Here is a 72,089-nt window from a genome sequence, read left to right on the forward strand (position 1 = left end):
CAGTAGGCCCCGACTCATGTCCCCCACCCCTTTGACGGGCACCTGCCAGCAGGCCCCGACTCATGATCTCTCTCACCCACCCACCACACCCCCCATTGACGGGCACCTGCCAGCAGGCCTCAACTCATGTCCCCCTACCCACCATCCACCCACCCCCCATTGACGGGCACCTGCTGGTCCCGACACATGGCCCACCAAACAACATGTCCTAACAAAACAGACCCATGGCCCTAATCCAACCCAAATCCCCCCTACCCCGAGTACAAGCACGCAACCATCCACTGCACCCACTCCCAAATTTACCATGCCATGAGAGTCTTAAAAGAACCACCATGGCTATGCATAAATGTACAACAGAGCCACACAGTGGCAACACATGACTGAGGCAATGTTCATTGAGACATGCACAAAACCAATGATAGTACACAACACCAATCATGAAGTAATATGAAATGTATTAAAAAACATAATGAAATAACATAATGAAAATTGCAAATTAAGAAACAATGAAAGCAATTCCAAAAAAAAGTAAAATCCAATGAAAAACAAAAATCCACGACATGAAAAAATAAAAGTGGTCCATCGCCAATGTCAATATGAATTAAATAATAGAAAAATAAAACCATTGATCCATGGGAATTATAAAAAATGAAAGCATGTACAAGTCTTGAACTATATACAATGAAAGTCCAAAGGGTCCACGATCCCAAAACAAAAGGAAACCTACAAAAAAGTCCTATGAATAAAAAACTATGTACATAAAGTAAGTCCGTGAACTCCAAAAAAAATATAAAAACAAAGGAAACCTAAACCTAAAGAACTATGTACAAAGGCAGCGGGCAAGTCTTAAGGCTCACTTTTTGATGTTCTGGGCCAGGGCATCATCGAACTCCACGTCGATGTTCCGGAGGCGGGCCTCTTCCCTGGCCTCGAGGTCTCGCAGGGATGCAGCCATGGCCTCCACCAACTCCCTGCGAGTTACCTCGAGGCACTCAGCCTGCCTCAATGCCCTACACATGGAGTTCTCCACCCTGACCATAGTGAGTGGTGCCTCCTCCGCCTGCCGCCGCTTCACATCTATCTGCTGGCCCAACCGCTGCCACATGGAAGACACTCCCAATCCAGGGTTCTCCTGCCCTCCGGCCGATGCCTGCCCCTGTGATGTTGATGGCCCAGAGCCATCATCGCTCCCACCCTGAGCCTGCTGCTGACGTGCATGTGCCCTGCCTGTTGATGCCTGCACAGCCTCCTCTTGCTGGGGTCCAGTTGGTGGGGTGGCCACCTCTGCTGGACCTCCGATTCCTGACTGTGGCAGGGATGTGTCCTCCACCAGCCTGGCCGCTGGCTCAGGGGCAGCTCTACAGGGTGCCCAGGTGATACTTGGGCAGAAAGATGGCACGGAGGGTGACTGGCGCATAGAGGGTTCAATTGAGTAGGGGGTTGCAAGAAGATCCAGCACACGGAGGAACCCAGTGCCAGTGACCTGTCCTAGTAGGCTGACGCGGTCAATGAGGTATTTGAAATGACGTACATTGTCCTCACGAGAACCCTGCACGTCATCCCGAATACCACGTTGGCGCACCACCATCCCAGCTAGGACAGGCTCAAAATGGTCACGGATTGCAACGTCCACAGGGATAGGAAGGCCAGTTGTTTGCGCATCCGCTCCCTGAAAATTGGTCTGGACGAAGGCATCCCTGCTGGTGTGGGATGATGCAGTCACAGGATCGGGGACAGGATTACACACAGGAACCTCTGCGGCGGCCTGAGCTGCCTCCTGTACCTGCCCCTGGACTGCATCACTACCACCAGTGGAATCCCCCCTCCAGGCCCCGTGCGTGGGCCTTCCACAGCCTCTTCCTCAACCGAACCCCCCACCAACCTGGATGACTCCGTGCCATCTTCCTCCATAGGCTCCTGTGGGGGCTCAGCTGCCCCTACTGCTGCCGAGGAGTCCACCTCCAACCTCCGCGTCTTGGACCTTCCCTCAGCAGCTGTGGCCATGGACGTGGCACCAGACTCCTCACTCCCGGAAGTAATGACTACGTGGGAGGGGAGCTGGGCCTTGCATCTCCGGCTGGCGGTGGGATCCCTGCCGCTGTGCCCCACAGAGCCGTCTCCGCCCTCTTCATCAGTCGACGCTGCAGACAGGGAGAGACAGAACACAGGCATCAGGGCTCTATGCAATGGTTGGATACACACATGACAGTTGCACATGAGTGGCAGTGTCAAACTTCACAGATGGCATCACACTCCCCAACACTCACATAATTTGAACCCACACACATGCACAAATTGACAGGAATCGTGCAGCAGGCAGCAGCATCCATACACACACACCAGCATGAACATCCGAAGGTTGGCATGACATCACAAGCAACATGAGGCGTGCCCAAAACATGCACACACGACACCAGACAGACATGCATCAGTACATCTCCACCACCTGTCACAGTGCAAACATCGGTAACTATGTCAAATCTGCCAATCGGGTTCCTACATGTCTGTGTCACATGCATCCATGGAGTATCACTGTCGCACACATGTCAAACACACACACGCACATGTATGCCATGCACGTACATGAAGGTGGAACCAGCATCCATGTGTCACACCCAACAAAGCCATAGTACATACACAGAAATGCTAACATGTCTGCATCCCCACATGCAGTCGTGCATCATGCTTTGGAACACATACACCATTGATGTGCATCACACATGACTGGACTCACATGCAGCATGGTCATGTCCCTGCACATACACATCCATACATGGGCATTTTCAGACATATGTCCAAGCTGCACACTCCTGGCACACCTCAACATGCACTGTGTCCAATAAGTATGCATGGACACTTACCGCTCGACTCCGGACCAGTCTGCCTCTCGAGGACCTGGCAGTGAAGCGCTGGGTTGATGCGTTCCAGGACCCTCATGTCGTCAGTGGTAAGGTAGAACTGGCGCCTCACTGCATCTGCTGCTAGCAAGAGTTGCCAGGCCTTACTGATGGTCCTGGACTGAAGTCCTCCCAGTGCTTATGGGCGTGTGGTAGGTTGCATGTTGCCACCCCTCCGCGTTGATGGCAACCACAATGTCCAGCCAGATCCTCTCCCGTCCATCCTTGTCGGCGTGTCTTCTTTCATAGAGGGCATCATAATGCACCAAGACTTGTTCCACCAGGATGCCAACCTCTCCTGCTGTGAAGCTGGCAGCCCTCTGCCTCTCTGGCTGGGGGTTGCCAGTGGTCTCTGATGGTGTTTGCAACCCCCGAGGCAGGTGTGGGTGGGCAACTGGGTCCTGGTGCTTAGCTGTGGAGCGATGGAACTGCAGTCGGGAGACTTCTGTTCCAGCAGGGGTGGTCACAGCAACTGGGCCCCTGCAGATGGCTGACGTGCAGGCACCAAATAGCAGGGCACGTGGCCAGCAGGCAGGCAGGCAGCAGCAGATGGCTGGTGGGAGTCGGCTCAGGGCTCTGGGGCGCAGGAAAATGGCCTTCTGGGCAGGAGCATGGTCTTCTGTGTGTTGTCGCGTGGCCAGCTTGATACAGAGTGATTTGGCATGTGAAAGAACAGCACGTCAGCGTGTATTTCGAGGAAAGGCCCTTAGCACGTAAGTGCGTATGTAAGCGCGTATGTGACGTAACACGCGTGGCCGTTTCCCTCGTCACGAGTGCATAGTGATCCAGCATGTGAAAAAACAGCACATCCGCGTGTTAATGCATGTAATTCGAGGAAAGGGCCTAAGCGCGTAAGTGACGTGATGCGTGCAAGCGTTTCCCTCGGCACGAGTTAAAGGTGAGCAGGTCCCAGGAGTTCGCTGTACGTAACTTTCATGGAGACCGATGCGTGTGTTGCTACTTCTGGTTGTTTGTAGTGTGAGTTATTTGACAGCTTGGTGGTCATTGTCTTAATATTGAACTCCATCACTGTGTGATCTTGGGCAGTTTTCAATGTCAGAGTTCAGGAATCCGTAGAAAAAAAATGTGCAACTCGCAATGGGAGTTGTTGGGGAATCATCGTTTTTCCCCAGGGTCTTGGCTGTCCTCCATTACCTGGCAACAGCTCTCAGACCCTGTTTGGAGAAAGGACACACCTCTGTTTGCATTCTGCCTGGCTCACATATTTGAGGCTGAATAATGTTTGGTTCTGAGTCAGTCTCCATACTTACCCTGTTCCACTCAGGGTCTTTTGTGAGATATTTTTCCTTTATGAGGGATCTCCCCGTTTTTTTGAAAGAGAAGGTCTGCTTACCTGAATCCTCCAAGGATTCTTCTCTTTCAAAGGGGATCATCCGCAGTTACTCCATAAAGTGGGTTCTTCTTTCGCCTCCCCTACTTACCTTTTGCTCTTTGGGTTCTAACATTTTGGGGGTAGAATAGACTCTTTCAGGCTGAGAGATTTTTAGGGGTTCTGTTTGGGTGAGAAAGGAAGATTCCTCTACGGCTTCGCATATCTCCTCCACCTGGCCCCCTCCTCAGGAACCTGTAGTTTGTCATAGATTTCCTCCCATCATTTCCACTCTGGGACATCAGACCAGGGTGTTGGGGAATTCTGGGAAGCAGGGTTAGGTTTAGAGTTGGACTGAGCCGTCAGCATGCACCCCAGATAATTGGTCAGTTGCTGATCTGTCAGTCCAGTTGCTAGACCTTGTCTGGGTAGTAGGGAGGTCTCAAGTCATACCTCTGTTGCTCCTGACAAGGGTAACTGTCCCTTCTCCCAGAATAGTTTGGGCACTGGAAATTTCCTCCATAATTTTCCATCCTGAATCAACCTTCTCCCGGGTTCAGGGATATATTGTCCTGGAACCAGGGAGAGAGAGAGAGAGGAGGAATGTTCTAGTTTGGGGGATATCTGGCAAAAAAGTTCAGATTGGGAGGTGGATTGATACTTCACTCCTGAGGGAAGTGTGGAGGGAAGTTTCCTGTGGCAGTACTTACCTGATTAGTCCCCCGCTTGGGCCAGGGGATTGTATACATAACCCATGGATGGTTTAGTACCCTTGTACCTGAGACTTATATAGGTGGCAGGGTCAGAGGGATCATTGTTCTGGGCCCCTGCCTGACTACCATTCGATTGGGCTGCGTTGGGTGGGTCTCTTCTGTTTTCCATTTTGCTTATTGGCAGAAGGGCTACTTTTAGGCCCCCACATCTTTAGATCTAATGGTGGGGTCATTTATTTGCCTCTGCCACCTTTGCAACAGCAAGGGTATTAGATAGTTTGGGGGGTTTGGTGATATTTTTACTCTCAGCAGGATTTTGGACCACATAAATCCTGGTGGCCTGTTCAATCACCCAATGCAGGGTCCTATGCTCATGAAAGTCACACCCCAACTGAGTCAATGGGCCTCATTATGACCCTGCAGGTCCAGAAACAAGGGTGCTGGTAAGCTTACTGGCACCCTTGTTTCTGAAATGGCCTATTACAGGTCTGCCTGCCAGAGTTGCCATGCCTGACAGGTCTGACCCTGCTGGGTACATCGGACACGGTAGGCAGACCGGTCACAGAAGTACCAACACTTTTAGCAATGGTGCTGGTGCTTCCGTGTGCCCACTCTATGGGAATAGGGACTTACAATTTACCACGCATGACTTTCCGGGCCACTGGGGTTGTAACCTCCCAGTGGCACCGTGAAGTCAGGCTCCAGTAAATATTTACAGGTCTGGTGGCAACCCACCGATAGCACTGGCACGGTTACCGCCGGACCCATAAAGAGACCCAATATATATTTGGGGAGCACATGGAAATATGTAATTATGAACTCCCTACTTATGGTGTTCACCCGCTGGGAAGTCTGAGCAAATGTGTGCTTTAACTCCTGCACAAACTCCCTAGGCACCTGATCTTCCCCACACTGCAAGTAATATGCAGCCTTACAGGTCTCTTGTGGGTTTCCGGTGAGTGGAACATTTTTTCAATATGACCACCTTATAGGTGGACCATTTATAATGATCCTGGTCCTCCAGTCCCACAAAGAAACTGGAGTATTCAGTTGAGAAAGTCCATTTTGCAAATGCTATACAATTCACATCATTCCTGATCTGGAATGATGCCATCATCTGCTCATACAGTTCTGGGTGTTCTCAGACCGAATACTTAGCATTCTTGTGGTATGGGTTCAAGAAGCTCTTTATGGCCTTGACTTGTCTTATTGGGCTTTTCACAAAACCCTGGCTCTGTTTCGCTGTATTTTACTTCCTCTGCACCTGAGTCCATTCACCTTCTTACTCAGATGTGCTACTGGCACTCCTTTCCCTGTCTTCTAGGTGCTATCTGTCTCTATGAGACTAGGAATATCTCCCAGGACCACAGGGTCTGACCTCCTCTCGCCTGGACCAAAGTGAACCCTCTGGGTCACTCTCCCTGGATTTCCTTTCAGGCACAGGATAGAACCCACTTTTTTCATCCCACCTACCGGGGAGTCTGGGGAATTCCTCCCTTTCCCTGAATTTACAGAGCTTTTTAGAATGCACTTCCTAGGCTGAGGGTCTGGCTTTTCTCCTTCAGCGAAGTGGACAAGATCGTCTCTTTGTAGTCGCATCTTCAGCCAATCTAACTCCCTGACTTTCTCCTCATAAGAGTTTCCATGGTCTGAAGTACTTATAATTGTATTCCTTACTTCCCAGGACATACTAGTCCAGCCACTTTCCCTTCTGTCTGGTAGAGATGAATGCACATCAATATCAAACAGGGACTGGCCTTCTTGATCAGTTGGGCTAGGTTGTAAGTGACTGGCATGAGGCCCCTGTTGAGAAGGGTGCCTCACCTTGATCAGTTGGCCTTGTCCCATATCCTGATTGGTCAGCGAGCCTCCGGTTCCTTGCTGAGGCTCTCACACCTGTGTCTCTCTTTATTTATTATCTGTGGGTAGTCAGAGAGCTGGCTTTTTAATTCAGACGCTAAGGTCTGATTAAGGTCAAGCACCCTGCTCTGAGCTACCAAACAATCCTTTGTTTGCTGCACCTCATGCTGAAGTGATTCATTCTTCCTCTGTGAGTCTTGTATGCTGCGTGCATATTCAAGGTGCTTTTCCTTCAGGAGACTAATCTCTTTCTCTTGCTCACTCTACAATTCGCTGTCTCTGATAGTTCAGGTTCTATTTGTATCACTCGCTCTACTAGCTCATGCCTTTCTTCTCTAATTCTGGTCAGTTCCTGAGAACTTGACTGTCCCTTTTCTACCTCTATTCCAAACTGATTTATCCTCTGTAACATCCTATAATATAATATCCTGATTCAAGAGGTAGTTTTCCCAAACCAGCTGCATCCTCTTTTGTTTCAGAGTATCTACTTGCTAATGTAGCTAATCAAATTCATTTTGGGAATCAACCCCTTCAATAAATAATTGACTATTTTCAGTTTTCAATTGTTTTATTTCTGATTGGAATGTGATAATGTCCTCCAAAAAGACTCTATTATGAGCAACCTGGTCCTTTAGCTCTTGTTGCAGTGCGCTCAGATTTTTTACACACTCTTTATGTGCATTTTCCAGTACAAAAAACTATGTTTCACACTCTGCACTCTCTTGCTGCAGTGTTTCTAACTCCGCTTTCAGTTGTTGAACAAGATCCTTGGCCTGTGACAGGTCTCCAGACTGATTCATCCTACTAGCCTCACTATTTTCCCAACACTCTTCTACTAACAACAAATGAAAATATAACTGAGTAGTTAGCTGTGCTATTTGTATCTGTTCGTCACAAGCATTTGTGATCATATACCATGCCTCAAGTGGTTTGTGCAATATTCCACCTTCTAGTAAAATGGTATTGCTTACTGAAGTAACCTCCCGCACAATTCTGGTTTTTCAATTTCCTGCATCGTCGTTAACCTATTCTCCTTTAAGAAATAATTTAGCTAGGAGTTGCTCCCTGACTTCACCAATTTGTACAGTAGTGATTTTCACAATGGATTTTTGCACCTTAGTAAAACTGTCATTATGCAGAGGCAGAAACACTCTGTTCCTGCGTGATTTCCTCACACAAATAAATTCTTACACACTCTTACTTGTTCACCCATACCCCTCCCTGGAACTCAGGTTCAAGTCCTTGCAGCACTTTAACAAAACAAAGATGACTGTCCCTCCACCTTAAATCAATGACAGCAAAATTAACTGTTACAATGTACTTTTCATGGGTCAGGAATAGGCAGCTAAATCCCGGCCACAAGCCCCCAATTTGTAACAGTTTATTGAGAAGCCACTCTCAAAACAGGGATTTCCCCACTCAAGGTGTGACTCAATAAACTGTTTAACAGATTATTTTCTTACGCCCTACTTCAGACACATATCATGCCTTTGGATCCGTCTCTCCTGAGCTAACAATGAACCAAGAACTAGACTGTTGTACATGAAATATATTGGTATTTATTGAAATAAAAGTAATGCAAATTAGCACGAAAATGTCAAACACCACTTTACTCATGGCACAACACAATCAACTTCTCCCAGCATAAATAAATCACAAAAGTGAGTTGAGAAGAACACAATCACAACTCTGCACTTTCTGAAAATTTCACTTCAAGAAATAATGATACTGATCAAGAACAAAAGCAATTATCATGTAGTGTTGTGCTCTTTTGATTTGCCTGCATGCTTACAAGACTAACAGTACGATTTCAAGATTGGTGCAAATAGATATGGCAATTATGATTTTGCTCAAACTTTTGGTTTAATATAAACACAGGGTGACTTAAGAGTTTGTTTTTCAGACCCCCCCCCCCCCACTTTGATCTGTGTTGGGGAAATCGGACAGAAAATTTGAATGATTTGGGCAATTTTGAATTTTAGACCCCCCCTCCACTGAAAGGCCTGTGTTGGGGAAGCTGGATAAAATGGTTGGACTGATTTAAGAACAAAGTCTCCCCTCTTCCTTAATGAAGTTGGGGTCAGCAGGACAAAAAGGATTACCCAATTAAATTATAGGCTATAGTTTTCGACGCACATTGGGAAGTAAGTTTTGTTAATTTAGAATTATAACAAAATTCACCCTTTAGTGTTCTGACAAATGGGGAATTCATTAAATTAATAAACTGTTTTTAGTTAAATAGACTAATGATGTACATAGTTTTGCCCTGCCCGGCCCACTCTAAATGGACAGGATTCACGGAAAGCAGGCTACCCCACCTTTGGGTTTCCCAGGCCTCAGTTCTACTTACATAGCAAGCCCCTGTTTAAAGTTCAGGAAAGCCAGCTGCATCCCAGGAAAATCTAGAAGGATAGGGCAGGGGTCTGGTCAATCCACTCTCAAAGATGGCCTCCCGCTCTCCATCATAGGACCCAGTCAGCTTTGAGGCCTTCCTAGAAATAGACAGCTGTGCCCAGATGCACTCTCGGCTATCTCCTCTGGTGTTTCCTTACAGCTTTCAGATGGTAAGTTTCAGCAGCCTTCCTTGTCTCTATGTCTTTCTGTCCCTGTGTGTCCTCTCCTCCTAGTGCAGTCCCCCTTACATAGCAGCGATGACACCACCAATTTTACAATTGTGGGGACCACCCTGCAATAATTCCCACAACTAGGATTGGACAGTTACCCTTCTGTCTCCTCCCAAACCGAGCCTCCAAGTCAGGATTGATTTAGGGGTCTGGAGCATTAGATGGGAATTCCCATTTATAATCTCTATTTTCTCTCCTTTCAAATTTTTGCAGAAAACTAGTTGCGTATCACAACTTCATACTTTTACAAGCAACTACCATAATTTACATATTTTCTGATTCAGCTAATCATGGGGAATTAGATAAGCCAACCACCAGGTCCGTACCATGTAGCACAGCCCTATGGCACATTTCTGCTGTTTCCATAAAAAGCATAACAGTTATGGATATGTAAGTTATCACCCATATCCCTAATGTTATGCTTTACCCTCTCACCAACTCTCATGTGTGGAACATGTTTAGATCAGCCAGACACACATCTTAGATATAGCCATTACAGTTCCCTGAGTCGCATGTGGAGGAATTTTATATCTCTACAATCACCTGGAAATTACCTATAAAATGGTGCATAGATGAAATCAATCCACCTTATGGTTGCTGAGAAAAAGGCCTACTTGAATATAGTCCTTTTAAATTAATTGTGAATCTTCATGTGGCACAAATGGCCCTTCTCCTGCCTTGCGGCCATTTGTTTTTACTGGGTTAGCCTGCACCCAGATTTTATTCAGTCTGTTTGTGTTGGAAGCTTGCTCTTTGAAGTTGTTGCCCCTATTTTCACAAATATTCGTCATGCTCCAGCCAAAAGGAACTTCTTCTGCAGTGTGTTCAGAGGCAGCAGGTCTGCAGAACACTGAATTTCGACACCTTTAGCAGGACACTTTATTGCTGTTGGTAATTAGATGGGAGATGTAACATCCAAGTTTGGCCACAGCCATCAAAAGGGTTTGCCTTGGGCTGACATTTTTCCATGAAAACAAAGTGGCTTTTTAAATGTCACTGGTGCTTTGGATGTGAAACATAATATACATTGCTTTTTGTCAACCCGCACATCATGTCTTTTCCCTGACATTTTTCTGTAAGCATTGATACATTTTCACATTTAAACTGCTTTTATTTGCACATACCTGTGCACACACCTGTGCAAGCTGTTTTTGTGTCACTGTTTAAAAATCCTTTTTTACATGTGAAAGGGATGTTTGATTCCTCATTTTTTGTAAATTAAAATGCTGCTTTTCCTTCGGTAATGACAGGTAGGCTTCTTTGCCAAATGGCTCTTCAATTTTACTTGCCGTTTATATTTCAGTGTTTAAAATCCTGCTGTTCATGTGAAGGGACTTCTGTTTGTGGCCTTTGAATGCACCCCACACACCGGTGAAACCCCAATTTACAAGGACCCATGATGCAAAGGTGTTAAGGTAAAGATCCATGCTGCAAAATCTTAGGGAATGTGAGAGACATGATAGGGAGGTTAATAGAAACCTTGCAACTGGCCTGGATGCATTCTCAATAGACCTGCTTCTGCAGGATTTGAGGGCTTGGGTCCCCATATTGGAGACATGGTGTCATTACAAAATTGCCGGTAAATGGTAATACCGTAGTCTGGCGATATTACTGCTGGATTCAGAGTGCCGGCAGTGGTTGTGAATCCCCATTCTTTGGTGTCCCATTGGAATCCATGGGGTATTTTGCCGGCATTACTAGTACTGGTAATACTGGTGATTTTTGCCAGTAAATTGCCTGGCTTACCTCCAGCTCTCAGCTATATGTTAATACCGGCATGTTAATTCTGCACCGGCCAACTCATAATGAGCCCCATTATTTTAAAAAGGGAATAGATCACTGTTATTTCCTGCTTGTTGGTGAAGGCCCATGGTGGTTCCAATTTTTGAGACGGGAGACTGCAGGGACCTAGTCATCTATTGTCCCATTTCCCCAATTGATAACTTTGTCTAAATATATGGCAATTTTCAGGCATGGCTGGACCTTAGATCAAAGATGTGCTGTCAAGCCCCCTTGCATACATTCCTAATGCTAATGCATGAGTGGCTGCCAGCAACCAGATGGTTTCTGGGGGGTGCATTTCACAGAGACGGCCTCATTAAAAGTTTGGCGGTAGCCTTGCCAGTAAAACCAGCAGGCTGCCGCCAAACTTGCACATTTTTCCGGCACCTGTGAATGGGCAATTATCCGGTCATTACAGCCCTGCCAGATGCAGTAATTGCCCATTCGCGGACGCCAGAAAATATTCTTCCACATTCCTCAATGTGAATGGGGAAGCTGGATGCACCCGCACCATTCGTGAATGGTGCCGGTGTATCTGACATGCTCTGGTTGTGGGTGCCGGAACGTCTTCCAGGCAAGTTCTGGTGGGCGGGATGGCACTGTGGGGTACCTTTACCAGCCCTGCACCACCAAACTGCATTTTAGCAGTTACCAAAAATAATGGCTGTGCTGGCTCTGCGAGGCACATATGGGGCGAGGTGGAACATAGAACACCCCGAGAATGGCTGCAGTTATTTTCTTCATGTGAACCAAAAAGAATAAGTTAAAAGGAGCCTGGCACAGCGCTGCTATGCTGCCAGCTCAGGACTTCAAACTGCCAAAGAAAATGTGCTATGTAAAACCACTGGTGCCATTTTCATATTTTCCATATTACACCATTTGGTTCCAGTAAAGCACATCCATGCCCAGTTATCTTCAGGATGAACACAAGCAAAGGGGGTCATTCCTCCCTGAAAGACATTGTGTGTCAAGTAAAAACTGTGAATTAGCAGAGAAATTTGTTTTAGGGCATACGGCAAGCGTTTACTCTTGCAAAGAAAGTAACACAGGCAAAATACCTCACAAGAAGCTCTCTCTCTCTCTTTGCTTATGTCAGTGTCAAAGAACCCTTGTTTTGAACAGATTCCTGTGTATTAGAAATTGACCAGAGCTATGGAAATGTTCAGAATAAAGATGCCAAGAAAATCGCATTTGGAAATGACCAGGGAAAGTAAAATTAACCTGTGTTGCACTGCCCTGCAAAGCAGTGGATTTACACTGTACAAAATAAATGGAAATAATACTGTAACATGCCCTGGAACAAAACTATATATGTTGGGAGGAAAAGCTGCCAAAATATAAGTAAATTGTAATATATGTAGTCTATTTTTCCCCACAAAAAGAACTTTAATATCCTGGCCCAGACATTGCTGGCAAACCTGTTTTTGCAAGGCAGGCACTTCTAAATGTGCCAGCCCCATGGGAAAGGAAGTTCTCTTAAAGCATGAATGGCCCAGAGGTGTGGGAAGTCGCAACCTTGTCAGACTTCCTGGCATTTCACCAGCAAGAGACAATGGATCAGGGGAACTGGCCTTGTCACAGGAAAGTGTGAATTCCTTGTGACACCTCTCTTCAGCTGCATCTGCCAGAATGAAGGGTGCTCTGGTAACCCTGTGGCCCAGAACTGACACAGTGGGCGTAGGATGACTGGGGAAATCTTAAGGACTGCCCTCCAGTGACAGATGCCAACCATTTAATTCAAAAGACTTTTTATATCAAAGTATTTATGTCAGTAATCGAAAGAAGCAGTAATGTAAAATGTTGACAGCTTGAAGGTAACTGTTGTGCCATGAAAATGAGACTATGGGGTCATTACAAGGTTGGAGGTAGCCATGGCGCTATTAGCAGATGTTAGCAGATGCTATTAACGCCATGGCTACCCCCTTACCTTATTCCGGGTCTGGGTTCCCAGAATAGGGATTTATCTGTTCATTTCGACCTTGGAGGACCCGGTAAATGCCCATTCCAGGAACAATTCCCCTTTCCCATTTGAGCCCCCATAGGGCTCAATGGGAATGGGGATGGAGCTAATAAAGGGCCCGCTATTAGCTCTGAAGTCCCTTAATGTGTCCCTTCCATAACACCTGGTAAAACCAGGCGTTAAGGAAGGGACCCGCTAAGGGACCTCTTAGTAGGGCGGTAAGGGATTATCAGCACTGTTGCCCTTATCGGTGCCGGTAATCCCTTACTGCCCACCTCATAATGACCCCCAATGTGTGTTATCCTAGCATGTGGGGGACACAAATGGCATCAAAGTGTCATTTCTGGGGGAAGAGTGCATGCTACAGTTATGAAACTTAAATGCAAATATGCCTGTCACTGTAAAATGTTTCCATAGAAATTGTGAAAGAATGCCAGGAGAATAAAGCAATATCGCAAAAACTTTGCATTTGGACAGAAATGTTCTTTGTGAAATATGGTATTTACCTATCTAATTTTAGGGTGACGTTTATAAAAATGAGCAGTCTGTGTGATAACTGATATGCCAAAAGTAACTGTGGTATAACAAAGCAACTCATAGAAACACACACACTAAACCTGAGTCACTTCCTTCAGTCCAATCTGCTTACAGGGAAGCGGCGATGTTTACAGGCTGACCTATCCGATTTTAGAGGTATGTCTAGCTTAGTTCTGCCCACATAGTAAAAATCCTCTGATGTCATCCGGCCTATTTAATGAGGAGATAGTCAAGATTCAGGACATTCAAAAATCCAAGATAAAAAACTCAAACTCAACATCCAGAGATCCAGATGTTCCACATTCACCCTGCAAGACTCCAGACTCTAGAGCCAGGCCAGAGGTAGCAGATCCAGGCAGAACCTCTTATCCAGGCTGAACCTCTTATCCAGAATGAAACCATACAAAAATCCCAATAAATCCGGGAGAAAGGGGGGAATACTGCTGAACCCTTTTGGGATTATCCAGTAACCAGACCTGCTTTGTCCAGATACCTGCTTTGCCCAGCTGATGCACCCCGCTGTCCACTGAGACCAGACCCTGGTTGCCTCGCTGCGTCCCTAGAGGAGAGTCCAGCTGTTGTGCAGTGACCAGACCCCTGTTCTACTGTCCAAAGACACGGCTGGCTTTCCAAACTATTCCATTCAAGTGTTTTTGTGAGTATCGCCCTTCTCCAGTAACCAACAAGCTGCATCCCTTGCTTTGTTAACTTGTATTCGTCCAACCCAATAGGAAACCCTATAAGAACCCTTTAAGAAATCCTATAAGTATCCTAGTAACTTCATGAAATTGTTAGAATCCTCTGTGTGTCCTGTCTTTAGGAAAATCTGTGTTAATCTCCATGTGTTAGCACCATTCTTTCCAAATCATTTCAGTCCTTAGTACTATTTGGAATAAATTAATTAATTCCCATATAAAGAGGTGCACAGCGTGAATGGGTTAAAATTGCAAATTAATCTTTTTGCGAGCAGTGTTCATTGATAATCTAGCCACTAAAAATAGTCTCAGTAGGACTTGTCATTTTCCTTTTAAAACCGATTTCGCCTGTGTAACTACTTTCATTATAAAAAACTGCTTTACTTTTCCTAAAAAGAAACCCATACTGTCCCTATCCAGAGTCACCCTTCCACTTTCAAATCATACCTGTAATGTGCCTTAGTACCTTAGCATTAAAACCGATTTCTGATTATGTCTGTTTAGTTCATTTTCCAAGCCGTTTTGCTATTTTGAACCCGTGAAACAAGCAATTGCAATTTTGCCACGTGTGTTTCTTGCTGCACTGTGTTTTTCCTTCCAAAGTCCATTTTCTCCACTGTATGCCCATTGTTTAGTATATTGCCTTATAGCTCATAAGTTTTCTTGCCTCGTTAGTACAGCCACATGCATTCTTGCCTTATTCATTCAACCGCACATGTAAAATAACTATTCCGTAATTCTGAGTGCCATTTTCCTCATTTTCCAAGGGAGCTCAATCCGATTTGGCCTCCAATTCAGGGGTGGTAGGCCGGATTTTCATGTGGATTGTTGCCTAGTATACCTGACTCTTTGCTACTCCTCTCCACCCACACCAAAATTGGTTAACAGGGGTTTGAGGGAGTGTTGCAAGGGGAATGCCTAACGCTGGTGCTATTTAAGATACTACCCGAAAAGTAATCTTGCTTTCTTTCAATTGTGCATTGTGTATCTTCTGTCAGAAGGTTAAACTAAGTGTATCCTATCATTTTATTGTGCCATTATCACCACACTGGTGATTGCTGCCCTATATTGAATATGTTTGATTTTTATGCATAATGAAATATAAATAAATATTTCATTATTACACACCGGCCTGGTTCATGGTCCTTTGCGATACGGGGTGTACGTTAAGGGGGTGTGAGATGGGTTGGCTGCCTTCTCATCTGAGTGAAATAAACATAGAACCGTTTTATTGTGCTCAGCGTCCTTGCCCAGTAGCAAGAGTCCTGGTCTGGAGTGTGACGCCTCTTTAAAATTGTTAACAGCACCCACAAGCAGAACTTGTAGTTTGCCGGTTCAGTAACTACGGTACCGGCAAGCTTACCGGTACCATAGTTACCAGACCGGCAAACTTGTAATGAGGCCCAGTGTCTTAAAGGGCCTGTCTCAGTGAAATTCGAAAGAAAAACCATTTCCATCCCTATTTGGATGCAAATTTAAGTGTGGGAGCCATGGTTTAAACCACGGCTGTCGCAAGTAATGAAACGTTCCGGATGAGTTAGGACCCGGTCATGATTTTTGTCTCCCCCTGCACCTGTTCCCAGCTGGTGCAGGGGGATGGCGTTCATTTCTAAGCATTTAAAAGCGCATTCCATTTGTGTTACGCTTTTTGATGTGCAGAACAATCCCCTTATTTGCGCAAATGCCCAAAGGCGTGAAAAAGGGCTTCTGAAAGAGTTCATTTAAGATGGGCTTATTCAGATGTCCTTTGTGGATTGGGCTGCTCCTTTTTATCTCATCACTTGCACTAAAAGAACTTTTGAGAATCTGCCCCTTTGTCTTCTCATTTAATGCAATGTAACAAGTCAGAGATGCAAATGTGAAGTGCATTTTGCAAAATTGAACTAAACATTGAAAGCATTCCTTATTAAACATAAGACAAAGAGAATATGTTTGTGTATTGGAGAGGAGTGGTGAGGATGAGTGAGAGTTTTTTTGTTCCTATGGGAAATGCCTATTGAGGAACTTGAATTCATGACAGGTAGTTGAGACCAGTGGGACTGTGCTAGTCAGGAAAAGTGACATACCAGCACCAGACCTCCAAGAATCTTCATGTTGGCTACTCTCTCCATATCCCCTGTGAGTTAGTATGATAGATGAAGTACAGAGATATAGGTGTATGGATTCTGTTTGCAAGGGACATAGTAAAAGAGTTTTTTTTCTCAAAGTGAAATTGGTAGAAGGGGAAGAAGTTAGGCAATGAGAGACTTGCCAATTAGTGGGCTGCCTCTTCTATGTCGATTAGGGCTGGCGACGAGCAAGTTACATGTCATCAAATCTCACGTCTCTCACACTGCGTGATATGTTTCACCTCCCAGTGGCTTTGCAGGGTTCCCCATTTCTTCTGACCTCACCCCTCAAGAGTGCAAATTCTCTTGATCAAAAATAAAGTCTCTTGAAATAGTTGTTCATATCAACTCAGATGCACTCATTACGAGACATCCGGTAACTGGCAGGTTACCGGCAGTCTCGATTTACCATTACCAGCACCCGATATCCCCGTATTACTGTGATATTAGGGGCACTGGCAATGGCGGTAAGTTCCCATTCCATCGAGTCTGACAGGACTCCATGGAATGGGAGCCACTGAAGCACCAGCACTGTTGTTAATGGTGCCGGTGCGTAATTGATTTTTCAGCCAGTAGGAGATTGAACTACCGGGATCTCATTCCTCCTCCCACCTACTCATCCTTACTGACTAACGGGATGCCCTCTTCGCTCCTCTCAGTCCTTGTTCTTTCTGCTAGGTCCAATGCCCCACAAATGTTACCATCTGCTCCTCAGCTGGAACCACCTCCTTGTCAGTTGTTACTACCCCGTTTTCAGTTATTACGATCTCTTGCTCAGCTGTCTCCCCATCACCTCCAGTACTTCCTAAATGCTCCTGCAAAACTCTCACTGCAAGCTTCAACTTTCTCTCAAAACCCAGACTGAGTAACTGGGCCTGGGTGCCCTATACTGTGTTGTAGGGTATGTGAGAAACCTGTGGCTATTCCCACTCTTGTTCTGAATGGGTCCTCTGCACAGGTGGACAGGTAAAGGCCATCTCTCTTGGATCCTGACCCTGGCAGCGGACAAGCGAGTGAGGATCACCTGGGTGAAGGGTCTTCTCTGGGGACTGGGAGTGGGATGCCCTTGGGAGAGACATGGTATTCCCCTTTTCCTACTAATGACCAACCTGACCCTTTCCCTGTCTTCATGGGGTATTATAAAACCAACTCCCCTTACTTCCTCATATAAAACTATAAAAAGTACTGAGATGATGAAGAAGCAACTGGGAGTAATGAGGACTAGTTGTTTTTACCACTCTGGTACTGGAACGAGGAAGAGGAGCAGAGGCGGTCAGACATGTCCTCATAATAATGATCAGGCAGGCCTAATTAGAAACTCACACCTGCAACCTGTTTAGGGGCTGCAGGTGTATAAAAAGCCAGCGAGTGAGAGAAGAAGCATCCTTACTTGAGATCGCACATAGATCCAGGATGAAATGCAAAAGTTCCAATAGCCATGTACGATTTTAAAAAAGGACTATGGGCACTGGTATTCATCTGTACAAATGTAATGTATTATAGATCCATATACCAGACTGAATCGATTTTCTACCCCTGAATAGATCCTGCCTTGGATCTGTGTTCTACCCGATCAAGCCACGTAACTTGTTTAGGAAGTTCCTGTGTATGTGCCCCTTAATCCTTATCATCACCAGTATGCTCACCACATTGGGTCCTTTACATTACTTCACTCACCACATCCGTATCCCTTATTGCGGCATTTTGGCAACAACATACTGACACACATGGCCCAGAGTTCCCCGTCACCCCCAAATTCCTAGCACAGTTAAAATGAGCATGTGGAGTCTCTTTATTTAGGGTCGAGCCCAATATCGAGCGGGTGTCTGATGGTTTTATCAGGTTAGGCGTAGATCTGTTTATTACTTCAGAATTTCTAACTAAGGCTGGCAGAGCCTTCCCTGATTGGAGTGTGGGTTTCGCTGGTGCTTTCCCTAGCCACCCATCAATAGGGTCTCTCAAGCATACTTCTCTCACCTCCCCCTCTCTCATAGATTTACTAACTTTCATTCCCCTTAAATTTACACTGGAGGCCTTGAGAGCACCAGCTTTTAACTGCTTACATTTCTGAGATTCCAGAATCAGACACCTCTCAAATGGGACCCTTTATGCACATTCTTTGTATTTTCAGGGGGAGGGTGAAGATTCAGAGTTATCCATGAGGGAGAGCTGAGCACAGACCTCCAAGACCCCACTCTCCGATTCCGCCACCACGTATGCTGTCAATTCCACTGACTCTACCAGGATGGGGGAAGATGAGGCCCTTGTGTTGCCCACTGTTGACACTTTGCCACAAGCCAAGGTCTTCCCATCTCCCATATTCAAAGGATTATCCCCTCTCATAGCCATTGGGACGTAGTCCTATGCCACCTTTAAGCCCTTCAGGCCTTTGCCTTTATTTTTAGCCAATTATTGTTCCTCTCTTAGCCTCAGAATAATATCAAGAATATTTTGCATCCCCTCCTTTACACCTCTTTCTTCCTCAGCCATTTTGACCCATAGAGCAAAAAGTACATCAATGTTTGCTTCAAGTCCCTCCATTCCCATCTTTGTCATCCCAATAAGATTATGGCTATCAGAGGGGGCTGCTTATCTTTAACCAAAAGACTTTCCTCTGCGTCACTCTCACTCCCAAGTGACTCCCAGGTAGTCAATAGATTTTCCAAATCCGGAGTCTGGGAGAGGTTGGATGGCAGTACATTTTCAAAATCAACGTCACCAAGGGTCATTGAGTTTATTTTAATAACGTGACATTATTTTAACAAAGAAGCATTATTATTGATCGAAATATTTTTATCAAAGACACCTTCCACTCCATTTTTAATAGGATTGACAGTAGAGATTGCCTTTTTGCATCCCACAAAAAAAGAAGATTTTACAGTTCCAAAAAAGTATTTTATTTTTGCCCGAGCCATGGGAGTAGCAATCCTTGATTGAGAAATAAACTTTTTATTCTTAGGCGCGGTTCTGGAAAGCACATTATTCATCAAGGGACTACGGGTTTGTTTACCTCTGGTTCTCATATCGCACCTCTTTTCGACATTGCAGTCAGCAAGACGACAGGTTCCCTCAGCTTCTAATCAGTATACATACTTTAGAGAGCAGAATACTTGAATCCCGGCCCATGGCCCCACAGCCCCACAGTCCACATTGTCCCACTTCTGCGTGTGCTCTGCTCTGGAAGTGATGTTAAGTAGCAGGGTCAGGTACTTCCTTGTCCATTGCCTTAATTCTCTTAAAGGGGCAATAGTAACAAAATGGAGCCCAAATAAGCCCATCAGCCTGCCTCCAGAGCAACGCCAGAATATCCACCAGCTCAGCAGCAAAGAAGTGTGTCACAGTACCACAGACCACTTCATCCCACTTCCACCTAAACAATTCCCAAACCCCTTCTTAAATATGCTTCCCCCTCTCAGCATGGCTAACTTACCGTACCAATGGCTTACCTTGCTCTCAGGGGGTGTGACAGGGGAGGGCTTGGGAGACTTGATAAGGGTTTACACACTTTTCTACACGGACCTGCCATGTTAATGAGTTTCTCAGGGTTCACTGACTTCTCTCCTTTGATGGTCTACTGTCTGTTTCTGGCTTGTCTTTTAGCGTGACACAGAGGACATATGCCTGCAGCTTCAAACTGGCTTGTGTGCTCTCTTTAACTCTGTGCCTCTTTGCAGTGTGGCCACCCTCTGCTCTATGGCATCCTACTATGGTGCTGTCCCAGCAGGTAAGGAGGTGCTGACAGAGGGCTTACGTACACATTCTCTGGCACCTGGAGGTGTTGGGGTCGGGCTCCATCCATCTTCTGACAGTGCCGGATAATCAGCCTTGTCACATAACTCCACCCTTTCTCCAAAGTCGTCTTCCCCTCAGGACTCTCCATGTGATCTAACTGTCTGGGGATATCGGGACAAAAAGTCAACATTAGCTTGCTTGATTCCTGTTCAATGTTCTACTGTAAAGGAACATGTCTCTAGGGCTAAGAACCTTCTCAAAATACAGCGATTGGCATCCAGACAAGTGTAGCATGATCAGTCACCAGTCGAAACTTCCTCCCGCTAAGATAATATCTCAAGCTATACACAGTCCATTTTATGGCTAATACTTCTAGTTCCATAAGAGAAAAATTTATTTCTCTGGGTTGAAGTCTTCAGTTTATGGAAACAATGGGTTTTTCCTCTCCATCTTCAGTTTGCGATGCTGGAGGCGTCCGACTGTAGAATTCATTCTTTTTAAAAGTCTAACATAATGACAGGCTGTGCACATAAGGCCCCACTGAGTTGTTCAAAAGACTTCTGGGTAATTCTTTAGATGATCTGTCAATGTCGCAGCAAGTTTGCAAAATGTGGGTATAAATCGGTCCAAGGAAGGCATATATGTCTTTCTTTGTGAGTGATTATTTGGTTTGTTGTACCGCTTCAACCTAGGCTTGTTGGGGCAGGACTTTCCCATTTCCAACTTGGAAATGTGGATATTGTATGGAACTCCTGGCTAGATGACATTTACTGGGATTGGCGGTTAAGTGGCCCTTCCAGACGTTGTGTGCATACGACATTGAGATGTCTTAGGTGTTCATTCAAATCTGCACTATAGATCACGATATCATCCAGGCATGCACCTGCATAGTCCCGCAAGTGAAGTCCATTAGGCACTGGTAGGTAGCGGGTGCCTAATGAAATCTGAAGGGTCAATGAGAAAATTAGAAGTCCCTCTGGGGTGGTAAAGCTGTCTTCCCCTTAGCCTCCTCATCAAGGGGATCTTGTCAATAACCTTTTGTAAGCACACAAAAAAGGATTTGGTTTGCCCAGAGTGACAAGTAGCAGAGTGGGGCAATCATAAAGACAATCAAAAAAAGAAGGTACTGCTATCAGGGGGTAATCCCCATGTTCGCTATATTACTCAGAACCTCATTGGAGATCCCCAACATTACTGATAGAATATATCATGAAATTCAAAAGTTATCCAAACAGAAACACACAGACGAACTAAGGAGTAAGCTCAATAAATTATATTGGAAAATTGAGCTTGTTTTCACGACTAACAATACAAGTTATGACAATGCAACGGTTTGGTGCTAAATATCTGTGACTTTTAAAGGAAAATCGCTTATAAAGTAAATACAGTGTACCAAAAATAATGAAAAAGAACTATTGTGAAAGACAGCCATATAGAACTTCAAAGAGAAAACCTGTATCAAGTTAGACACGGTTACCAAAACATGACAGTTAGAATTCACAATGATTCACAAAGCAATTGAATTTTACCCATAGGTATTGGCTAGAGAAAGGTTCACTATTACAAAAATCACAGAGAATCCTTAAGATATAGAATACGGGCAAAATCCATGCCCACAAGCTAAATGAGAGTTCTGCATAAGTTATGCCACCAGATAATCAAGCTGACAACAGTTCTATCTAAAGGTTCATATAAACATTCTATATTCCATTCTCTAGAACATGCAGTGGTCTCTGTTAACTATTTTTACACAAAGACACACTTTGCCGACGCTGCAGGGGGTAAAATGGATTGATCCAGTAGGTATGTGCTGGCAATGTCTCCTAGGAGTCCAAAGGTCGTCAGCCTAAAACTATTCTATGTATTCCCCCTTGCTCGATGAGCGTTTCAGTGGCAACTAAACGACAATCAAGGGTAAATTAATGCAGTTTGTAGATACTCAAAATGGCCGCCTTCTCCAGGGCGAGGTAGACAACAACCCATGTAAGATAAAGAAAAGCCCCCTTTAGTTCTGTGTGTTTCCTTCACAGGCACTCAAAGGCATATAGTATATATTTTTTTTAAATTAAAATTGTATATACATCATTTTGTTGACAAAGAAAAAGTTTAAGAAAAATTGTATCTCTAACAGTCCGTGGTGATAAGCAAGGAATTCCAAACAAACTCACCAAGGGAGCCCTCAATGTGTTCTCACAAGAAAACGCCCCCTTGAGGTACTGCTCTCTTCACGGGCTGCCACTGCGGTGCTTTCTCATGGGAAGGTGTATGTTGGTCGTGGTGAGTGGAGCAGACCAGGGTGGAACAGGGTTAAACAAACAGGATCTGAGCTTGATACCAAATTGTCCCGAATCTCTAAAATAGGGAGATAGACATGGTGGGCTGTCAGCCATACTGGCCTGCGTGGATGTGGATATATCATGCAGGTGCCAGAAAATATCGCAAATAATTGTAACTATAAGTGTTACCTGTTGTATGCCAAAATCAATGCTCCCGCCGGCGTCGCTGAGTGTGCTGGAGGAGTAGGCAAACGGACAGATTGAATAGTCAGGCGCAGTGGTCGAATTGAGCAGGAGCGGTAGGGAGCGGGGCTCCTCTACTTTTTTAAATTACCTTTTACAGCTCCCATACTTTTATTTTAAAAAGAAACCGTTCCGGAACGGTTTAGTTTTAAAATAAAAGTATAGGAAGAAGTTGAAACTTACACTTTCAGGGCACTGCTCTGAACGTTCCCTTAAATAGCAGGTTCAAGTGTTTGGGGGGTGTGTATTGTGTGCGGGAGGGGATGTGGTGATGGGGTTTGTGGGAAGTGGGGGCAGGCCAGCAGGGATCATAGCTCCACTACTTCTTTTCGTACACTTCTACCACTGGTCAGGCGTGTCCCTCCTTCTTTTGCAAGCTGCATGCAGAAGAAGTGTTTTGGGAGGATATCCCAATATACTGTCTAGGATGCTGGGAAGGAACAAGGGAAAAATGACCAAAAGGTCAAGATCAGACCTTTCGTCAGGCATTCCTGAATTGCCTGTATTAAAGACTCAGTGAAGTCAAACCCCAAGGTATATTTCAAGTTTTACCTGTGACTGTTAAGGTCCTGGGAAAGAGAAGATAAGGTCTGACATAGTTACATGGAGCCGCTCGAAAAGCCGAGCCGTCACCCAAATGCTTCTGGAAGTCAGCCTGCTCGCATTCAGGCAGGAGGCACGCTGCTCGGATCCAATTTGGCAGAGAGTCAGCCATCAATGGACTAAAAAGCAAGACAGTGCCATTAGTCAGTATCACAGCCAAATACGTGGGGTGCGTCATGCGCATTTCCAATGGGACGCCGACTAGTTCTGTCAGTCACTGTGGGTGTGTGTATGTCGTTCAATCAAGTGACCAAGCAGGTCGAACTTGATTGGACACCGCATCTGAATGCAGAAACGAAGAGAGGCGCGTTCGGCAGTAGCCGATCGAGTGCCTTCTTTGAAGAGTATACCTCATGGGTGCGGCGAAGAAACGTATTAGGATGGTGCACCCTTAGTGTGTCCTAAATAAGAGGTGAGGATCAAAATAGAGGCAGGGTGATGAAAGAAAAGCACACACAGACGTGTAATAGATATAAAGATTTTTCACGAGTGTTGTATGTGTTAATGCGTGCTTAGTGGTCCCTGACCCCGTTCCACCTAATAGGCGCGTATACCGAAAATGAGGTCCTGTGTCTTGGGGTGATAGACCGTGATCTGTGCACCCCCGCATGGCTGCAGTCCTGCATGTTCAAAAAAGATAATGACCCGGAGTGTGCCGTGTGTATCGGACGTGCAGTTCGTGTGGGGTCATTCTCCATATCTTGCATGGAAAATCAAACCAATGCTACAGGAGAGCGATCAGTGGAACTGATCCAACTGGTGTCAAACTTGTGTATGTTAAAAGGCAGTAGTACAGTGAAAGGCCCATTCGTTGCGGAGCATTGTTGTAAAAGAGTCCTCAAAATCAATCTAGAAGTTACCCGTGAATCAATAACATTGGTAACTTCTTGTCAGACATCGTCAGTTAGTGTGACGCAAAATAGTCGTAGTTGAAATGTAATCTAGTGATTGCATTTCGCTGAACTGAGTAAACAGGTGAGGGTGTAGGACGAGGCTCTAATTTTGAGTCTTTGTCAGTGATACGGTAGGAATTGTTCATTGAGTGCATTTTCAACAGAGTCCATCCTATGTATCCATCTACACTGCAAATTCAGTAGTCGGCCTTGGATATTGGGGCCAGTCCAGACTCGCTCAAGGACCCACCTCTTTAAATCATTAGGACTGTGTTGATTCTCAATGTAGTGTTGCACTAATGGGGAGGTCAGATTTTTACACCGGAACCTCGAGCGGTGCTCCGATATCCGTATTCCTATGTTTCGCATTGTTTGGCCCATGTATCTCAGCCTGCAGGGACACTCGCGATCCATGTCCGTTCACCTACTTAGAAGTGTTGTATTTTCCTTGTGAACTGACACTAAACAGGAGCCACAAGGGTAATGTCCTGTCAAAGTGCGGAGGTTCCAAAGACTTCCCTGAGTGTTTTTTTTGGTATACGTTGAGTGGACCAAATATTCCTTCAGATTACGAGATCTTTTTAACACAAACCTTGGTTTCTGTAGGTCCGGTATGCAAAGTTTAACGATTGGCCATTACTTGTAGACTATATTTTTGATATTGAATACATGCTGGCCACGGGTAACCACACATGTGATTTTGTCTTCTCCTTCTTTGAGTGAAGACATTTTTGGGGTCAGAAGTGAGTCCTGACATGTGAAACGGGCTCGTTTTCTGGACCGGGAGATACGTTTTTTAGGGTAACCCCTTTGGCGTAGTGTTGTGCTCAGGAGTATAGCAATATATTCAAACTCATCCAAGGAGGTGCAATTCCTACGAATCCTCAGAAACTGCCCATATGGCAGGTTCTCCTTAATGTGTTGCAGATGGTCACTAGCAAAATGTAGTAAGGTATTCCGATCTCTGATTTTGCGGAAAATATTTCACATGAGTTTCCCTTCATCGTGATTGATCACAAGATCTAGAAAGTGAATTGAAGAGTTACTGTGTTCCATTCTAAACTGAATGTCGCTGCTACATGTATTCAGCTAGACAAAGAAGGCCTTGATTGAATCCTCTGAGCCTTCCATAGACATAAAGAGAATGGCCAAGCTTGTTGCAAAAGTCGCCCCGTGGCCGTCCTCTTTGTTTGTAAATAGAACTGATTTTTAAACACAAAAAAGTTTTTACACAGGGCCAAGGTCATAATTTCGATAATAAATGATGGTGGAACACGTGTTTGCAAGTTGGAACCTATCAAATGTTCATAGATACAATCTATGGCCGCCAGTTGGGGAATGCTTGTATATAGAGACTGGAAGGCCAAAGTCACCAAAAGTAGTTTTTGTGAGTCAAAGTCTAAGCTCTCTAAGATCTGTATGCTGTGCATCGTATCTCTGATGTACGATTCTGTAGTTACACTGTTTGGTTTTTGAGAAAAAAATCAACAAACTTGCACAAGGGCTCTAACACAGACCCACACCCAGAGACAATTGGTCTACCAGGGGGGTTAGTGGAGTCTTTGTGTACCTTGGGTAGAGAATACAGACACAGAGTTCTTAGTTCAGATATAGTTAGGAAGTCAGATTCCTTTTCTGTAATCCAATCACGCTCCAGCACGAAGGAGACGATTTCAGAAATCTCTCATTCCAAATCCTTGGGTGGGTCCTTTTTCAATGCTTTGTAACTTTCTTGATCGTCTAGAAGCTCCATGACCATATCAGAGGTGATAATAACGATCCCACCCCCCTTGTCTGCTGGTTTTATGACCAATCTTGTTTGTCTGTTAGTTCTTTAAGGGCCTCTTTCTCTAGCCGCATGAGGTTCTGATGTCTTCTCGGTTTGTCTTTTTTACTCAATTCTTTGAGGTCTCTTAGGACACATCGCTCAAAGGTGAGTAAATCACCCGTGACTTGGTTGTCAGTGGGAGTGAATGATGACTTCAAACGGAGTCCTGTATCTGTTATTGCTCCACTGTCTTCATGTTCCTAAAAGTATTTGCGTAACCTGACTGAGCGCAGGAGGAGTTGGATCTCTAATTCAGTGTTGTACCAGTCAGTGCTGGACGAGGGCATAAAGGACAGCCCTTTTGATAGAACTGAGATTTGTGATGCCGTTAGGTCTATCTAGGCCAATAGGTAGGTCTGTAGTGGATGTTGGATCTACCTCCTCCGACACCATTGGCATCTGCGTTCGCCTTGGTATGGTGGATTCCAGAAGGGCAGACCCCATCCGCCTCCTAACCCTCCTCTGTCTAAAAAAGGGGTTGGTGGGAGGATTAGTGATTGGGGTTGGCCAAATTGATTGTATTGGAAAGGATTGTAACTATAGTTCGAACTACCACTTGAGGAGCTGCTGCTGGAGCCAGAGAAAGTGACTCCCCTTCTTCTTGCTCCTTGTCGTCCTGCTTGCAGGGTTCCTTGTTTCTTTATGGATTTAATATATTCCTCTGTCGCATATGGATAGACTATTTCGACCTTGTAAGGTCAAGGGTCGAGATGAAGATGGCCGGCCCCAAACATTTTGCAGCTCATTGATTCTCGGCATGGGGTATGCATCAAAATGGGAGATCTCATTGAGTCGGAGGAAGTCGATTAAATATCTCCATGACTGTTCTGACTTCGGAACGTATAGCACTCTTAATGACCACTTGCTTTAGGACCTCTTGATTACATCCAACTCCAGCATTTCTTTAAGTTCTGCTCGTATGATCTGTTTCCGAGCTTCACGCAGTCAATCGGGTTTTAGGCGGATCACTCTATTGAGTGTATTGTGTATGTGATGGGTAATCCCTTGTACTCTGTTTTAGATGAAAACATGTCTGAGGATTTCTGCATCAATCGTGCAAGTTCCTGATGTGCCTTGATCCGCAGGCCAGTCAACATAGTTACTCTGTGTACCTATATGGGTAGTGGAGTTGACTGGGTGCTATTTGCAAACAACAACAGTAGCTGAAGATTTCTGATCTCATGCCAAGCTTTTCGTTTATTAACTCGGTATAGTTGGGAAGGTTTCTGCCCATCCACCTGTTGCACCTTATAGGTTAGTGGAGAAAGCGTTTCTGTGCTGGTATTGGGTCCATGCCACTGTGCCAATAATTTGTTTGGGTTTGTTGGTAATAATACCATTACCTTGGGCCTCATTACGAGGTTGGAGGTAGCCATGGAGCTACTAGCTCCATGGCTACCTCCAAAACCCTTCCGACTCCGCCCTGGTGAATGGAGCAATTACCGGTCCATTCCGAGGTCGGAGGGACCAGTAATTCCCCATTCACCAGGGCCATTCCCCATTCCCATTTGAGCCCCCATAGGGCTCAAAGGGAATGGGGTAGGCGCTAATAATGGTACCGCAAATTGCGGTACCGTTATTAGCTCTAGAGTCCCTTTGCGGGTCCCATCCTTAACACCTGCAAAAACCAGGCGTTACGGAGGGACCCGCAAAGGGAACTCATAGTAGGGCGGTAAGGGATTACCAGCACCGGTGTCCATACCAGTGCCGGTAATCCCTTACCTCCCACCTCGTAATGAGGCCCCTTGTCTCTGACCTGGAATGTTTGCAGACTTGCTCCTTGGATACAAGCTTTTTTGTGTCTTGGCTAAGCAGCCTAGAGATGGGGTTTGACCCATTCTCACACTTTCCCCATTTACTCTCTGTGTTTTCTAATAAGGGGGTGGTCACTCCTCTGTTGATACTGCAGGCTTTTCCATTCTTCACAGAGTATATCCAGGACATTCTGAGGATTCCTCCTGTGCAACAATTCATATGGGGGAGAGTCTGGTCAAGGCTTAGGAAGTTTTCCTAATGACAAACAATGCCCAAGGAATCAGGTCATCCCAGTTTCACACATCTTCCTCCACCCACTTCCGGAGGATGTGCATCAGAGTCTGATTGAATCGTTCAACCTATCCATCCATTTGTGGGTGGTACACAAACAGTTTCAAAGTCCATATCTTTATGAGTTCCTTCACATCGATCATCAACTTTGACATATAGCTGGTTCCTTGGTCAGTTCGTGTTTCAGTAAGGAAGCCCACACTGATGAAGAACTGGATGATTACCAGCAGGATCACCTCAGTTGTTCTCCTCCGCAGGGGAAAGACTTCTGGATACCAAGTTGCATAGTCCACGAGTACCAAGATGTATCAATAACCTGACTTTGAGGGCCCCAGGGGGCCGATTATATCCCTGCCTCTGTGTTGAAAAAGGCAATTCAATTATAGGGAAGGGTTAGAGAGGGGCTCTGACAACATTATCTGTGGAGGTCTTTTGAGCAGTAGGTGTAACAATGCTATGTTTCAGTGTAGACCCCAGTACAGTAAAACCGGCTGAGGAGAGTTCCAGGGTCTTCTCCAGTCCTAAAGGCCCAGCATTTAAATTAAAGTGTGCCATTTCAAAGACTGCTTTCCTGAATGGCTGCAGTACCAAATGTTGATGGTAATTTATACTGCCTCCTTCGGTATTAACTCTGACTCTATATAAGAACCCATTTTTGTCTATCAAGTGAGGGGTCTTTAGAGAGCGGCTCTCCCTGGGAGACACCAGGTTACTTCATGCTAGTTCCAAGAGGAGACCAAATCTCTGGCTTCCACAAATTTAACAGAAGCAGGTCCCAATGTCTCTTTAGACCTCACACCGGCCCCATGTACCTCACTCAATTACCCAACTCTGGCCTCTGCCCATTCTGAGCCACCCATTGTCTCAACTTCATCAATTTCCAGTACTAGAAGATGTTCACAAATCAATTGTGCAATGGGTTGTCCTTGTTTTATTATCCCCAACATTCCAAACATTTTAGAGAATAACCTTGACCTCTCCATGATAGTCTTGATCGATCCCTCTTACACCAACCTCCAGCAAATGTTTGAGGGCCAATCCCGATTTCAATGCTCTTCACCTATAGGTCCCAATGGGCAATTCCAGTTTTATCCTGGTCCAGACCCTTCGGTAATATAATAACATCTTCATTTCGATAAAGATCACATCCGGCTGCCTCTCGGGTGACTGGGTGGGTACTCGGGCAATGGGAGTTCTCTGCACACAACAACATTTGGTGTAATTTGACCTCTGTAACAAGCTCTATGTATCCCACCTCTGACACCACCTTGGATGGGGTTGCCCGCCACAAATAACCACTTTGACTGGGATGTAAGCCGCAGAGTGTTTATGAATCTTCAACAGACAGACTGAACATTGAATTTGGGTGTTCACTGGTGTTCTCAGGGCTTGGGTTTGGGGCACTAGGGTCATCCCTCTATGGCTCAACTTCCCTGGCCTTCCCCTCTACCCTACCCCAGGCATTACTTATGGGGATTTATGTTCTACTGAACAGTGCCACCTATAAGTCTGATTTTCTGACTAGGACTAATGATATTTTCCCTAAAACAATGGCTACCCGTTTTCCTAGGGGTCTTCTAGATGTCCCTAACCTGGCTGGATTACTAATCTAGGGTTGTTATGGGATAGTGCTTCCTTCTACCCAGTCGCACCGGTTCTTCAAGCACGCACAGTCTCACCTGACCCTCCCCTAAACAAAGTCTCAAGATGTTCTCCTCCCACCATACTGTTGTCCCTCTGATCTCACACTTGCCCTTCCTACCTCCTCCATTTGATGTTATCACTCTGCCCCATTCCCAATTCCTCCACTCACTACTGTCAATACCTTATGCTACCTCTGGTTTATCTTCCCCTTCCTACTCCTTGCCTCTGCTGGTACTATTACCTGTCTGTTCTTACCCGTTATCCTTACTCCACTACTCTGCCCCTCTACTGCCATTTCTACCTCTCAATACTGATGTTCCCATTCTACTGCCACTGCCACCTTGTTACTACCAATATCGCTCTACTTCCTCTTCTAACTCCAGGCTTTTCTTCATGCCCTTACTATAACTTACTACCTCTACCTGCTACTCTGCTACTCTCATTACCTCTACCTCCTACTACAACTACCTCTACTTCCTACTACCACTACCTCTACTGCCAACTACTACTCTCACCTCTCTACTTATATTCTATTACTAATGCCCTCACTACTTACTCACACTCTGCAGATCCCCTCTCTCCAATAGCCTACACACTCCTGTCACACTCACCTCCTCTGGTCGCTCAGACATTTTCTTCTACCACCTGCCCTTACCCAACTGCAGCCCACACTCCTAAGCTCCTTCTTAAATCCCATTCCCTTCTCAGGAATGGCTAACTTGCCCTACCAATGGCTTACCTTGCTCTCAGGGGGTGTGACAGTGGAGGGCTTGGCAGACTTGATAAGAGTTTTAAGCCAGGGCCCCTTTTCTACACTGCTCTGCTATATTAATGAGTTTCTTCTGGTACGCGGACTACTCTCCTTTGCTGGTGTTCTGTCTTTATTGCTGGGATGTCTGGCAGCATGATGCTGGGGCCTGCTGCAGGCAACTTTGAACCTGCTTCTGTGGCCTCTTTTCCACTGCACCTCTTTACGTTACAGCAACCTCTTCTCTACGGTGTTCTGCCATAGTGCCATCCTGGCAGGTAAGGAGGTGCTGGCAGGGGGCCTACCTACACATTCTCTGACACATGGCGGTGTTGGGGTCAGACTCCCATACTTCCATGGGCATAGGACATGGGGGGGACAGAGGGGACAAAATTCCCCCACAATTTTAAGTGGGGGGATATAATGGCATTTATCCACCCCAGAATATATTAGTAGAATATCTAAGTGTTGTGCATGCAACGTGAAAAAATGTGCAGCGTGTAATTATACTTCTGCAGGCTGCAGCCATCAGCATGCAAAAGTAGAAGTTCTGCAGACTGCAGGCTTAAAGATACATCCCTGAAGATTACCAGGCTGCGTGAAAGCCACGCAAAGGGGCCCTCACAGCCTTTAATATCATTACTGGGGTCCTCATACATGACCCATATAAGGTGCTGAAAATGGAAAATGTGAGTATTGCCTGGTCAGCCTAGTGCCAGGGTTTGGGTCTCAGGGCGCTACTGCATGGCACACTTTGCCTTAGTCCAGTTCTGCCTTACTCCGGTCCATTACATACACTGTCCGAATCAAATGATGGGCCCTTCCACCTTCTGTAATATAAGGCGACTCGATGCGTCTGCATCACATGTCAGAAGCCACCAGATCCTCTGTGAGTTGCCCATCCAGTCCCGGTTTTCATCTATGTTCTGTGACTTGTGGTTTTGCTTTTCCCATTTTAATAAGAGACTGCAGTCCCCATATTGCAAAGAGCTATGCCCTCAGAATGCCATGAACATTTCCGGAATGTTCTGGAGTGTGTAGCCCCTTGCCCCCCCTTGATTTTCCTCCTTCCCTAAAAATCTTACCTCAGCAATCTGTGCAGAAAAGCAATGCAAACCAACGGGACGTATCCTAGTGAAAGGACACCCAGCACTTCTGTTTCACGATTAAAAATGCATTTGGAGTCCACAGAATTTAATCAAATGCAAATGCCTGCATGTGTGTCAAAAGTAACCTGAAACATATTTGCTGGCTGATACTTTAAATGTGGCCTAGTGTAGAAGGAACGATTATTCACTACAACTCTAGGTGTATTGCCCACCCAGAATCTCAATATACACGTCTATGGCCCACAACCCCCTTTAACACCTGCACCCAACAACCTGACATGTACATTCCAGAGTCACATAAGGGAAGACAATGCTGAGCACGAGGGTGCATGTCAGGGGTTGAAGCTTCCATGTTAGGTCCTGGTCAGCCCGAAGTGCATATGGGGGGCTGAAGCTTCCATGTTAGGGCCTGGTCGGCAGGGGGTGCATGTGGGGGGCTGAAGCTTCCATGTTAGGGCCTGGTTGGCAGTGGTGCATTTGGGTGGCTGACGCTTCCATGTTAGGGCCTGGTTGGCGGGGAGTGCATGTGGGGGGATGAAGCTTCCATGTTAGGGCCTGGTTGGCGGGGGGTGCATGTGGGGGCAGAAGCTTCCATGTTAGGGCCTGCTTGGCTGGGGGTGCATATGGGGGGCTGAAGCTTCCATGTTAGGGCCTGGTTGGCGGGGTATGCATGTGGGGGGCTCAAGCTTCCATGTTAGGGCCCGGTCACAGGGGGTGCATGTGGGTGGCTGAAGCTTCCATGTTAGGGCCTGGTCAGCGGGGGTGTGTGCATGTGGGGAGCTCAAGATTCCATGTTAGGGCCTGGTCGGCGGGGGGTGCATGTGGGTGGCTGAAGCTTCAATGTTAGGGCCTGGTCGGCAGGGGGTGCATGTGGGGGGCTCAAGCATCCATGTTAGGGCCTGGTCGGCAGTGGGTGCATGTGGGGGGCTTAAGCTTCCATGTTAGGGCCAGGTCGGCGGGGGTGCATGTGGGGGGCTTAAGCTTCCATGTTAGGGCCTGGTCGGCAGGGGTTGCATGTGAGTGGCTGAAGCTTCCATGTTAGGGTCTGGTCAGCGGAGGGTGCATGAAGGGGGGTGAAGCTTCCATGTTAGGGCATGGTTGGGGGGGGTGCATGTGGGTAGCTGCAGCTTCCATGTTAGGGCCTGGTCGGTGGGGGGTGCATGTGCGGGGCTGAAGCTTCCATGTTAGTGCCTGGTTGGCGAGGGGTGCATGTGAGTGGCTGAAGCTTCCATTTTAGGGCCTGGTTGGCGGGGGGTGCATGTGGGTGGCTGAAGCTTCCATGTTAGGGCCTGGTTGGCGGGGGGTGCATGTGGGGGCTGAAGCTTCCATGTTAGGGCCTGGTCAGCGTGGGGTCCATGTGGGGGCTGAAGCTTCCATGTTAGGGCTGCTAGGGAGAATTCTCATAAATGTGCTAATTTTCCTTACCTTTTGAGACCCCCAGCAACTTTGCTGGATTTTTAGGACTTTATTTTTTACCTGGAAAGAGTGTGAGCCTTTTTTCCCACTCTTTCATGTATTTTGATGTGTGTTTTACTTTTGTGTTCTTTGGATATCGAGTTTTAGACAACTCCATAGGCATCATCATTTTCTTGTGTGTCACACAGCACCCTCATTACAGTGGCACAGGGATGTCTTTCAGACTTCCCAAGGTATAAATACCTTCTCTGTGACTGACTACTGACTCCCACTGAATGTAAAGTTAAATTGACTTTGCTAGTCTTTTTAAATTGCTAGACCCAGCACACCCTGCCTTACAGCAGAGTGCTGGAGGGAATACCTAGTATTCCCTATGCCTAGAAAACTCATGTAGCACTCAAATGCTACCCTTCCCTCTGAGAATGGCTGGTGGCAGTGATATTACCATGATTTTCCCGACCGCGACCCGTTTAAATGCTCCAGTAGCTAAAATACACCGGAGCCATGTTTTTCAAGATGGCGTCTGAGCCCCCTCTGTAAAAACAGGTTCCAATCGACTTTTTTTGCCATTTCTTTTTGGAAAGGTCCTTCTAGTGTTTGTCTCTGTGCGCCAAACCAGGTTTGGTCATTTTATTCATTTGCCTTTGGTGGGCTTCAGTACTGAACAGGACAGGATGTGAGGGAGGTTCCTGAAACTCCCTGTGCTTAGTCTCCTAGTAGTCTCCTAGTAGACCTGAATGCACTTTGGCATGATTGGCTGGCTGACTGTCCGGCAAGGACAGCCACCCGGCTAGGTGAGTGGCAGCTAGGCTGGAACAGATGGGAGAAAACTGTTTAAAAGGCCGTTTTCTGGGACTTGGAAGGCAGAGTCGACCACTAGAACGAAAGAACCAAAGACGAGCTGAAGGAAGACGACTGCTGCAACTCCTGGACCGTTGGTTTGTCCGTTGAAGCCCTGCTGCAGGTTCGAATAGCCTGACACTCCCTTGACTGAAAAGCCCCTTCAAGGACGACTACTTCCCTTGAGCTGGTGGGAACAACCAATTCGCAAGCCACCTGGAAACCATCTCCATATTGCTCGAATTTTCTTCAGAGTGCTGTTGAAAACCGGATAACCAGTGAGAAGGATACCAGTTTATGGACTTTAAGGCACTCACACCTTAACCTGGTGTTTTGCCAAGCCTGTGGATCCGTCCCCGTGCAGTGCAGGAACCTCCCCACGTCCTCCCTCTTGTCCCCACGACTGAGGCCAAGGAACAGCGACATCTGAAGGAACTGCCAGGAACAATTGCCTCAGCTACAGCTTTCCATCATTACCAAGGTACTGTGCAAACGCGGTTGAGAAATCCTCTCTGCCGCGATGAAAGTTTGTGAAACTTTCACAACTTTGGAGTCTTGTTCGCTCCTAATCCGACATATAACTCTTTTTCATGCAAACTACTTCTAAGAACATTGGCAAAGACTTAACCGTTAACTACCAGAACTGTGCTGTCCTATGCAAGACACTGATCCATTGACTTTGGACCAGGCCTATTGAATTTAACGTCCTCTTGCAGTGAACTGAAACTATTTGCCCTACCTACGAAAGTATTTGTGTTTAATTCTTATAACTTGTGTCTTTTACTCCCATTTAAAGTTACTGAAGTGCCATTTTGCTCCCACTTCTGGAATGTTTTCTAAATGACTGTGTAAATAAATTAATATTGTTTTACTAAGAAACCTTGAGTAAGTGTTTGTTTGAACCACTGTGATTGCAAGTCCTTTGTGTAACACCTTGTACTGCTCACATCCCTCTTGACATAAGCCTGGCTGCTCAGTACTTCTACGACAAAACTGTGTAGTACAGACTTATACCAAAGTTGAGATTGTGCTTACACCTGTAGTTTTAATTGTGTGTAGTGTTCCCAAAGGGTACTGCATGTAATTCTGCCTAACACTGGTGGCAAGTGGTGAGGATAAAGTATAGTTGTTACATTGAGAGTGCTACTCCTACTGTTGTTCAAATAACCTTCACAAGGCTAAGCACCGCTAGAAAAGCAATTGTTTTATCATGCCTGATATGTATAACTACAGACAGGAGGACCTAGTTATTTTAACAGTTGGTCAACTAAAGGAAATGTGCAAAACTAGGAACCTCACTGTTAAAGGCAAAAAGAATGAATTGATAGAAAGATTGTTGGAATTTCAAAGTCTGAGAAGTAAGTCTGCTACCCCTGCAGCAAATGTTGAAAATGATGACGAAGATGATAATGTTTCAGAGTCCAACTCAAATGTTATTGATGAGTTAGAAGAGGCAGAGGAGTCTCAAGATGTAGGCCCAACTGCATCTCTACCTGCTCTTAGGCCTCAATCTTTAGCACACGGACCCTACCAGGTCCAGTACTGAGTCCAGAGTTTGTCTCTCTTGAGAAGATGAGACTTGAGTTAGAGTTCAAAAGGCTCCAAGCACAAACTGAAAGTAAACATCAAGAACTTAAACTTGGAATTGCAACATGCTCTTGAAATGAAGAAATTGGGCCTCATTACGAGCATAGGGGTAATGAAAAAAAGAAGGCGGAATGGTATTACCGGCATCGCTAACGGGTCCGGGCCATTATGAGTAGACAACCCGGCAATACCGCCACTGCCCGTACCGTGCCCCTTCTTACCAGCATGCACACGTACACGCTCCCCTTCGCGGTGGAAATACCGGGATGCCACTAAAAGGAGGATATCACAAGTTACGCGGGCATGCACTTACCGGCATCCCGAAGGTGGTAAATAGGGCATGCACGATGGCAGCAATACAGGCATCATGGATCACCCATAAATAGCAACCTGCAGTGTAGCCAACTGCCACAGGTGCACACAATCACAACAGGTGGAGTCAATGGAGTCAATGGAGCCTGTCCCAGTACAAAAGGAGCACACCCACACATCACACCCCTTCCTACACCAAAATGATCCCACTAGCTGTTGCAATCCTGGGCTGGAGGACATGCCTGTACTGCTACACCAGCAACAACAACTACAACGACTAGAACAACAACAGGCAGCACAGAAGAGAAAGAGGGTGAGACAGGCCCAGCAAGTCCCACCAGTTCAGCCAGTGGTACCACATAGGCAGCCACCAATCCCTCACTTCAGAGCCAGTCCATTCAATCTAACCCGTGAGCAGATCCACACCCTGTACCGGTTGGACTGGGACACCATCATCAACATAGTGGACATGATACATGACATCATCAGCCTGATAGAAATCTGCACTGCCATCCCCCCTCTACTGAAGGCAGTGTATGTGCTCCACTTCCTGGCCACAGGCACCTACCAGCACACAGTGGGGCAGCTGCATTGCATATCACAACCTTTCTTTTCATGCATGCTCACCCAAGTGCTGGACACCCTCCTGAAGCATGCAACCCCCCATATCCTTACCACAGACTGCCCAGGAGCTTGCTGACACTAAAGTTGGCTTCCACGCACTGGCAGGCATGCCCAATTGCGTTGGTGCCCTCGACTGCACCCGTGTAGAATGGGTGGTCCCGCATGCCATAGAGGTGGTGTACCGCAATCGTAAGCAATACCACTCCATCAATATGCAGATGGCATGTGACTCCAGCAAGATCATCACACATTGTTTTGCCTGATATCCTGGATCCACACATGATGCCATGGTGTTGCGGAACTCCACGCTACCCCACTACATGGAGCGACATGCTGGACTACGTGCCTGGCTGCTTGGTAAATTGCCTGACAGGCCCACGGCAGTGCCGTTGGGGGGTGAGACCGGGGGTGACACATACTCCACCTGGATGAGATGGGGGGGCGCATACTCCACCTTGGTGAGATTGAGGTGGGACGCATACTCCACCTGGGTGAGATTGGGGGGGTTCATACTCCACCTGGGTGAGATTGGGATGGACGCATACTCCACCTGGGTGAGATTGGGTGGTGAGTGGACAATGCACATACAGTAAAACACTGTAGCCCTGAACATCCCAACCTGAACATGACACATCAATACCATACATAAGATGATTGCTGCACAGCAATGACAATATGCCAGACGTACAAGCAGTCCACCATGGGAATGTCAAGCGATGGATGACAGAATGTGTGGCAATTCCACTATTGGGAATTCATACAGAGTACCACACATCACCAACATGGATGTTTAAACATTGTTCCGCATCCAAAGTACATCTGCATCAGCATGCAAGTGAACGCCCTGCATCAGCTGGACAACGCAATCCACACCAGCAGAACATATTACCGTACACATTGTGTCAAATGAACCTGCGCACATGAATCTAGGGACATGTGCATGTGAACACCAAATAGCTTCAGCCATGACAGTGATTACTACAGGTGTAATGCCAGAAATTGAGTCACACATACCTCATTGTGCTCCCATGCAGGTGATGTTGGCTATCCCTTGAAGCCGTGGCTTCTCACCCCTGTTTGGATCCCGCAGACCAGGTATGAAGAGGAGTACAATCGGGTGTCCGCTCCACCACCCTCCACCACTAATCCCTCTACCCCCCACACACTCATCCCCCAAACAGCCCCATCCCTAAACTCCCCCACACACCCACATCCCAGCACACAATATGAGTTCTAATAGCCTCCATCCTGCTTGTCTGTCTGGCTACAGTCAGCCCCTTTTGCATGGAGGCTGTGGCTCCCCTGGCCGGTGCATGGTGCGTAACAACCTATGCACTGGGCTTGTTCGAGTTGAGCTTACAGCGGTACTGCTCGTGGATGGTGGGGTTGTAACTCGGCAGGTGCTGCAGGACATCATGCCATGGTGGCAGCCAAATCTGTGCGTGCCTGGGTCACTGATTCCATGCCCTGGCACACCCACCTGGCAACGCGGTTCACAGCACGGGTGAGTGCCTGTGTGCTGTCACGGTGGGCCTGGTGTGTGGCTCCCCCTACTGTGATGAATTGTCGCAACATCTCGTCCATGGACTGCTGACACTCCTCCATGTGGGTGATGCGCGCCTCTAGGTCACGTAAGTCATTGACTGCTGGTGGTCGCATGGGAGCTGGAGTTGGACTGCTTTGAGGGCTGAATACGGGTGCAGCCATCTCCTCCCCGGAGCTACCACCACAAGACCCATGTCCCAGGGAGTGCTGTGGTGCGTGCCCCATGGATGGTGTTCCCTCAATGTCCTCCGACATGCATTGCCCTGCCGTGTCATCCTCATCCTGTTGGACATCATCCTCTGCACTATTTGTTGCAGATTGGGCCACCTCCCCTGGGTCACTAGTGGCCGGTGACTGAGAAGTCTCACCATTGCTGGCTGTTGGTGTACTCTCCCTGTCCACATGAGCTGGCTGCAGTAGGGCAGGGGTCGTTTTGTCTGTGGGCTTGGGGGCCGGTGTGCCTTGTGGCAGGTGTGCAGTGATGGCACCCGATTTCCCAGGCCAGTGCACATTCCCATGTGTCGGGGGTGGATGCTCCTCAGGTCCTATGGCCTGTGGCCCCTGTTTACTCGACCGCTGTGGCATGGGGGTGCTGGTTTTCATCCGCCTGGCCCTTAATGTGGATGGCCTTGTGCCATCATCTTCCCCTCTGCTTCTGAGTGGTGCTGTTGGCTTGGTTTCTGCGGTGGGCCTGTCATCGCTGTCTGATACTGTGCCTGTCTGGGATGGAGAGGCAGGGCATGAGTCATGGGTGTAGGGACAGCCAACATATGTTCATGTAAGTACATTTTGAGTCCTGTGCATTGCTGTCTGCATGTTGGAGGGGCAGACATGGTGCTTACAGGTGTTGGGTGTGTGGTGCAGTGTCTGTGCATCCTTCTAGCGCATCCATGTTGTGCATGCAGTTTGCTTGGTGGATTACGGGTGTGTCGTGGATTGCGAGTGCTGTACATGCCTCAGGGTCTGCGTGCCATGTGATGTGTCTCTGGGACTCTGGTGTACACTTGGTGGTGGAGATGTCTGCACCATGCAGTGGGATGTGACAGTGGTGGGACCTGCTTCTATGCAGTGCTGCATGTGTGTCTGCATGCTGATGGTACTTGGGTTTGGAATTGGAGACTGGTGGTTTGTGTCACTGGTGTTGGTTGCGAGTGCTCACTCACCTTGGTCAGCCGATGATGTTACTCCTGTCTCAGCATGCCTGACCCCTTCAATGGGCTCCATGTGTATCAGAGAGCAGCACGTTTCCTCCCACCGTGCTAGCTTGATGGGCGAGTATGGTTTGCTTCCTGTTGCTTGGGCCTGCTGATGGTTGGTAGTCAGTATGTTGCAGACACACAGCTGCAGGTCGTCCCACCTTTTCCAGCATTCCTTTGTATTGCGTGTTTTTGTTTGCACTGCAGACACCTTCTGGGCCACCTCCTCCCAGATATGTTTCTTCTTGATTTGTGTCGCACGGCGCAGGTCTGTGCAGAACACCACATCTGCATGCTGGGCCAGGGTGTCAGCCAGCATGTTTAGCTCCTCGTCAGAGAAACGTTGTTTGCACAGACGAGGTGTGCCTTTGAAGGTGGACTGTGTCATTTTCTGGCAGGCTGGGATCTCGGTTTTGGATTTCGGTGCCTGTAAGCATGGGATTGCAATGGATTGTGATTTTCAAGATGGACGCCGGAACATTTCCCGTTCTGGCGTGATGACATTATTTCCGGGTCCAGTATTAAAAACCCGATATTTGCATGATGGTATCTACGGGTCTGTTGTTAAGGGGTTGCTCCTGGGCGGAGTTGGTATCAGCGGGTTCTGCGATGCCGCTATCAGAGAGTTGGGGGGCCTTTTGCGGCATGGCGGTGCAGCCATTACCAGCATAGGGGTTGAACCGTGCTTGCGCACTCGTAATCAGCCGCTATTAGCGGCGTCAAGGGTGCACGGACGTGCTAATACCACCATGCCGGTAATGACTGCATTTTTTGCGCGATTCTCATAATGAGGCCCATTGTCTCTTGAGAATGGTTCTCTCCCAGAGTCTTCTAGGTTTTCCAGTCCTAAGAGGCCTCGCATGCCCAAAGATGCAGTAGGTATGTATGAGGTTAAGCTTGATATTTTGGATTGGTTGGCTGCTTTAAATATAACTATGGGATTCAGGAATTTACAGGGAATCAGCTGATTTGTCTAGGCTATCCCAGGTAGCAACTGATGCTGTAATGGAGGTCGGGAAAAAAGACAGGATGGAGTATGAAAATGTGAAACTAGCTTTGATAGCTAGGTTTGGGAAAACTCCTTCCCAGTATCTTAAGAGGTTTAGAACCCTCAAAAAGCACCCCTTGGGCTGCCGGGGTCTGTGAATGTTTGAAAAACTTAGATGGTTGGGTTAAGGGTTACAGAGTTAACACTTATGAAGGTATGAGAAATCTGTTCATGTTAGAGTCTATCTATGATGCCTGCTCTCCTGAGCTCAGACATCACTGGCTGATTCCAAGGAAATTGATCCAAAGAAGTTATCAAAGGCTGCTGACGTGTGGGTTGCCAACAGGGGTACTCACAAGGATTCTGGGGCTACTCAGAAGAAGGATGAGGGAAAGCAGCACAAAAAAGATAACAAAGGGAATTCCAATACCTCCAATCCAAAAGAGGGCCACAAACATAAGAAGGGTAAGCCACCTGGGAAACCAAATCAGGCTAGTGAAACCTCTGGTTCTGAACCAGAAGGAGGTCGGGTCCAACCTCCATTTATTAAAACATTTTGGAAATGGTTTGCTTGTGGGTCAACTGACCATGTGAAAGGGGGTCACAGATGTAAGGGTAAACCTTCAGGGATCCACACTGTCTCCTTAGCCTTCTATCCAGAGGAAGAAGTACAAATGGCAAATGGAAAGTGGCTGAGAAAACCATGAGAGTCTCAGCCAGTGTTTCTTTAGTGTCCCCGGGTCTGTGGGAACAACATAACTTAGATGTCTTTAAATCCATCCTAGACAATGCCAAAGAATATAACAAACAAAGTGTACTTGTGAATGGGGCCAGTGTTACTGTAGTGGATTCATCTTGTTTCAAGGTTGAGGATGTTGCTTAGGCACCCAAATACCTCACTAAGCTTGCTGGAGGCCCTGTCCAAATGCTTCCACAGTTACCCGCTCTCATCCAGTGCAATGACATGACTGTCAAGATACCTTTTAGTGTGCAGAGTGAAGTACCTGGGAGAGACCTGTTGGGGAATGTGGGATGTCTTAACGCACTTTTGCCATGCGGCATCACTGTGTTCTGATGTTGCCAGACACATCAAAATGGCAAAAGTGTGCGCCAAAACCTCTGAAAACCATGCTTTGCAAAGCACAAAAAGAGGCTCCCCAATCTGCCAGGCATGTGGTCAGTGGTGGAACAAAGATCTCACTCCTGAAACATGTCACTGGGCTCCACAACATCTGAAGATTCAGTACAGAAGGAAAAGAAGTGCTTTGCTAAATGAAACCCCAAAATCTTGCTTTAAAACCTTTTTTTCTTTATTGCTGAAACTGCAGAATGTCGGTACAAAACAGCCTCAAACATCCAAAATTCTTGCTGGGTGCTACAATCCACTTAGTATAAGAAATCATTGTGAACATACAATGTCCTGAAAAACTGAAAGCATCAAGGGATTTCCACAGCAAAAGTGGCCTGCCTGTGGATCTGTTAAAATCTGGGTGCAGTACCCTGGGCCGCCTGGATGACAGCTGTCAGGGGCCTGCCTGATTAAACCTTAAACAAGTATAAACTGAAATCAAAGGTCTGCAATATAAGAGGCCTGTTACTGAGAGTAACCTATGTTGTAAGTGTTTAATCCCATGGTTTAAAACCTAGAATAAGAATTCTAGCTGCTATTTTGAAATCACAAGTTTGTTTTCAGTTAAGGAAAAATGCAACAGAATTCGCATTTAAATCTAAGCCTGGTTAAAGCAACCAAACTGGAATAACAGCTTTTCTCACAGAGTCAAGGCCTCTCCCTCCAGCTCCCTCCAGCAGGAAATCACACCAAGCAGATAATTATAGGGTTGGGGAAGAACCTGGTCTGCAATGGGGAAGGAAACAATCGTAAATGGACTCTGCCAAGAGCCAACAGGGAGGAGATGCTTCTGGACTGAAGGGAGAGAAAAAAGAGGCGGACCCAAGCAGCCATCTGTGGATGGACTTTCACAAAGAACATTTTGTTTAAATACATATTATTTGCCACTTAAAATTGTCAAAAACACAAAAGTAACAGAATTGTAAATCTAACTTTTGGCTGCACATTTCAAGAGGCAGCAAAATCGTGTGACATATTTCGGAAGGAAACGGCAGAAAATGTGATTTTACACCAAATGTATTTCTGCTAGAGGTATGAAACTTTATACACTTATGCCCATGTTATACGTGCACACTTGTAGAAATTTGCTGATAAATTGGACATTGTGGTCCGGATGAAAAGGGCAAAATTCTGTGAAAAGCAGACACAAGATCCCACAGCTACGGGGTTTGGAGGAGTAGCTGCTGTACAAAATATGTAACCGGTATATGTGGTTCTTATAGAGGTTGCACATGTGTAAATATGTATTGTGTCAAAAGTAGATTTTGTGTTCAAGAGGCTAGGGGTGGACTCTAAGCCTCATAAACCCACACCATAAAGGTGACACACTGTTTTTCTCCTCCTATCAAGGCAGAGAGGAGACTCTGGCCAATCCCTGTCAAAGGGGCGAGCTTAGGCTAAACCAGCACACACACACCCTTTATCATAGCATACATAGAGACAGCAGAGGGCAGAAAAAGAGAGACAGATTCACCCACTATCCGAATGCTGGCGGAGCATCCTGCGCAGAACTTTCCATCTTCCTTGCTCCAGACTCCAGAAAACCTGGCAAAGAAGAACCCATTGCGTAGCTGAACCACTTTCAGCTAGGCCTCAATTTCCAGAACCAGAACCAACCCCACAGACCTAAGGGGAGTATCAAAATACAGCCGGGCTGCAATGTACTGCTTGCCTGCTGAAATAATTTTCATCAGAACCAAAAAGGGCAGATCCGATCGAGTCCTGTGCCATGCTGTGACCAGAGCGCCTTGCCGATTGCAGACCCAGTCCAGTCTGAGGTGCCCAGCTGTTTGTCTCAGAACCAGATTCCCTTCCCTGACCAGAATCTTGACAGACCAGAATCCTGACGGTTCCGGTTAAAAACATATCTAATGAGTATCTATAGATAGAACTATGTCACTAGCATATGCACCTTGCTTAGTCCAATCCCTAGCTTAAACCCATCCTATTTTATATTCAGAACCGATATTGTTAGGAGTATTTTTAAATTGTTTAAACTCTCTATCCTATCCCTCCTGTCTTCCTCCTGTGCTAGTATTGTTAAAACCATATTTGCGCTGATCTTTTCTCATCTGAAGAAGGCGTGTCCCGGGCTGGCAGTCATTCTGATCAAGTGGCTGTGTTCTTGTGGGGACTTGTTTTGTTCATAGTCATCCTCTAGTGTTAGAAATCCCATTTGTCATTTTAAAAGTGCATTCCCGTTTTCCATTCTTGCACCTATCTCGAAAAAACGACCTCCACTAAAACGTCCATAACTTCCTCAGTTTTCGTGCCAGACACAAAATTTCAACTTCTTGCGTATAGCTAACATCCACAGTTTTAAATCACATCTAAAACCGCATCCCAAAACCATACAGTTTTCCCGTTATCTCGATTATCATGCAGTGAAAAGTTTGCAGCGAATTTCATTTTTGGGAAATTCTGACATGTGTAAAACAGCTTTTGATTGCTCCCGACTTTTTTCGGATTTAAAATTGTTTCTTGGTTTTGAATCATTGCTTGTGTTTGTGTGCAGCCATCCAAAGCAGCTCCCATAAGAATTGATAGCAATTTCAGCAATTTTGACCACATTTAGTGTTTTACCCTGTCCATTCTCAGGATAACTTTAAAAGCCATTCTAACAGCTTGACAATCAATTCTGTTTTTCTCTTGTGTTTGCTGGGGAAAGTGGGATTGGTATTTTGTGTGAATTCTGCCATTCTTGAATACCTGCTCTCTCCTCCTATCTGTTTACATTGTCTATTGGGGGTTGAGGGGTGTGCAGGGGGAACTAGTAACCACAGTGCTATCTGTTCTGAACACACACACACAAAAGTATTATTTCTGTGCTGAATTGTTTTGCTTACTATTACTCCTTGTGTATTAAAGAGACTATTCAGTCTGACATCACCCCATTGATGATTATTGTGTACCCATTAAAACATAGTGTGATCATATTGTAAATACATAAATAAATATAAATATTTTAACTTTGCAAACCAGCCTGATTCCTGGTTCAGTGTGACCGGGGGGGGGAGGGTTCCAGAAGAGGGGCGTGATATGAGTGGTACATCGTTCAGAGTAAAATAACTTTTAGACAAAAATAAAGAAGGATTTCAGTTGTGTATTACACGCTAGGCATTGACTTGGGTGTGTGCCAGATTGAAATCACTTACATCTTGGGGGCTTGTCCTGGGATCCTATATTAGACCTACCACTTGTGACAGTCTAACACAGCGTGCTAACTGACGGGGTACATACACCTTGTCGGGCTACCACACTGTGCTACATTGTAAAAACACCCTTCAATAGAAATACTCAAAGGAGTTTGGCCTGTTTGCAAAGGTAAAAATAACCCTGAAAAAAGTCTGAAGGAAATTAATATTTCCGTAATGGTGACCCCAATGGAAATTAATATGGCAAAAGAACACCTTCTGCACAAATTGTTTGTCAGGGGTAAATGGGTTGAGCAGGATGAGAATGTTTGGCTGCAGGAAATCAAACACGCCACTACCACAGAATTAGATATATTGCAGGACCAGGGTCCATTACAAGAGCACTTAGTGAACTGTATATGGCCCCAAGGGTAAAAGAAGAGCAATGCAAAATTGCCAAAATAGCTACGTACCTGTACCTCCACATTGGAGTAATACAGGAAAAATATGCCGAAAACCTACACCTGGCAAAAAGGCAAGTGCAATCCCTAGAGAAAACCCAAACTGATCTGGACTCTGCAGAGCAAAAGCTACAAAAGAGCCAAGAATCAGAGAGTGAAACCAGACAGTACCTGACAAAAGTAAAAGAAGACCTGGATCTCCTGCAGCAATAGAGGGTAGAGCAAGACACCAAATTATTGACACTGCAAAAAGAGTGTCAAGAAAGGTTGGACTCTTTAAAACAGAGCCAACAAAAACTGGGGCAACAATTAACTTTTAATAGAGTTTGCGCAGAACAGATGGCCGTCCTACAAGACCAGATAGACCAATTAAAAGAAAAAAATTAATTAATTCTTAAAGACCTTGAATCCCAAACAGAGTTTGTTGAAGAGCACCAGAAAGCAGGGGCATTCAAAAAACAGAGGGACAATCTGGCTGCACAGAGGGGTACTCTAATTCAGGAAAGGGACGCCTTAGGCCAGGAAGTCAGCCATTTTAAAACCAAGGTGGAAGAAAATCTCCTGGCCCTTCAGGGACTGGGTGAACTCAAAATGGACTATGAAAAACTGTTAGAGCACACCAGGATGTTGGAAGATACTCTGGAAAAGAATAATTAGGCCAAGGCCAGTAAGGCCAGAACTCAGGAGGTGAGTCTCCTGCAGCAGAAATTGGCCCAATACTCCCAATGCAGGCAAGAAGCACAGAGAGACAATGAGGCTCTCTGTGAGAAAAATGACAGGTTCCATAGACAGATAGCTATGCAGGAACAACCAATAGAGACCAGTAAGACCTTAATAGAAGAACAAAAGGGTCAGAATTCTGCATGCCATCAAGGTGTAGGGGCTGAGAGAGATGAGGTCAGATGGGAGAGGGAAACCCCTGAGCACCAGAGACTTTAATCTCTTCACATTTTTTTTATTTTTATTATTTTATTGATCAAAATTAGATCTTTACAAAATATTAAAACAAACATATTTCCAGCTAGTAATCAAGCACCATTTTACACATTTCCTTTTTTACAGTTCTAATAAACAGAGGACAAGCCAAAAAAGAAAAAGAAAAATTAATTAGTTGTGAGAGCCAAAGGGCCTTCACACCCCAAAAACCTGTGCCACAGCCGGTGTTGCTCAAGACTGTCTCTCTAGCTGCAGGACACGAGAGGGACTTCCGTTGTAGTTTCTACTTCTGTATTAAGCTGAACTTTCTTGAGAAGCAATTGTCCCAATCTGCCGGACACCTATTGTGGTCAAGCCGATTTTTGCAAGGACCTGACCCACTGCAATCGTCAAGGAGGTATTTTGACAAGAGATCAACGATTCCAAAAGTTCTCCGAAAGCAAGCACTCCACCTTATGTACAAATTTCGAGAAGTAGAAAACTCTAGTCTCCCAAGTTCCCTCTCATTCTTGAAGCAAGTGATGCAGGTTTTGTTTATTTTGGTCTGCACATATTTTGCAAAAAGACAAACTATTATGGCTTTGCCCTCTGATGTTTAAAATCTCACTTGTATGGATTAAGTTTAGGCGCGTCCTGAGAAATATATATCTTGATTCACTATTTGGATGTTTTGTCTACTACTAGAAAACTGTTCTTTGCTTTTACGAGTCTCATTTCCAGCCCCGTTTTGATCCAATCCATTTTTTTCCAGTTCTTTCTTTGCTTTCATGGGATTCTCTTTCAGGGTTTCTACCGATGAATCAGTCTCTGCCAGTTTTCTTCTATCTTTTAGATCCAGCTGTTGGAGGATCTTGGAGCTGTCCGTTTGAAGATGTTGCTTGATGTCTTCATAAAGTGAGTTTTTTTGTGGAATTATTATTAGCTTATATAATTAGAGCAATCTCCAGCCCACCTGTTGCTGCAATGATTTTAGGCTGAGTTCGAACCTTAGGACCTGCATAGGAAGACAGTTGGGCAAGCCCAAGGAACTCTTCCAAAGCTGTCCTTCCACCTTTTGCCAGTCTATGTCCCAAAGCATTGGTTGGGCCTCCAACCCGTGCAATATCACTGGGATTATTTTAGCATTATAAAACTTTATTAGTGGCTTAATTGAAAATGTGCAAAGCTCATAGAGGATCTTTTTCATCTGTGGTATTGCTTTATCGACCTTTGATCTTATTTCTATTTCCACTTTGTTAACAGATGGAGAAGAGAACATTGTATAGCCCAGGTAGACTAATTAATCTACTCTCATGATTGCTTTGCCTTCAAAAAACCATTTTCCAAAGTTGACTTGCTTCTTAGGATGTTTCAACATCAAAATGTTGCATTATTTGGGTTTACTTGTAGTCCGTTAAATTTGGTGTATGCCATTCAGTAGATGCTGCAAGCCTATTGGTGTCCTATCAAACAGGACAATGGCCCTCATTCCGAGTCAGGACTACACCATGGAGTAAATAGCTCCATGGTTGGCAACCATGGAGCTATTTACTCCATGGAATACCGGCATGGTGAATGGAGTAATTACCGGTCCATTCCAAGGTTGGATGGACCGGTAATTCCCCATTCACCATAGCCATTCCCCATCCCCATTTCTGCCCCCATAGGGCTCAATGGGAATGGGGAAGGAGGTAATTACGGCACCGTAAATTACGGTGCCGTAATTTACTCCAAGGTCACTTTGCGGGTCCCGTAATTTACTCCTGCTAAAAGCAGGAGGTAAAGAGGGACCCGCAAAGGGAACTCGGAATAGGGAGGTAAGGGATTACCGCCATCGGTGCCCTTACAGGCGCCGGTAATCCCTTACCTCCAACCTCGGAATGACCCCCAATGTCATCTGCATAGGCGAGCCAGTGAACCTTGATGGAATTTAGTTCAGGACTCGCCATGATCCAAGCTTGAAGGAAATCGCCCAGGTCTGACAGATAAAGATTGAAGAAGAAAGGGACTCCAATGCACCCCTGTCGCACTCCTTGCTCCACACTGATTGTATTTGTAAGATGACCAGCCTCATCTAGTCTTACCATCAGCGAGGTATTTTTGTGAAGCTCAATTAATGTAGCCAATATCTTGCTTGGAACTCCCCACCTTCTCAATTTTGCCCACAGTTTCTCCCTATTTACTAGGTCGAATGCTCTGGAGAAATCTACCCAGGCTCCATAAATTGTGCCCTCTGCATTTTTTTTAGAGTATTCTGCTAAGAGGCCCAGTGTAATGCCATTTAATGTTGTAGACATTCCACGTCTTAATCATGTTTGAAATTTGGGCATGATGTTATTTGACTTTCCCCAGTCCTCTAGCTCTATCAGGAGGATCTGCATTAATATTTTGCTTTCGATATCTAGGAGGGCGATTGGTCTATAATTCTCAGGCTGAGTTCTATCACCCCCCCCCTTGTAGAATGGTATTATGACCGCTTGTTTCCAAAAGGGAGGAAAGCTTTTTGGCTCTAATATTTCATTGTAGAGAGTATGAAGAAGAACCACCCAGGTATTAACATTGTTTTTCAGAACCTGTTAGGTTAACCCATTTGGGCCCGCTGCCTTCGATGATGAAGCACTCAAAATAAGATCTTCTATAAGTTTTACATCAAAATTGAGTCCCCACTTGACGGCCTCCTGCTCTTCTTCCAGAAAAGCTGACATATTTTTAAAGTTCTTTGTCAGGTAATCTGTCCATCTCTTTTCTGGGACCAGATTGCATTGGGTAATATTATTGGCTGAATTCTTTCCTTTGTTGTTTATAATAGACCAAAAATTGCGGGAGCTATTTTCACAAAGGGCCTCCAGCATCTGCTCATTATCTTGTTGGTGTCGAAGGACCTTTCTTGCACGCGACCATTGTTTGTAGTTTCTAATGAGCTTTTTCTGTTCTATTTGTAATTTTATTGGATTCGTGATGGTCTTCTTCAGCCGTCTAACTTCTCTCCTTAAGATCTTTTTCTTGATCCACGTGTCTTCGTCAAACGAATGTTGATGATTCTGTTTTCAAAGCTCCTGCAGTTGGCCGATGAACCGACCAGATGAATGGCTTAAAGCTGTCAGGCTTACAGTTCTCTTTTTGTTTTTCTAGTGAGATATGATTTAGTTTCTAATTTAGTTTACACCCCTCTCTCTTATATTTGACCAGGACCGCTTTGCCTTTTCTCAGTAATAGGTCCTGCAAATGTTTTTTCAATTGCGCTTTCATTGAACACTTGATGTTAACTTTTAGCTGAGCATGATCACTCCCTTCTCCCCAGACTGTCTCCATGGATATTTCCTTCAAGTGTAGATCTTCAGGAACAAAAACATAATCTAATGTGGAGAAGGAGTTGCCGTGAGTCCACGTTGGTCTTGAGGGACAGTCGCCTTCTACTGAGCCATTTAACATAAAAAGACCCCATGAGTTCAATAAGTCTACCCACTGTCTTCCTGTCTTGGACATTTTCACCCATTTTAGTGTGTTCTTAGTATCTTGTGTTGTTATGCATTGGGTATTAAGGTCTCCTCCTAAGATCACGCTGGCGTCTCCATAAAACACTGCAATCTTTTCCAAAACCATCGACAGTGAACGGTGAAACTGTTCAAGATTGTATTGTACTGGGTTCCAGTACACGTTCACTATTTTGAGGGAAACAAGTCCCTGAGAGGACTGCAACTTAACTTCACATGCTAGGATGCCTTGCCTTCCATTGTACAAAAGTGTGACGTCTTTACTCAAAGAGTTATTAATCCCAAGTAATAGCCCACCTGACGGTCGTCCTTTGGTTTTTTGGCATGCCGATATTGTAAAAATCGTGAAGCCTTCTATTTCTATCGGGTGTGTATACCAAGTCTCCTGGAGTAGGATGGCATCAGAGTTAAAGAAGAGATTTTTCTTTCTACTGCTAGCAGTAAAGGTATTTGGTCCACGAGTATTCCAACTTGTGATATTAATTTCATTTTGCCTAAAGGCTCTGCTGACTCAATCCCAGCTTCAATAGTACTTGTGTGAGAATCTCTGGGAGTGCCGCTAAAGTACTAGCCTTAGTATCTCCAGAGTTTCCCTGAGGAATCACATCTACCTTCTGGTTTGAGGTTCCCTGGCTTTTAAACTAGTTCCTTCGGAATCAGAGTTCTCACTGTAGTACTTCCACCAGAGGCTTCTCCAGAACCATCAGGCTGACTTTTTCCAGTTCTTATTTCTTATTCTTTATCGCTTTCTATGCTTTTTGCGATGTAAAACCCACCTGTACTAATTTCCTGTTGTTTCTATTTTGGAACTTTACACATTCCAAGTCCTCTGAGCCAAACAGGTAGAGGTTGGGAACTCTTTTGACGTACTCCAAGATAGCTCCCCTGCAGAGCGATGTATGTTGCGGGATTTTGTTTAGCGCCTTTAGCCAAAGTTTGGGGACGGTTTACTCTTGAATTTCTAGGTCTTCCTCCAATGGTTGGTCGTGGGTGTTCACCAAGTAGGCTCTCTTTGATTGATCTTCTATTTTTCCTTTCAGTACTTCAATTATTTCCTTTGTTTTTCCTTGCCCATTTTTAACTTCATCCAACGGCAGTGTAATTATGTTTCTCTTGGAATCTCGTTTTAGAAAGATCGGTGCAATTTTTAGAGTAAGTTCTGTTGTGGTCTCAACATTTTTTTCTGTGAAGACGTGCGTTCCCATTCCCCAGGAACATTCGAGCCCAGGGTGGGCCTTTCAGTGATGGACAACTTAAAATTGCTTTTTTTCCCCTCTTTTGTCTTCTCTTTTTTCAATGGGACTTAAGGTACTCCTGACCCCTGACGGCGAGGTTTGTAGAGGGTCTACTTGGTGATCTAGGAAATCTGTCTGTAGGCCTACATTTGCACTGGTTTTCTTTGTTTTTGCCGGAGCTCTGTTGTCGATCCCCACAATAGCTTTCTTTTTTCCTTGTATTTTTTTCCTCGATACCACGTTGTGGTTTCCCACTTTTTGCCATGGATCTTTAGTTTTTCCATTTGCTATGTCCAAGATGTTAGGGTCATTTTCTTGGGAATCTTTCTGAGATGAAATTATATTTACTTTAATGGCTGTTGGTTCAACATTTTTTAAGTTTTTCATTTTTTTGGATGCCTGACTGGCCTTTTTTTTAATGTTTTCGAAGGGTGACTGGAAATGCCATTTTGCTGATTTATTTTTGTTGATTTCTTTTGGGCTTTTCTTCTTCCCATTGAAAGTTGTTTACCAGCTACTAGCCACACCGAGGAGCATACATCTTGGTCGCTTGGCGATGCCTCCTGATTATTTATAAGGGGCTCGATTTCTCCAGCTTCATCTTCTTCTACAACATGTGCGAGCTTTCTGAATTCCTCCATTACTGACTCCGAGAGGGGAGTGTCATCAAAGTGGTTATTTGACCTCTCCACCTCTCTTGGACTTTCCAAGGACCTGTTCACAGTTTTCTCCTCTGCCTTGATTAGAAGTCATATTTCTTGGAGTAGACACTTTTGCGTGTCTTCTTCCTCTTTTTTCTTTATCAAGGACCTTTCTAGGGCTGATAAATCCAGACCTTGTTTTAAGAGCTCCACTCTCAGCTCTCTTAATGACGGTGTAACAACTGTGTTAATTGTTGAAGACAACCCCACTATTGTTGAATCCAAACTGGTTATGTCTTTGGTCATTTCCATCAGGGTTCCAGCTTGTAGTTGAACTTCTAGTTTCAATTGCTCAAAGACTGTAGCCAGTGAATTTAGTACAAAGTTCAAAGCTGCAAGTGTAGCAGCACTTGCCTCTTTTGGAATCTCCTCTTCTGTTGAATTCTTTAAATCCTGGTCAACTTCTGGAGTAAAACCAGATGCTCTGTCCTCGTAGTTTTGTACTTGTGTGAGGACTTCCTCTCCAGATACCTCCTCTACATTTAATACTTCCCTTTCCAAAACAGAGGGTGTTTGCGAGGGAGGAGGGCCTGCTATGGATGAGAAATTATTTACGTCATTGTCTGAGAGATCTGTGCTCTTTTTATGAATACCGTTTGTGCTTTGGCTTTATTTTTTCTTACCAAAATGTTCATCAATTTTCCTTTGAATCTTGTTTGTGGTAGTAGTGTATTCCAACCCTTTTCTCCACGACTGTGCAATGTCAGACGGTGTGCTACTGGCTGTCAAGTAGCCCAAGGGACCCGAGTGAGCCTGTGCTGTAATTATGTTAAATGAGGGCTGACTTGTAGTAGGTGCATTTTTTTATGGCAAATCTACATTTTGTGTTTGTTGCTCCTCAGAATAGGAACCATCCCATTCTGGGCACCTGATGTCGTCCTGTAATGCGTTGCTTCACAGTTTCATTCTTCCTCTTTTTTTTTGTTGATGTTCAGAAGGTTGTTATATAAATGGTCAGGGTATGTTAGCCGCTAAGCTAGATGTTTTATTTTTAGCGAACGCACCTATATGGCATATGCTCTTTTTTCTGTTACACGAGATTGCCAGTGGGATCAAAGAGGACTTGCCTCAACAGTCTCCAACTTTGTGTCCCAAGCGGCGCTTTCAGTCACTTAACTGATATCCCGCTGTAGGAGGGGCGTGGGGCTCTCCTTTTCTTCCTACGGCCTTCTAGCTTCATCTCTCCATTCACCGACGGATCAATAGTAGCATTTGCGCCTCCACTTGCTCTCTGCTTGGGGATGTAGGTCGCCGTTCAGAGCACAGCAAGCAGCAAACAGCCAAACAGCAGGTAAGAGCGCGCCCTTAAGTCGCGCAGTCTTCCATGGACTCTGCCACCCCCATGTCCACTGGCTCACATGAGCCAAGGGCCATGGGGATGGTAGACTTCAACCCAATGGGGAATATGGGCCTAATAGGTCAGCGCCTCCCAGAAATGGATGGGTGGCCATCTCTGTACAGGTTCCCAAGTGCTAGGGCCATTTTATCTGATCAGGGAGACTCCAGTGAGGGGAAAATCATAGAAATGGATCCTCAGAAATATAATTTACCAAGAGATCAGACAGTGAAATTTGGTGGGGAATTCCACGAGACTAGGTCCACCAAGAGCATACTAAAAACCTCTTCCCAGCTAGGACAGTGGTGGGGTTACTCAAACAATCCTGGGAGCAAGGAAGAGTCCGAAGAATCTTCTGAGCGCCACAGGTCCCTAGAGATTAGGCCCCCACATTCTACCAGCCATTCCCAAGCTCACAGAATCCAGGAGAGCCTAGAAGACCTGACAGCCACCTCTGGTAGCAGTGCCTCTGAGTCAGAGGATGAGTGCACCAGGGTGACAAGAACTAAAAAGGCTAACAAAGTTAAGAGGGCTTTACTCAAGGATCCCCTGAAACAAATAAAAGCTATTAGGAGCGTCATCACGCCCTACCACAAAAAATGCCAAATATTCGGTTTGGGAGCACCTTGAATTATTTGAGCAGATGATGGAGACATTCCATCTGAAGGACAGCCAAAGCTGTATTCACTATGTAAAGTGAATGTTTTCTCCTGAGTACTCCAGCTTCTTTGCGGGGCTGGAGGAACAGAACCATTCCAGATGGTCCACCTATAGAGCGGCCATCCTGAAAAATGTTTCCATTCATAGGAACCCTCAAGAGGCTTGCAAGGCAGCCAACAATTTACAATGTGGGGAAGATCAGGCCCCACAAGAATTTGTTAAGGAATTGAAACGTGCCTTTGCGCAGACCACTAGAAGAGTGCGCACTGACAGTAAGGAATTTGTGAACACCTTCTTTCATGCTCTCCCTAAGTATATTATGAACCAGCTAGTGAGGGACTTTCATGAGAAAAGATCACTAGACTGGGTCATTGAACAAGCAACGCGCATCTATGAATTACAGAAGCCGTTGGAAAGTAAAAATCTTTGCAAGAGCCCCAAACCAACCAACACCCCTGCTGCTGCCAAAGTGGCGGAGGTGAAGGTTGCACCCATTTTAGATCTCGAGATGGGGGCCTTAAAACCTTCCCACGCAGAATCACCAGCCCCAAACCCAGAAGGCCCTCGGGCCAATCCCAAACAGGGAGCCAGGGAGGTAACCCCACAAATGGGATCCCTAACTCCCCTGACTACATCAGCCCATGCTACAAAGGAAATAGACCCATCCTGGGCTATGTGTGGACTCCTCCAACCCGGAGTGGTGGAGTCCAACCAGACAGCAGGAAACCCAGGAAACTTCCCTCCTTAATTTTCCCAGGATGGCAGTAATCCCCAAAATACTGGACCAAATTTCTTTCCCCGGTACCCGCCAAATTTCAACCCCCAAAACAACCCTTCTTTGTTTCTCCACTTTCCTGAGCCCAGACAGCCCAATCCGGGAGAGGGGAGGCCAAAGGTGGAGGGGTACCCAAACTTTCCTAACCAGGGGTATTATGCGAGAAGGGATAGTTACCCTTCTCGGGATCAACCCAGGGTAGACTTGAGGACCCCGCACCAGCCAGAGCGGGTGTCCCAACTGAAACGCTAGCTCCAGAACATGGCACAGTATCTGGGTTGCATGTTGAGGGCCCAACAGAACCCTCAGATGAGCATGGTGGCTCAGAATTCCTCAAATCCAGGGGCTGGTGCTCCAGGACAATGAAGGGGGAAGAACCCCAACAACCCACCGGTTCCCAGGGAGGAGGCACAAGGGGAAGGGGGTGTGAAGCCTTGGAGGAAGCTTCCTTCCCCAATTGTGAAAAGCCCCTGGAAACCCAGGAACAGGAACCAAAATCTCCTGCCCCCGAAAGTCTGCAACCCAAGGAACAGAGGGGGGGTAGGAGAAATAAAGAGCCTAAAAAGACCCATTTTGTGGAGGAGGTGTAAATCATCCAGTTGGAAGGAGAGGGGTCCTCAGAGGATTCTGGGAAAAGGATCTTCTCCTTCAGGGATGGGGGAACTCCTCCCAAAGAAAAATGGGTCCCAAAGGATCCAAATTCAGACTGGGTAGATGTGGGGACCGAGTTAAAACCGCCCATCATCAGTACCCAGAATGACCAGCACAAAAATCCCCTGGTTCAAACCCATCCTGGTAACTGCCTCCAAAAAGGGGGGGGCAGCCCAGAATCAGAACCAGGGGAACCCAAAACCTCCCCCATATCTAGCTGTCACCTTTTTCTTACAGGTTCCCAAGATCCCAAACAAAACCCAGCCCAAATCACCTCTCTGTCAGTATCCAAAGCAAGGAAATTAACCCACCAGTTGGCCAAAAATGTCCATTATCTTTGCCCCCTTGAGGAAAAGGAGGGAAGATTGTATGTCCCGGTCCAAATACAGGGGCAATGTAAAATGTTGGCACTGGTGGATACTGGATCCCAAGCTAACCTTCTGTCAAAAAGAGCCTTTGATCAGCTGAATTCGGGAAGGGAGGAAGTACCAAATTCCTCTCACCCCTCTTCCTGGACAACTTCAGAACTTCGACGGGAAAGAAATTCCTGTCGAGGGGACTGCGGATTTAGACATTAAAATTAGGCGACACAAGGTGAAGCACCCGGTCATAGTTTTGACTCCAGAGGGCACACCGTGTTTACTAGGGAATGACATCCTGCGTAGATTGTCTCCCCTCATAGATTGTGTAAACAAGGTCCTCTGGACCCAGACTAACCTACCAATAATATTAAAACAGAGTGTCAACGATGTTAGCTTAAATGGCACATGCCACATGGTTGAACAAAAAACCTGAAAAAATTGAATTTCACCTCCAGAATAATCAAATCCCAGACGTGACAGTAATTGCAGTAAGACAACAAACTGGTGGTGGGGAGTCCTCTCTATTTCTGAAAATCAACCTTCCTTCCAGTCTGAGGTGGCATTCCACACTGGAAGGAAACACTCTGAAATTCTATACAAATTCACAATCAGAAAATCCCATTTCTATGGTCAAAAAGATGAGAAATCAGCTCAAAGTTTGGCTGATATTCAGAAAATTGGAGAGTAGTTGTGCATCCCTATTCAGTTAAATGAGGGGAAGGACTCTGTTCTCGCCCGAGTATGTGTGAACAACGGTAAGAGCTTCATCAGCGAGGCCATGTTCTGCAAACTCCCAAAAGATCCAGCTATTCCCATATTTAAACTCTTAGACAAATGGGAAATGGACCTGGAAACACCCAATTCCAAACATCTCCTGCCTAGCAGGTGCATTCTCAAAATGTCCATAGGTAACAAGAGCATAGTCCATAATTGTTGGGTTGTACAAAATGTCCCAGCTGCATTTTATTTAGGCAGTGACATTCTCAAATTCTTTGCCTTTAGTTTGGACTTAATAAACTTCAAAGCTTGGTCCCGATTAGCGGGTAATCCCATGGACTTTGATGACCCAGAGAAAGCATTTTGGTCAGCTCAACTGCTGCCATATACAGTTGAAATTCAGATTGGAGAGGAAGTCACCATCCCAGAACGGACCCGACAATTCTCACAGGAAGTAAAAATTAAAAGAGGACAGAAACTAAAAAATCCTGATGCCTATGTCCATCTTAATGCTAATTTCCAACTGCAAGGGTTGGGGGTAAACCCAACACCACTAGACAACATAGCACGCAACACCATTCCAATAGAGGCGGATAACAGCAACCTAAAGAGTATCACTCTGGGCGCAGGCACCATTATTGGAATGGCTGTTGATGACCAACATTTTTCCATAGATTTAGGTAATGAACTGTTAGGACCAATCCCCAAGGACTGCTTTGACAGTGATAGCGATGATGACACAACACCAGACAGGATCTTCACCCGGCATGGGTGGAATTTCCTGGTGTACTCTTCCTGCCCTTATGGTTAGGAAGATGTGACCTGTGACTTCAGGAGGAATGAGGTGATCTTTCAAGTCCACAAGGACTGCCTTACCCACCTGAAGCCATTAGTCCAAATCAGCACTTTGACCAGGGACTTCACCACCCAGCTGGAGGAGGCCGCTGAGATAGCCAAACCGGAAGTCTTTCCAGGCTTCAGGTAGATGGTTGAAGAGAGAGTCAACCTAGCTGATGCCTGTGAGACTCTGGAGCAAAAGCAAAAATTGAAACAAGTTTTCTTAGATTTTCAAGATCTCTTTGCGGTGGACTCATATGACTGTGGTCGCACAGACATCCACACAACAATTCCCACGGACCCGGGAATGACTCCAGTGTTTGTGAAGCAATATTGCTTGCCTCTCGCATCAATGGAGTCCCGTACTGAAATAATTAAGAACCTTCAGTCCTGTGGGATAATTTGTCCAGTCCACAGCACCTTCAATAATCCGGTGCTGGGGATTTTGAACCCAAACGGCCAGTGGAGACTCTGTGCCGACCTAAGGGAGCTCAACAAACGGGTCCATACTTCCCGATGGCCCCTTCCCTACATTGACCAGGGGCTGGCCCAGATCCAGGGGTCAAAGGTATTCACTGCCATTGACCTGACCAATGGGTACTGGACTGTACCTGTCAGTAGGGAGGACCAAAATAAACTGGCCTTTACCTTCGGGGGGCAGCAGTACACTTGGACCTGGATTCCCTTCCGATACATCAACTCCGGCAATGAATTTAACATCTTTCTACATAAGGCCATGCCCGACCTGGGTGAAAGGGGTAACCTGGCCTATGTAGACGATGTTCTAGGCAAAAGCTCAACTGGGGAGGAACACATAGCAGAGATGTCCTGACACAGTTGAGGGCTGCTGGAGTAAAACTCTCCTTTCAAAAGGCACAGTGGTGCAGGACCCGTGTCAATTTCATGGGGCATGTGATAACTCCTCAGGGTCTCTGTCCCCAGGAAAAGAAGGTAGAAGCACTCCAGAAAATAAAAGACCCACAACTCTGCGGGAACTAAGGAGTCTCCTTGGACTAACTAATTACAGCAGAAAGTTAATTGAGGACTACTCAGAGATCACAAGACCCCTAATCCATCTTTTGAAGGGGGGGGTCAAGCGGGAGTGTGGTCCAGAACAAGCCGAGGCAGTAAGACAACTCAAAAGAAGCCTCTCACAAGCGCCTTGCCTAGCTTACCCTGTCAAAAACAAGGAGTTCTTCTTGGAGCCAGGGTTCTCAAATACATGCTTGACTGCAGTATTATATCAAAAGCATGACAAGGTCAATAAAGTAATCTCCTATGCGAGTAAAACTTCTCACAATCATTGAGGAAAAGTTCAATGATTGTGAGAAGGCACTCCTGGCAACGGTGTGGGCATTGAAGAATTACCACCCGTTTATCCAGGGGGAACACATCATAGTGGAGACTCCAAACCAGCCTTTGCAATATCTTCAAAGTGACAGAATCCGGGCCGGAAATGTGAGTAATTCCCAAATTACTTCCTGGATTCTGTCAATGCAAGGCTTTCCTGTGGAGGTCAGATATGGCCAAAACAAGAAGAGTCCCCTCTGGCAAGGTCTGGCTGACTTGCATGACTGTGCCAGAGAAAAATTTCTCGAGGACGAAAGTCTTAAAATCAAGGACAACATGGAGGCATACCTTAATTCCTCACACAAAGTCTATGAAGAAGACCAGTGTGAGGGAATGCCCACTGTCTATGTGGATGGGTGATCCTACCATGTTGACAACAACGGGGAAAAGGAACTTGTGGCCGGCGTAGGGAATGCATGGGTGAATGATGCCCCAGAACCCTACGCTGGGTACAAAATCGGTCCCTGAAGTAGTTAAGTGGCAGAGTTGATGGCTGTGCATCACAATCACTGATTCAGATTATGTACGGAACAGGTTCATGGAGCACCTGGTTAACTGGAAAACCAGAGGCATGCTATGTGCTAATAACAAACCATTGAAACATGGGAAATGAATACAAAATATTGATGATCTGGTCACCTCGAATGGGATGACCATCTACTGGAAAAAGGTCAAGGGTCATTTTAAAGTAGAGGGACCAGACAAAACTGGAAATGACCTAGCTGATCAGCGGACCAAAACAGGAGATCAAGTCCCTGTTGGGGGAAATCCAGGTCACTGCAATCACTAGACCCCAGAGAAATGCTCACAATGAACTCTCAACTGCGCAATGGACTAAGGAGAGCCCAGATGCTGATTTGATTACAGCTCAAAAAGGGGATCCAATAATTGGTAAGTTTTATCAACACATTGAGGACCCTGAAAACTTTCCCCTGACGGAGACCGATTACATTGGGAAAGAGGACCTCAGAGTGTTGGAGAGCCATAGCTGGCCATGACCAGTGGGTGGTCCCTAACTCATTCCGGAGCCTGATGCTAAGTCACGCCCATGATGAGGCCACATCCAGTCATCGGTGGTTTCATACGACATTAGAAATCTTGTGAGAGGTTGCATACTGGCCACACATGGAGCAAGACCTCGACCAGTATTTGAAGGGGTGTCTTGTGTGTACACAATTTCAGCCAACTTCACTCACACACCATGCTCCCTTCCAAAAGAAGGGGATGACACTGCCTTGGTCAGATTTACAAGTCGATTTCATCAGGCCCGTATTCGCTCCTCTAGGAGGACCAAGTACATGTTGACTGTAACATGCTTGTTCACTAAATGGGTGGAATGTCTCCCAGCCCCAAATTGCAAGGCAGAAACAGCAGCTGCCCTGATGATCAATCACATTGTCTCGCATTTTGAACTACCCCAAAGGATTGAGTCAGACCGAGGTAGCCACTTCACTAGCGAAGTGATGACAAAGATGTGGGAGATACTTGGGGTCAAAAGGAAATTACACATTGCCTACCGGCTAGCCTCTAGTGGTGGAGTTGTGAGATACAACAAGACTATTGTGAGCATATTAAAAAAGTTTGTGGCAGATTTGGGGCCAAGTTGGGACATTCGATTATCTTTTGTCCTGATGACCATCAATCTACCCCTTCTTCTGCGACAAAAATGTCTCCATTTGAGCTGATGACTGGACGAAGGATGGTGTTACCCCATCACCTGCTCTACAGAACCCAAGAGCAGACCTTGATAAATACCTCCACAACTCATGAATATGTTGAGAATCTGAGAAAACACCTTCAACATGCTTTTGCCTATGATCAGTGGAATCTAGAACGATCTGCAGACAGTATGAAGACCCACTATGACCTTAAGACAACTAAAAAAGAATACCAAGTAGGAGACCGGGTCTACTTGTACAATTTCCAAAGGAACCAAGCCAAACAGCGCAAATTTCTCCCAAATTGGCAGGGTCCTTTTGAATTTGTGGACAGAATCTCACCAGTCACCTACAAAATCCACATCCCCAAGGGCAGTTTGGCAGAAGGGGAAGACAAGTGGGTCCACATAAACCATCTGAAGAGATGCCATCCCAGGCTTACTTTGTGGCAAATAGAGGAGCAAACTGGAAACCCAGAGGGGGACAGTCTGGATGCCTAGAAGAATCCAATTGTTAAAACCATTAGTAAATACAGGCAGGGAATATGGTAAATTGTATTCAATGTATGCATCTGCTCCACTACATGAATAGTAGTGGGGACATTTCCATAACCATGCTCTGTTCTGTCTCATAGCATTGGAACCAAGAATTTCTAAGTACCAAGGAGGACACTCGGGGACCAGGAGGAAAGACCCAAGGAGCCCAGAGTATCGCTCCATACTCCCATCCAGAACCGGCGAGGAGAGCATGTCGATCCAGTACTTTTGGGAGAAGCAGATGACTTGCTCCACCTGGACCAAAGAAAGAAAGAACATCCCAATCTCCCGACGGGCGGTCAAACTCAAGTCATGAGGGGCTCTCTGTGGGATGTCTTAACCCACTTTTGCCCTGCCATGCGGCATCACTTTGTTCTGATGGTGCCAGAAACATCAAAATGGCTGCAAAACCCTTGTGCGCACCAAACCCTCTGAAAATCACGTTTTGAAAAGCACAAAAAGATGGCTGCCCAATCTGCCATGCATGTTGTCAGTGCTGGAACAGAGATCTCACTCCTGAAACATGTCACTGGGCTCCACAACATCTGAAGTTTTAGTACAGAAGGAAAAGCAGTGCTTTGCTAAATGAAACTCAACAACTTGCTTTAAATCCTTTCTTTCTTTGTTGCTGAAACTGCAGAATGTCGGTACAAAACAACCTCAAACATCCAAAATTCTTGCTGGGTGCTACAATCCACTTAGTATAAGAAATCATTGTGAACATACAATGTCCTGAAAAACTGAAAGCATCAAGGGATTTCCACAGCAAAAGTGGCTTGCATGTGGATCTGTCAAAATCTGGGTGCAGTACCCTGGGCCGCCTGGATGACAGCTGTCAGGGGCCTGCCTGATTAAACCTTAAACAAGTATAAACTGAAATCAAAGGTCTGCAATATAAGAGGCCTGTTACTGAGAGTAACCTATGTTGTAAGTGTTTAATCCCATGGTTTAAAACCTAGAATAAGAATTCTAGCTGCTATTTTGAAATCACAAGTTTGTTTTCAGTTAAGGAAAAATGCAACAGAATTCGCATTTAAATCTAAGCCTGGTTAAAGCAACCAAACTGGAATAACAGCTTTTCTCACAGAGTCAAGGCCTCTCCCTCCAGCTCCCTCCAGCAGGAAATCACACCAAGCAGATAATTATAGGGTTGGGGAAGAACCTGGTCTGCAATGGGGAAGGAAACAATCGTAAATGGACTCTGCCAAGAGCCAACAGGGAGGAGATGCTTCTGGACTGAAGGGAGAGAAAAAAGAGGCGGACCCAAGCAGCCATCTGTGGATGGACTTTCACAAAGAACATTTTGTTTAAATACATATTATTTGCCACTTAAAATTGTCAAAAACACAAAAGTAACAGAATTGTAAATCTAACTTTTGGCTGCACATTTCAAGAGGCAGCAAAATCGTCTGTCAAAATCTGGGTGCAGGCCTCCCCCTCCAGATCCCTTCAGCAGTAAACCACACCAAGGAGATAATTATAGGGTTGGGGAAGAACCTGGTCTGCAGTGGGGAAGGAAACAATGAACAGCGCAAAGCAGGTAAGGCTAGGTGTGATGACCGTCGTAAATGGACTCTGCCAAGAGCCAACAGGGAGGAGATGCTTCTGGCCTCAAGGGAGAGAAAAAGAGGCAGACACAAACAGCCATCTGTGGCTGAACATTCGCAAAGAACATTTTGTTTAACTACATATAACTTGCCACTTAAAATTGTCAAGAACACAAAAGTAACAGAATTGTAAATCTAAATTTTGGCTGCACATTTCAAGAGGTGGCGAAATCGTGACATATTTTGGAAGGAAACGGCGCAAAATGTGATTTTACACCAAATGTATTTCTGCTAGAAGTATGAAACTTATACACTTATGCCCATGTTATACGCGCACACTTGTAGAAATTTGCTGATAAATTGGACATTGTGGTCCGGATGAAAAGGGCAAAATTGTAACGCTCACCTGGTTCCCACAGGGGCGCTGGTCTAGTCTGGATTGCTGTGGCCTCTTCTAGCGTGATGCGCAGGACCCGGAACACCGATTGGACAGGACCTCCAAATCGTGCTTGCCTGGCCCGTAGGAATACCCTTCTGCAGATGAGAAAGGGGATTAACAGTCTGCAGAATAGTGTGCTAGCTCCCCCCTTTCCTCCTTCCCCCTTAGTTCCTCTCTAACTTCCTCCAAACCCCGGTTTAAGCTCACCTTATGGTTTGGAAGGATGAACTCTCCATCCTGCTTCTGGTGCAGGGGCGCGTGTTCGTCCAGTTACCTCACTGGTTTTCAGAATGGCGCTGGCAAAATCCACTTGACTTTCCTGAGCGATGCGCCGTAAGTATGAAAGTTCAAAGTTCAAGTGAGGCCCCCTTTATGTTGTCTTTCTAACCTGTGATCTGTCCTTTATTTCAGGTGCAGAATGAAGGCGATGCGTCGAGGGGTTAAACTGCCGAGGTGAGTAGTGATGAGGGCGATCCCTCTAAATGTCCTTATCATTCCCCAGAAATGTCTCTTGTCCTTTCCCCATAGGGGCCGGGGTACGGTACCTGCCAACAGGGCGGCGCCGACCCGAAATGTGGAAGAAAAGCCGGTAAGTATTATGGCTGTTAATCAGGCTTTCCTTCTGTGTTCCTTCTGCTCACCTTTTGTTTCTTCCTCTCTCCCCTAGGTGCAGAGATATGGCGTCCGATGCTGACAGCCGCGATGGAGCCGGGAGATGTCTCGAGGACAGGTGAGTGAAGCGTGGCGCTGCAGCGAGCAACGCGATGCTTTTAAATGGAAGTCTTTTTTCAGGGATGCTGGCGAGAAGATTCCGGATGCAGGTAAGAAGTTTGAAATAGTCCTTGGTTTTCATCTTTCTCTTCCTTCCTTGCAGGTCTTCCAGGTTCGAGGCGGGCGTGGCTGGAGTCCAGGAGCAGGAGCGGACACGGTGAGCGTTAAGCTGCAGGAAGCAGAACAACGCGAAGCATGAGCTGCTGTCTGGACGTGGCTTAAATAGCCTCCAAAGAAGTTCCAGGTATGTATCCTTCCCCAACTAGGTATGTATCCTTCCCTGGCCACGCCCGAGTGAAAAAATAGTCCCTGTGAAAAAATAGTCCCTTTCAGGTCTCAGGGAGGCCTGAAGTGTGCAGCATGGTCTGCATCAGGTAAGTGCACAAAACACCTCCCTTTATGAGCCTGGCGCCTATGGCGCCAGGACTGATGTCCAACATGAGCCTGGCGCCAAAGGCGCCAGGACTGAGTCCAAAGAGCCCCTATAAGGGGCTGCTGGGCTTTTACCCGAGGGCATGATGCCTGCTTCCGGGGGTGCTGGGCCTGGCCTGGTGCTCCGGGGGTAGGCATCATGACAAAAATTCTGTGAAAAGCAGACACAAGATCCCCCAGCTATGGGGTTTGGAGGAGTAGCTGCTGTACAAAATATGTAATCGGTATATGTGGTTCTTATAGAGGTTGCACATGTGTAAATATGTATTGTGTCAAAAGTAGATTTTGTGTTCAAGAGGCTAGAGGTGGATTCTAAGCCTCATAAACCCACACCATAAAGGTGAAACACTGTTTTTCTCCTCCTTTCAAGGCAAAGAGGAGACGCTGGCCAATCCCTGTTAAAGGGGCGAGCTTAGGCTAAAGCAGCACACACACACACCCTTTATCATAGCATAAATAGAGACAGCAGAGGGCAGAAAAAGATAGACAGATTCACCCACTATCCGAATGCTGGCGGAGCACCCTGCTGCAGAACTTTTCATCTTCCTTGCTCCAGACTCCAGAAAACTTGGCAAAGCAGAACCCATTGCATAGCTGAACCACTTTCAGCTAGGCCTCAATTTCCAGAACCAACCCCACAAATCTAAGGGGAGCATCAAAATACAGACGGGCTGCGCTGTACTGCTTGCCTACTGAAATAATTTTCATCAGAACCAAAAAGGGCAGATCCGATCGAGTCCTATGCCATGCTGTGACCAGAGCGCCTTGCCGATTGCAGACCCAGTCCAGTCCGAAGTTCCCAGCTGTTTGTCTCAGAACCAGATTCCCTTCCCTGACCAGAATCTTGACAGACCAGAATCCTGACGGTTCCGGTTAAAAACATATCTAGTGAGTATCTATAGATAGAACTGTGTCACTAGCATATGTACCTTGCTTAGTCCAATCCCTATCTTAAACCCATACTATCTTATATTCAGAACCGATATTGTTAGGAGTATTTTTAAATTGTTTAAATTCTCTATCCTATCCCTCCTGTCTTCCTCCTGTGCTAGTATTGTTAAAACTATCTTTGCGCTGATCCTTTCTCATCTGAAGAAGGTGAGTCCCGCGCAGGCTGTCATTCTGATAAGGTGGCTGTGTTCTTGTGGGGACTTGTTTTGTTCATAGTCATCCTCTAGGGTTAGAAATCCCATTTGTCATTTTAAAAGCGCATTCCCGTTTTCCATTCTTGCACCTATCTTGAAAAAACAACCTCCACTAAAACGTCCATAGCTTCCTCAGTTTTCGTGCTAGAAACAGCATTTCACCTTCTGCTTGTAGCTAACACCCATTGCTTTAAAACGCATCCCAAATCCATACAGTTTTTCTGTTATTTCAATTATCACACAGTGAAAAGTTTGCTGCAAATTTCATTTTTTGGAAATTCTGACACGTACAAAACAGCTTTTGATTGCTCCCAACTTGAATTTTAGGATTCCAAATTGTTTCTTGGTATTGAATCATTGCTTGTGTTTGTGTGCAAACATCCAAAGTGGTTCCCATAAGAATTGATAGCAATTTCAGCAATCTTTACCACATTTAGTGTTTTACCCAGTCCATTATCAAAATAACTTTAAAAGCAATTCTAACAGCTTGACAATGAATTCCGTTTTCTCTTGTGTTTGCTGGGGAAAAGTGAGATTGATATTTTGTGTGAATTCTGCCATTCCTGAATACCTACACTCTTCTCCTATCTCTTTAAATTGTCGATTGGGGGTTGAGGGGTGTGCAGGGGGAACTAGTAACCACAGTGCTATCTGTTCTGAAGACACACACAAAAGTATTATTTCTGTGCTTAATTATTTTGCTCACTATTACTCCTTTTGTATTAAAGAGACTATTCAGTGTGGCATCACCCCATTGGTCATTATTGTGTACCCATTAAAACATAGTGTGATGAAATTGTAAATACATAAATAAGTATTTTAACTTTGCAAACCAACCTGATTCCTTGTTCAGTGTGATCGGGGGGGTACCAGGAGGGGGGTGTGATATATGTGGTACATAGTTCAGAATAACAGAACTTTTAGACAAAAATAAATACGGATTTCAGTTGTGCATTACACGCTAGGCATTGACTTGGGTGTGTGCCGGATTGAAATCACTTACAGGAATGATTTAAAAACCCTTGGATTTGTATCAAGCACCCCCAGGCCTCCCAGCAAAAAGAAACAGGAGCAGACAAGGAAGACCAGAGAGAGTACCTTAAAAGGCTTTCTAGGGGACATTATAGAGGAAACTATAACTCCCAGTCCACAGGATTTACTGGCTGCTATTTCAAAAATAAGGAGGAAAATGGGAAACCTAAAAATTCCAAGAAAAAGCCAGCAAGTACTCCTGTGCTACCTACAAGGACATCCCCGAGAGGACTGTCCAAAGTCACACCTGTGACTCCTCCACCAGCTGAAGCTGAGTGCGAGGAACAACCAGGACTGGTTGAATCAGCTGCTGAAGATTCAGATTTGGAAGAAGACTGTCCCCCTGTTGGAGATATGGATCCTGCAGACCATCCTGAACTGCAGTCTTTACTGGCAGAAGGTGGCCCCTATAGGGCAGACTTCAGCAGAGGTCAAAGAGAGTGTCCTACTCTTGAAGGCCTTCGCCAACAGGCAGCTTCCCAGCTGGAAGGGCAAGAGCCAGGGAAGCATAGTTATACTGGGAAGATGGCCTCTTCTACAGTGAGTTTATCCCAGAGGAATGCAGGAGACTTGTAGTTCCTCTAGAGACTAGACACCAGTTCCTACAGTTAGCCCACAAGATTCCTTTTGCTGGTCACTTGTCTTTCAAGTAGAGTAAGGAAAGGCTTTCTCTTTATTTCTACTGGTCTACGTTAGGGTCTGATATAGATACATTCTGTAGGAGCTGTCACAATTTTCAGACATCTGGCAAGAGTGGAGCCAATAGTGTGGCACCCTTCGTGCCTCTCCTAGTGGTGGGAGTCCCTTTTGAGAGGGTAGGAATCAACATGGTTGGTCCCTTAGACCCTCCAACCTCTTCAGGCAACCTGTTTATCCTGGTTGTAGTAGACCATGCTGCTAGATACCCTGACACCATACCTATGAGGACTGTTACAGCTCAGGCTGTTGCTAAGGGTCTACTTGGTATTTTTACCAGGGTAGGTTTTCCTAAGGAAATTATCTCTGACAGGGGATCCAATTTTATGTCTCACTACATGCAGGCCATGTGGAAGAACTGTGAGGTGACTTACAAGTTCTCAACTGCCTACCATCCCCAGACAAATGGGTTGGTAGAAAAGTTTAACCGTACTATGAAGAGCGTGATAGGTGCTTTAGAGGAACCCCTTAGGAGAAAGTGGGACCTTCTACTGCCATGCCTTCTATTTGCTTATAGAGAAGTCCCTCAGGAGGGAGTTGGATTTAGTCCCTTTGAGCTTCTCTATGGCCATCCAGTTAGAGGTCCCTTGGTCTTAATTAAGGAGGGGTGGGAGAGTGCTTGTTCCCCCAAGCCAGTGAGACTCACAGACTATGTGATAGGTCTCCGGAGGAGAATGTCACACAAAATGGCAGAAGCATCAGATAACTTGAAAGCAGGTCAGGCTCTGGTGAAGCATTGGCATGACCAGAAGGCCTACATGGTTGGGTTTACTCAAGACCAGCACGTTTTAGTTATGGTACCTACAAGGCAGGGGGCCAAACAGGACAAATGGATAGGACCCCTCAAGGTTGTGGGAAAACTTGGCGAGGTCAATTATCTGGTGGATTTACGCAATCCTAAGGAGGCTCTCAGACTCTTTCACACCAACTACAGGTAATTAGGAATACAAGTGTAAGCACAATTTCACCTTTGGTACAAGCCTGTACTAGACAGGAAAGTAGTAACGATGGCTGAGCATCCAGATTTATCTCAAGAGATTAAATGAGCAGTAGAACAAGTTACAACAATGGACCAACTATCCCAGTGATTCAAATATCCACTAGGCAAGGTTTCTTGGTAAAAGAATATACATTTATTTGCTCAGTCAGTTAGAAAACATAACACTAGTATAGCAGCTCAATACCACACACTAATAAACCACAAAAATACAACCGGTAAGTAAATGAAAAAGTTTAGCTCCATATGAAGTGGGAGCAAAATGACACTTCGGATACATATTAAAGGAGTAAAAAGACAAAGTTAGAAGAATAGACAGCCCAAATACATTCATAGGCAGGGCAAAGGGTTTCAGTTAGTTACAACCATCAATTCTTCTCAATAGGCCTTGGCCAAAGTCAATGGTTCAGAGTCTTTTGTATAGGATAGCACAGTTCTGGTATATAACGGTTAAGTATTTGCCACAGAGATTTGAAGAATTTTGCTAGGCAAAATGTTTGATGATAGTTAAGGGAAGGACAAGCCTTCATAGTTGAGGAAAGTTTCACATACTTTCTCGATGGCCGAAAAGATGCCCGGACCATGTTTGCACAGTACCTTGTCAATGAAGAATTCTGCAGCTGAGGCAGTTGTTCCTGGCAGCTCGAGCAGATCTCGCTGTTCCTGAGCTTCAGTCATGGGGACAAGAAGGAGGATGTCAGGAGGTTCCTGCACTGCCCAGGGATGAGGCCAAAAGCTGTAGCAAGACGTTGGTTTAAGGTGTGAGTGCCTTAACGTCCACAAGCTGGTTTCCTTCCCTCTGGCTATCCAGTTTTCCACAGCACTCAGATGAAAATTTGACCAGATGAGGACGGTGTCCAGGTGGTTTGCGAGTTGGTTGTCCCCACCAAACTCAAGGGAAGAAGAACCTTGAAGGGCTTCTCTGTTGATGGAGTTTCAGGCAATTCAGACATGCAGCAGGGCTTCACCGGTCGTCCAGGAGTTGCAGCAGTCCTCTTCCTTCAGCTCGTCTTTGGTTCTTTTGTTCCAGTGGTCGACTCTGCTTTTCAAGTCCCAGGGACCTGCTTTTAAACAGTTTTCCCCCATTCATTCCAGCCTGGCTGTCACTCACACAGCAGGGTGGCTGTCCTTGCCGGACAGCCAGCTGGCCAATCACGCCAGAGTGCATTCAGGTCTCCTAGGAGACTAAGCACAGGGAGTTTCAGGCACCTTCTTCACACCCTGTCCACCTCAGACACTCAGGTGCCAGAGGAGGGCTTCCGCACTGAAGCCCGCCAAAGGCTAAAGAACAAAGGGACCAAACCTGGTTAGGCGTGCAGAGACAAACACAAGAATGACCTTTCCACAAAGAAATTGCAAAAAAAGATCACCAGAGTCTGTTTTTACATATAGGTCTTGGGCGCCATATTGAAAAACATGGCTGACCTGATTTTTAGCTACCGTTGTTAGCATTCGGGAAAAATCGTGGTAGTTTGATCCAAACCTCTGCCACCAGCCATTTAAAGTAGGAAAGGGTAACATTTGACTGTTACATGAGTGTTTTGACTCAGGGGAAGCAAGGCAACCCCTCCAGCACTCTATAGGAAGATAGTGTGTGCTGGGTCAGTAAATTTAAAGAGACTAGTAAAGTCAATTTAACTTTACATGCTCTGGGAGACAGTAGTCAGTCCCAGAGAAGGTATTTAAACCTTGGGAAGTCTAAAAGACATCCCTGTGCCACTGCACTGAAGGTGCTGTGTGACATACAGACAGAAAACGATGATGCCATTGGAGTTGTTTTAAAACTCCACAACCAAAGAACACAAAAGTAAAACACATCCAAAATACATGGAAGAGTAGGGAAAAATGCTCACACTCCTCCCAGGTAAAATAATCAAATCCTAGATTCCAGCAAAATTGCTGGGGGTCTCACAAGGTAAGGGAAATTAGCACATGTTGAGAATTCTCTCTATCAAGGAGGAAGAGAGTGAACCTCTACCTGACCTACTCAGAGGACAGCCTTTAGATGAGAAGATTGAAGGAGTCAATCTCTCTTCTAATCTGACACTGGAACAACAGGAGGAGTGCAAGTTTCTGTTAAATCAGTGTGCATACTTGTTTTCACTATCACCAGGCTTGGCCCCTTGGGGCCATCATGATTTTCTCACTGGTGACTGTTTACCTGTTAAAAGCAGAGGTTACAGGATATCAGATCATGTAAGAACCCACATAAAGGAAGAGATCAACAAGATGTTTGATATCAGGGTAATAGAGCCATCTACCAGTCCATGGTCTAGTCCAGTTGTACTAGTGCCAAAGGCAGGATTCAAAAAGTTGAGATTCTGTGTGGACTATATAGCTCTTAATGCAGTCAGAAAGACTGATACCCATCATTTACCAAGGACAGATGAACTGGTGGACAAACTTGGTTCAGCCAAGTACCTCAGTACATTTGATCTCACGTCAGGCTATTGGCAAATAGCCCTGACAGACCATTCCAAGGAGAATACTGCATTCTCCACCCCAGCAGGCCTCTACCAGTTTAAGGCAATGCCTTTTGTGCTAAAGACTGCACCTGCAACATTCCAAAGGATGGTTAATCAAGTTCTGAATGGGATGGATGACTTCTGCATGGCATACTTGGATGACACTGCAGTGTTCAGCCCAACTTGGAAAGAGCATGTTGAACATTTAGGACATGTTTTGCAGGCTCTGGGGCAGGCCCATCTGAACATAAAGGCAAGTAAGTGTCGAATTGGTCAGAGTAAAGTGGTCTACCTTGGACATGAGGTACGAGGAGGTGAAATCAGGCCATTGCCTCGCAAGGTACATGCTGTACAAAACAGGCCACCCCTACTACTCAAACCCAAGTGAGAGCCTTCCTAGGCCTCACTGGTTACTATAGGAACTTCATAGAGAACTATGGGACCATAGCTTCTCCCTTGAATGTAGTCTCCTAACCCACATTTTGCAAAAAGGCCAGGTGGAATGAGGAGTGCACTCAAGCCTTTGAAGGACTTAAGAAAGCCCTTTGTCAAGCTCCAGTCGTAAGAGCTCCTTACTACAACCAAACCTTCATTGTGCAAACAGATGCTTCCAATACAGGTATAGGTGCAGTTCTGAATCAGCTGGATGAGAAAGGTAGGGAGCACCCCATTTGCTTCATCAGCAGGAAGCTGAAGGAACCAGAAACAAGGTGGGCAGCCATTGAGGGAGAATGTTTTGCTATTGTTTGGTCAGTGAAGAAGTTTAGGCCATACTTGTATGGATCTACTTTTGTGATTCAGACTGACCACCAACCCTTGAGATGGTTGATGCAAATGAAAGGGGACAATCCTAAACGATTGAGAAGGTCAATCAGCCTGTAAGGGTTTGATTTTACCATTGAACACAGGTCAGGGTTTAACCACCTAAATGCTGATGGTCTCTCCAGAATGTTTGAACGACTAGAGTAAGGAAATCCTCCTGTCCCTTAGTTTGGGGGGACGAGTGTAAGGGTGAATTCTCATAAATGTGCTAATTTCCCTTAACTTTTGAGACCCCCCAGCAACTTTGCTGCATTTTTAGCACTTTCATTTTTACCTGGAAAAGTGTGAGTCTTTTTTCACACTCTTTCATGTATTTTGATGTGTGTTTTACTTTTGTGTTCTTTGGATATGGAGTTTTAGACAACTCCATAGGCAACATCTTTTTCTTGTGTGTCGCACAACACACTCAGTTCAGTGGCACAGAGATGTCTTTCAGACTTCCCAAGGTTTAAATACCTTCTCTGGGACTGACTGCTGTCACCCAGTGAATGTAAAGTTAAAATGACTTGGCTAGTCTTTTTAAATTGCTAGACCCAGCATGCCCTGCCTTATAGCAGAGTGCTGGAGGGAATACCAAATATTCCCTATGCCTAGAAAACTCATTTAGCACACAAATGCTACCCTTCCCTCTCAGAATGTATGGTGGCAGTGTTATTACCATGATTTTCCTTACGGCGGCCCGTTTAAATGCTTCAGTAGCTATAATCCACCAGAGCCGTGTTTTTCAAGATGGCGTCTGAGCCCCCTCTGTAAAAACAGGTTCCGATCGACTTTTTTCACCATTTCTTTTTGGAACGGTCCTCATAGTGTTTGTCTCTGCGCGCCAAACCAGGTTTGGTCCCTTTGTTCATTTGCCTTTGGGGGGCTTCAGTACTGAAGACCGCCTCTGATGCCTGAGTGTCTGGGGTGGACAGGAAGTGAGGGAGGAGACAGAAACTCCCTGTGTTATTCTCCTAGGAGACTTGAATGTACTTTGGCATGATTGTCTGGTTGACTGTAGGGCAAGGACAGCCACCCTGCTGGGTGAGTGGCAGCTAGGCTGGAATGAATGATAGAAATTTAAAAGGCTGGTCTCATGGATTTGGAAGGCAGAGTCGACCACTGGAACGAAAGAACCGAAGACAAGATGAAGGAAGACGACTGCTGCAACTCCTGGACTGTTGGTTTGCCCGGTGAACCCTGCTGCAGGTCTGAATAGCCTGAAACTCCCTCAACAGAGAAGCCCCTTCAAGGACGACTTCTTCCCTTGAGCTGGTGGGAACAACCAACTCGCAAGCCACCAGGAAACCAATTCCATACTGGACGAATTTTCTTCAGAGTGCTGTTGAAAACCGGACAGCCAGTGAGAAGGATGCCAGTTTGTGGACTTTAAGGCACTCAGACCTTAAACCGACATTTTGCCAAGCTTGTGGATCTGTTCCCGTGCAGTGAAGGAACCTCCCAACGTCCTCCCTCTTGAGCCCATGACTGAGGCCCAGGAACAACTAGATCTGCAGGAACAATTGCCTCAGCTACAGCTTTTCTTCATTACCAAGGTACTGTGCAAACGCGGCTGAGAAATGCTCTCTGATGCAGTGAACGTTTGTGAAACTTTACCAACTTTGGAGTCTTGTTCGCTCCTAAACCGACATATAACTCTTTTTCGTGCAAACTACT

This window comes from Ambystoma mexicanum, chromosome 13 (genome assembly GCF_040938575.1).
Source record: "Ambystoma mexicanum isolate Mex_15411 chromosome 13, UKY_AmexF1_1, whole genome shotgun sequence".
NCBI classification, from domain to species: domain Eukaryota; kingdom Metazoa; phylum Chordata; class Amphibia; order Caudata; family Ambystomatidae; genus Ambystoma; species Ambystoma mexicanum.